This window comes from Mustela nivalis (assembly GCF_964662115.1).
Source record: "Mustela nivalis genome assembly, contig: HAP1_SCAFFOLD_73, whole genome shotgun sequence".
In the NCBI taxonomy this organism is placed as follows: Eukaryota; Metazoa; Chordata; class Mammalia; order Carnivora; family Mustelidae; genus Mustela; species Mustela nivalis.
The window spans coordinates 62,838-122,342 of NW_028136524.1; the positions used below are offsets into that span (position 1 = coordinate 62,838).

Sequence of the window (59,505 nt, forward strand, 5' to 3'; positions counted from 1 at the left end):
AAAAACTACTAGAAGAACTCACTGAGACATATTGAGTCTGTACAATGGCAGGGACCATTTCTAGGTAGGACTATCTTCAGGGTGTGGTAGTACTGGGTCTGGAGAGTTGACTGCCAGCATCCTTCCTCCCTCCCCCTCCCTGAACCCCAGTTCACTGCGTGCCTCCTCCACTGCAGTCCAGGTGACTCACAGGAAGCTGGCCCCATCCGCACTACAGGGAAGGGGTCTGTCATGGAAGCCAGTCATGTTCCTCCTGGGCCATTCACACAGCCAGCTGCACGACAGTCAGTGCCTTGTTACTGTTCTATGAGAGACAGTAACCTAGGTTGTCCCACACACACAAATGGGAAGGGCTTTACAGAAATATCTGGGTTGTCTCTGAATGTGAACAAGGAAAGCAGTGCCCCCACTGCGGGCAGCCATCACACAGTCAGCAGGGGGTGGAAGACAAACTGGCCAGAGGGAAAGGGCAGAGTAGGGAAAAATGGAGAAAATCATGGAGACAGTGTGAATAAAACACATTCTCTGCAAGTCCTGCCATGAGCTGCTTCTTCATGAGATTGAAGGGTTTTTGTTTTGTTTTGTTTTGTTTTTTTAATCTTTAAGACAGTTTGAGTTAGGATGAGACAACCATCCAAACTGATTCAGGAGGTCAGACTTTATGGAATCTAAGAAATCCAGATAATAAAAGTAGATGACTCACATGTGTGAAAAGTTTCCTTTCCAACTAAGGGCGGGGGGAAAACTAGAACCTTGAATTTGTGGCTATTCCGTTATTCTTGCTATTTTTCATCACTCAAATGTATTTTTCAAGAATGAGGAACTTATTCTCCCATCCAAGTACTAACCAGGCCCGACCCGAACTTATTCTCAATAAATACAGTGATGGTTCCCTGAAAATTTTTAACCAAGTAAGGAACAGTCAGAGTCTCTAAACAGATTGTTTTGAATTGATTAACAATCACACAAAATAGACTGTAAAATTTATCAAAGAGTGGGGCTGAGTTTCTTATATATGATTTCATGCAAATTTTTGTCTACCTGATGATTTTTAGTTTTTGTCTACAGGGTGAGTGAATAAAGGTGTCTCAAAATGGTCCAGAACTAATGGTGTTCCCTGGCTCACTATGAAATCCAGGGTCATTTCTGTTTCCTTTTCCATGAACTTCTCCTTCCTCTCATTTGGTCTGTTTTTCAATCGGACTGTTTGTCTTCTTCTCAATTTGTAGGCACGTCAGAGACATGAACTCCTTGAACAGCTGATGTTACAAATGCTTTTCACATCCTGTTGCCCACATGCAGCTTTACTCTTTTTTGATATACAAATCTTTTCAAATTTTTAAAATAAAGTGTCATGTCATTTCTTCTATGGTTTGTGGGTCTTATCTCTACCTAAGGTAGTCTACCACTTCCCAAATTTTTACATGTCCCTAGATTGTCTCCAAATTCTTTATCATTTTGTTTGTAGAGTTAGAACTTAAACCAATTTACAAGGTTAATCAATCTGACATCTGCTTACATATGTGATAGGAAGCAAGAGTTCTAAGAAAGAGAGTTCTTTCAGCTCTGAGGGATAGAGCTTAAAGTCAATATTCAATGATACTCTGTCTCATTTTCTAGAAGGAACTGGTGGTTTCTGTTTGGAACTCTGACAATTTTTTCTTAGTCCCTGAAAGTCAAATAGGTTTATGTCTGTTTTGGTTTGAGTCTGTTCAGCTAATTCTCCCTGGGACCTGAAGGCTTTATGAACTGAAGGCATGACTGTTTTTCAGCTCAAGTAAATGCTGCATTAGTTCAGTTATAACTTCTCTTATTTTCTCCTTTTGTCCTCAGGATACTTGCAAGGTAGATTTGGACCTGACCTCAGATCTTACTTATTCGTTTCTCATTTCCATCTCTTTGAAATTTTCCTCAGTGTTCTGGGATATTCCTTTGGAAAATCAATTTTGTGGGGCACCTGGGTGGCTCAGTGGGTTAAGCCACTGCCTTCAGCTCAGGTCATAATCTCAGGGTCCTGGGATCGAGTCCTGCATTGGGCTCACTGCTCGGTGGGGAGCCTGCTTCCTCCTCTCTCTCTGCTTGCCTTTCTGCCTACTTGGGATCTCTCTCTGCCAAATAAATAAAATCTTTAAAAAAATCAATTTTGTTCTCAGCAGTGATCATTACTGTTTACAGGGTTCCTATTACATGTTACAACTAGTGAATTTAAGTTTCAAATCTTTCTTGTATTTTTATGTTTTAAAAGATTTATAAAATTTATTTGACACAGAGAGACAGAGAGAAAGTGAGCAAGACAGGGAGAGTGGCAGAGGGAAAGGGAGAGGGAGAAGGAGACTCCCCACTTAGCAGGGACTCCCCACCACCCACCACAGGGTTTGATCTCTGGCAGACATTTAACCAACTGAGCCATCCATGCACCCCAAAGCTCCCTTTCAAAATCTTCAGTAAGTATTTTGCTGCTCTTTACTGTAACTGTATCCCCCTCAGACTTCTTGACAATAAGTTTGTCTAGCTCTGTAGTCAGTTCTTAATCAATGAGGACACGTGCTCTGGACCTCAGTTTGGTGCTCCTCCACCAAGATGCTACCTGCCACTCAGGTGTGTGAACTCTTGCAGCTCAGGCCTAGTCACACTTTTGGGAACTCTGGGGCATCAGTGAACCTGCTCTAAGGGGACCATGCTTTGTGCATAAAAGCAGGCCTTTGCCATGAAGCAGCCCCTCTCAAACCTCCCCAAGTTGTCCTTCCCTACACAGCACAGAGTCTCTAAGCAACTCAACCTGCTGGGAAAGCCCATTTCTCTATGACCAAAGACCACAAGAGAGGAAAGGTATACCATGGGCCCCACACAGAAAGAGGTCTTCACTGAAAGCCTTCTAAAGAGAGTCTGCCTTTTCTTCCAGGCATTCCATCACAGCACCTCAAAATCCTGAGATGCTCTTCCACTGCTCCCTCTGAGATGCCAAGAGGCACTTGGCAGTCGAATAGGTCCTTCCCAAAGATCACCTACATGATTATTGAGGGCCTGCCTGGTGCTGGGGATGGGTGAAGGCAACACAGGCCCCTGGTCTTATGCTCTGATGTCACTGGCTCTTGAGAAAAGGAAGGAAAATGAGAGGGTCCAGGAGACTGCACACAACACCATGTTCTCAGAACATCTCCCTGGCCCCAAAGATCACCTTGTCATGGCAATGTCAGCAGAGCATGGCAAGTGCTATCTCAGAAGTCCCTCTGACACCTCAGCAACAGAGAGAGAGCCCACCCATAAACATAATCCCTAGAACCAGCATCCTTTAGGAGCCAAAACCCCTATGAGTCAATTACTTTGGTATGTGTTAGTGTATTTTTACCTATGTAAAATATAAGAAAAAGAGGAATGACATACCTGTATGATTTGGGGCAGTACAGCAACTCGATTTTGAGTGTTTTGGATTATAGCTAGATACTTTTTTTCCAAAAAGAAATTTATAATCCATTTAATAAAAACAATGTGAATTGCCATGTATGGAATTTTTATACTATAAATGTTCTCATTGTCTTGAGTTGTAGTAATGTACATACACTGGCACTGGTCTCAAATGGGGGATGTCTGGAAGGAAACAGAATACATGATTAGGGGAGTGAGTGTAAGCCACCACCCTAAACAGTTCAATTTCTCACAAACATATACCTCAGCTATATATTTGGTTGGATGAATATCAACTAAAACTTTAAAATTAAAGTACCAGAAATTATTAGGGATGACATTTTTTGGTAGACTTGTTTCTGATTCTGCCTTGTGACCTGACAAAGGTGGGATGGTGGCTCCTGTTACTGCTTGCTTATTACAGCTATGGCATACAGCGGTGGAAGTACTAAGCACTAAGCCACTAGAAAATTTGAGAAAGGATAAGCAATTCTAATAGTAAGAATATTTTCACATACATTATAACTAATTTAATATTTTAGGACTGAAACAAATCTAGAAGAATGTACAGACATTCTTCATCATTTCAGGTACTTTAACATCCAATACTACCTTAATCAAATCCATGGGACTTTAGTTATATAGCCTTTTCCTTGTAGATGAATCTGAAGAATAGAATCAGTATAAACTACTTTATGTCTGAAAGAATTCATCTTTGAGTATCAGACTTGACCAGCTCCACAGAATTAATAACAAGTCCCTTTCTTGATGCAGCCACATTGGGAAACAGTGTGGAAATTCCTCAAAAAAATTAAAATGGAGCTGCCCTCGGTATATACCAAGAATATACAGATGTAGTGAAAAGAAGGGCCATCTGTACACCAATGTTCATAGCAGCAATGGCCAAAGTCACTAAAGTGTGGAAATAACCAAGATGCACCTTCAATGGATGAATGGATAAAGACGTGGTCCATATACAATATGGATTATTATGCCTCCATCAGAAAGAATGAATACCCAACTTTTGTATCAACATGAACTGGACTGGAAGAGATTATGCTGAGTGAAATAAGTCAAGCAGAGTCAATTATCATATAGTTTCTTACTTCTGGAGCATAAGGAATAACACAGAGGACATTGGGAGATGGAGGGGAGAAGTGAGTTGAGGGAAATTGGTGGGGGAGACAAACCATGAGAGACTGTGGACTCTGAGAAGCAAACTGAGGCCTTTAGAAGGGAGGCAGGTAGGGGGTTGGGTGAGCCTGGTGATGGGTATTATGGAGGGCACATATTGCATGAAACACTGGGTGTGGTGCATAAACAATGAATTCTGGAACACTGAAAAGAAAGAGAATAATAAAAAAAAAGTCCCTTTCTCCTTTAAATTTCATAATCAATACAAAAAGTTACATGGTATTGGACTTGAGCTACTGCTTGTTGTATGTCCAGCTCTCTTACTGACTTTCTTTTTTTTTATTTTCGGCATAACAGTATTCATTGTTTTTGTACCACACCCAGTGCTCCATGCAATCCATGCCCTCTATATTACCCACCACCTGGTACCCCGACCTCCCACCTTTTATATACCTGGAGGCACTTGCATGAGGCAGACAAGTTCTCAATAAAGAACTTTAATTTCAATATATTAAAGTATACTTGTTTTCCACAGTGAATATAGACTATTTATCAAATCAGAACAAGTTCTGAAAAAAATACCCATATAGAGATAGCTAACAAATACACAGCCCGGTACCTCTAAAGGTTAGTACTTCTACATATTTCAAAAGGCATCATGTTTTTGCTGTTTTCCCCTGATCCAAGCATGCACATTTGTGTGTATGTAAGTAAACACCCAAAGACAACTGAATTAGTAGTCCACATTCACCACATGGATTAATGCCTGTTGTGATCTCTTTCCCTCCCAAATTGTTTCTGATTATTCACTTTAACTAATTTTGCCTGCTTTCCAATATTAGGGAGAAGAAAATTTGCTTCCCCACCCCAGCACCAATCAAAGGGATACTTATGTCCTGTGAGCCTTCATTTTTCATAGGGGAAAACAAACAAACAAACAAAAACCCAAAAAACCCTGGGCAGTGAAACTAGAAATTCCCTCATGTTTCCTTCCTTTCTGGAGCTTACTGCCCTTAGGTTGCACAGTTGCCCAAATATTGGCCCCTCCATAAGAAGCTGTAAGTAGCACCTAGTGGATGAAAGATCCAGGATATAAGGAAGGGCTACTCTGGGCAGTTGCATGGCCTGGGATGGTCTGCCTCACCACTGGGCAAGGTCTGGGGTCTGCGGTCACCATACCTCAACACCGTTAAGAGAAGACTTCAACAAGAATGTTTATTTCACCATCTTTGCCTGAGAAAATAAACACTGCCTTCAATAAACAGTTTCAATAAAAAATTAAAATTTTAAAACTTAATTTTAAATATAATTATACCAAGAAGAATCATGACACATGTTGAATTATTTTAAGAGCCACAGTCTTCCTGAGGTACAAATAAATAGTTTGTACAAATAGGTAAAATCATTTATTAGGAAACTTTAAACCTCTTACAATAAAGTTACCATTAAATATAAGAATAAAGTGACTATTTTGCTTAAAAATAAACAAAGGTCACTTTGAAAGAGAATGGCAGCTTCCCTGTGGACATCCTCTATACCCAGCCCAATCAGTACTTACCAAGTACAAGTTTGTAGATTTTGCTAACATGGTAAATGATGGAAATAAATGAGGAAGACAATATTTTCAAAACAGTGTAAAAAGAACTTTAAAACAAGTATCTTGATTCTCCTTATTCTACCACTCTAATTTGTAGCCTTTGGATAATATGTGGGAAAAAAATATATATACATTTAAATTTTAACTTAAATGTCTACTGAAATAAAATGCTATCTTATTAAAATTCCTATCCAAAATTTAAAAAAAGTCATGGTGACAAATAATGTTGACAATCATGTAATGTAATCCTATCTTAAAACTCAAATTATGCTAAGAATGAATATTTCAAAACTAAATGGTTCACTTTGTTAAAAATATTCTTACTGAGTATTAAAAAAAATCACCCAATGGTATCATGTTTTTAAACTCATTCTACTCATCATGCCTGTATTTTATCCCACCAGTTCTCTCTAATGACTTAGCATTCATTCTTGTCTGCTCTCCTCTCTCATTTCCTTTCACCAGCACCAAAAACACAAAGACTCCAAAGTCCTGAGAGCAGACTGGAGTATCCCTTTGCCTTCTAGAAGCTGTGCATTTTGACCCTACTGGTCCATTCCACCTGCCCAATAGGCAAGATTGCCCAGTAGGACAGTGCAGTCAGGAAGGGAGGCAAGGACAGAATCTTGAGGGATAGCAGAGAGAAAGAATCACCTTAAGAAAACTGGCAAGAATTCCTATCTTACATTGAGGTCTTCCATCCATTTTGAGTTTAATATTTTGTTCTAATAACACAACTCTGGGTGGGCTCCTAGACGGCTCCTCAGTGGGGACACATCACCAGGAAGACCACACCATGATTAGAATTTAGAATCTTTGGCACCCCCACCCCAACCCCTACATTCCCCCAGAGAGGGGAGGGGGCTAAAAGCAGAGCACATCTATGTAAGGAAGCCTCCATAAAAATCCTCATAGCAGGGACGCCTGGGTGGCTCAGTTGATTACACAGCTGCCTTCGGCTCAGGTCATGATCCCAGCGTCCTGGGATCAATTCCCACATTGGGCTATTTGCTCAGCAGGGAGCCTTCTTCTCCCTCTGCCTCTGCCTGCCATTCTGTCTGCCTGTGCTCGCTCTCCCCCACCCCCATCTCTGATACATAAATAAAATCTTTAAAAAAAAAATCCTCATAGCAGGGGTTTCAGGAAACTTCCAGGTAAGTAGACATATCCAGGTACCAGGAGGGGGATGAAACCCAGCTCTACAGGAATAGACATTCCTGTGCTTGGGACCCTCCCAGACTGTGCCCTTTGTGTCTCTGCATCTGACTGTTCATCTGTATCCTTTATCATATCTTTCATAAATTGCAAATGAAAACAAATGTTTCCCAGAGTTCTGCGAGCCACTCAGTTGAACTGGAGGAGGAGTTGAAGGAACCTCTGATTTGTAGCCAAGTTGTAGAGAAGTTGTGGGTAACCTGGGCCCCTCCTACTTGTGACTGGCACCTGAATGTGATGGAACAGTCTCACGGGACTGAGACCTTAACCTGTGGGATCAGATGCCATAGCAAGGCAGACAGTGTCAAAGCTGAGTGAAACTACAGGACACCCAGCTGGTGTTGCAGAGTTGCCTGGTAAGGGAAAAATCCACAGCCTCAGCCACATTGTTAGAAGTGAAGTGTTCTGTGTGAATATGGTAATATGAAAGCAGATGGGAGAACTGAAATGTTTGCTTGACATACACTCTCACACAAAATATTATGTATGCCAGGTCTTTGCTGATGTGATATAGCACATATTCAAGTTCTAGTGAAATATCATAAAGAGTCAACTCAAAAAACAAACAAACAAGCAAACATACAAAATATGGATGAACTTGGAGAAAATAAGCAATGTTTCCTCTTTCCTATCAAGAGAAAGACCATTCCTGAATTATCCAAGATTTTGCTTTTACCTGAATAACCATACAGTTCAAAGTATTTGAAGGAAAAAGCATGTTTGGTCCTCAGCGATCCTTTCCCCTGATATGGCCGGCAAGAGTGGAGTGATTCTTGTGGATATATCTTTGCTCCAGAGTGGGGAAAAAAAGGAGTTCTTTCACCAACGTTCAAAGGGTTTTATAAAATGGCCTTCATTAAAATACATCTGCCCCTCCTTTGGATCCTGCTCACACTACACTCCAGGCCAGTGAGCATCAAGGGGTTGGAAATACGGTACAAAGTCCCATGAAGCCACCTCTCCCTCTAAACTATTCTTCTCTCTGCCAAATTCTGCTTCGGTCAGCCTAAGGATCAAATACCTGTCTTTGGGCAATAAAGTGATGTGCATTAATCAATCATTGGCCCTAACTGGCAAGTTCCTTAAAAACTCATGGGACACAGATGGTTGCCATGACTTTCCCAGGAAGCAGCTACTGTCTTTCCATGAATGCGGCATGAAAATACAGAGCTGGGTGAGCAGATGAATGTCCACTCGTGAAACAATCATGCTGAGGACAATAAACAGTAGTTTTGGATGGCAGATTTAAATTTCATTCACAGCCAAGAAAACACTCCAGATACATGATGTGTCTCCACTTCCTGCTGTTTCCAACATCTGAGTCCTTCTTCCATTTCTGTTTCCACCACTTCAGTAAATGTCTCCCGTCTTCATTGCATATAAATAAGGCTCTGATTCTTTCTATTCTAATGTCTGTAAGACATTACTGTGAACAAGAGCAGGGGATAATTCCTCCTCCAAACCCATCTACGAAATAAAGGGTTCTATTCAGGATCATGACAAGCTGAGGAATCCCTCAAGAGAACTTCCAGAGTCATTTCAACCTGTAAGGCTGGCTAAAATGTTCCTCACCATCCGCCACACCAGGGCTAGGACTGATGAGTGTCTCCACCATGCAGGTCCCTCTGGATGACATGATCGCTGGGAAACCAGGCACGAGGCAAGCAAAAATCAGCACCTGCTCTTCTGCAAAGTTTGTCTGAAGTGCTTGAAGCCACAGAAGAAACAGATTGACTCCTTCAGATCTTACCTAAAAGCAAAATTAAAGGTGAAAAAATTAAACACATGTTTATGCAGAGATGCACTGCAATGCAGATTCAGTTCTGAGAAAGAAAAACTAGAAGTTAAAGGTACCGTTAAACTCCTGCACCAAGTTCTTAGTGACAAGAAATCAGGCGTGCTGCAAGAAGCCCAAGGGTGAAGAGTTGGGGTCTGGAGCCACAGTGCCTGGTTCCAGTGCAGGCTCTGCTTTTTGCTTTTTGCTAGCTTAGATGTGGCCAGTGGAGAACCACCAAACTTCTCCCTTTGCATCAGTCTCTACCTCTGAAAAATAAGGATGATAAAAGAATTTACCACAAAGTGCTGGCACAGGGATAAGTGACTTACAACAGTGCCTGTATCATCAACTGTCATTTAATCACAAAAATAATGCAAAGACAATCTTCCTGCAAATTTACAGTATGTTTTGAATTTACAGGGTTTTTTCTATAATATGCTTATGTATCATGGAAAGTTCTTGAAAAATCTCAGAGCTAAATAAGACCTTAAAGACCTGGCTCAGTTATTTGACCTTGAAGCCAATTCATCAGGCATTTCTACACCAGCCCTCCTTTTTTTTTTTTTTTTTTTTTTGCCTGTGCAGGTAGCTACCTCGAGGGCTGCCACCAAATCATCACTTCCACAAAGAACCATTCAGAAATTTCTGGAACTCATATCATTGCTGGACTTCTGGCATAAGTCCATTGTTCCTGGTGGATGCTTCCAGTAGTAGGAAATGGAACATGCTCAATGAGGGCAGGGGGTTGTGTTTGACTTGCCCACTGCCATATCTCCAGCACCTAGAAATGTGCCTGAAACACATAGCTGGCATCCAGTAAATGTGTGCAATAAATGAATGAACTAGACAAAAATAGACATACACTGGTAGACGTGGCCAGTGGAGTACAGCTTCAAAAGCAGGAGAGTATTGAGACTCCTACATGGTAGGTTGCATGGCATGGAGTTAAAGAAAATGGGTCCTACAATCAGACCAAAGGTTAAACCTCGAAAGTTGTGCGATCTTGGACAAGTCACCTACAAGAACAAAGACCCCTGTCTTCTATTGATAACAGCTGGGAAGAGAGAATCCATTTCAGAAGGAAAGGGGACACAGGACGGCTGTGTACGACACTTATATTGAGGTCAAGATGGCAGTGTAAATTTACTTCATGGGGTCCCACACCATCATCCCCCACTACCATTTGAAATACATGGTAATGATAGATGAAATATATATATATTTTTTTTCAGTGTAACAGTATTCGTTGTTTTTGCACCACACCCAGTGCTCCATGCAATCCGTGCCCTCTCTAATACCCACCACCTGGTTCCCCCAACCTCCCACCCCCTACCCCTTCAAAACCCTCAGAGTATTTTTCAGAGTCCATAGTCTGTCATGGTTCACCTCCCCTTCCAGTTTCCCTCAACTCCCTTCTCTCCATCTCCCCTTGTCCGCCATGCTATTTGTAATGCTCCACAAATAAGTGAAACCATATGGTAATTGACTCTCTCTGCTTGACTTTTTTCACTCAGCATAATCTCTTCCTGGAAGAGATTATATATATATTTTTAAAAGATTTATTTACTTACTTATTTATTTGACAGAGAGAGATCACAAGTAGGCAGAGAGGCAGAGAGAGAGAGAGAGAGAGAGAGAGGAGGAGGAAGAAGGCTCCCTGCTGATGCAGGACTCAATCCCAGGACCCTGAGATCATAACCTGAGCTGAAGAGACAGGCTTAACCCACCCACTTAGCCACTCAGGTGCCCCTAGATTAAACAGATATATTTTTTAAAGATTTTATTTATTTATTTGGCAGACAGAGATCACAAATAGGCAGAGAGGCAGGCAGAGAGAGAGAAAGGGAAGCAGGCTCTCTGCTGAACAGAGAGCCTGATGTGGGGCTCAATCCCAGGACCCTGAGATCATGCCTTCAAGCCGAGCCGAGGGTAGAGGCTTTAACCCACTGAGCCACACAGGCACCCCTAGATTAAATATATATTTTTTTAAGAGAAGAGAAAAGTTAGCAAGTGAACCTCAGTAAAAAACAAAAGAAAACAAACAAAACCCAAAACTGACAAACATCTCCATGAAGCAGCAACCGCAGAAATTCTCAGTGATGCACAGATGTGTAGTGACAGGAAAAGATGTCTGGAGGCTGACTTCAAGGAGGACAAGTCGCTCCCACTGGAGATAAAGGCAGACAGAAAGGCCTGCTCGCTTGCTGCCTGAAGCCACAACTTCAACTGGGCTGGCGGAATTGATTGCACACCACTTGCTTCACCAGAACACTGTGAGGTTTCCAATAGCTCATTACATCTAAACACTACTGCCTCCTTTAACAAAGTTTCCCTTCCGGATTGCCCCTGACTTACAGGGATAGGCAGTAGGTGTCCCTACACGTGCTCCTTCCAAATTCTCTCCTCTCTCTTTCTTCTGATCCACTATTTATTTATGGGCTAGCTTTACAGGATATCCCTTCTGTGATTAAACAGATATTAATAATTCTACCTTTTGTAAAGGAAGCCTTCTCCAATTATTTAGATTTTGATAAATATTTACCTCTGAATCTCCATAAATCATCACTTTATATGGCACCAACATGTAGAAAATAAGAATGAAGTTACCCAATTTTCAGAATGAACCATACAAATTACAACCTACCATCTAAAGCCAGAGACAGAAAGAGAACATCTGCATAAACTAAAGTAATGCGGGTTCCTTATTCATTCATATTTATTATGCAAAATGGAAGTTTTTGGAAGATTAGAATAATGCATACTTGTTCTATTATATAGGCAACTAATCCTCTGTAGATGGTAATGTATGCATAACTCAATCTCCAATCTAGAATTTCTGAACACAAGGAGAGGATATTAAAATCTCCTCTGTGGGAGGCAGAGCATTACAGTGTCTGGCTCTGGCCTTCCTGCTGCAGGATGAGACTTGCAATTAGTGATGGCAAATGGAATTCACAAAACATTTCTGGGCTTTAGAGGACATCGGAAAACTAACAAAGGACTTAGAAAATGGTAGGAAAGGAAGCAGGAAGAGGGAGGTGGCAGAAACAAGTGAGCCAAAACCTGATCTGTAAGCAACAAGCTCAAGAGAAACAAATCAGGGTGCCAGAGAACAAATGCCATTTTCACTGCAGGATCTCTACAGGCCTGTGCCCTCCAGACCCCGTTCCCACCACATGGTAAGTTGGGGGAACTGAACCTGAGATTTCCTTAATAAACCAGGACCCTCAAATGGAACCAAAGTGATCCCAACCAAGAACACTCCCAGCCTCCTGGCAAAAGAAAGACAAACCCTCCAGGAAAAAACAAACAAACAAACAAACAAACCACTAAAAAACATAATTAAAAGAGATTACATCTATGTTCCAATAAATCTGGTCTCAAAATCCCTTCACAGAGCATGCAAGAAATGAGGCCACTGTGAGAGACAGAAGACTGAGGGAAAATGAAGACTTCAGACACTGGAATGATCAGATACAGAATAGAAAATATTACATGTTAATTGTTTAAGAACACAAAAGAGGTTTAAAAATGAAGAAGGATCAAGAGCCTATCAAAAGCAACAGGCCAAGTGTGAACATGGAACTGAAGGAAGTTAAACAGGGACCAAAAATCACTGAGACGTAAAACACAACAGAAAACACACCAGAATGGTGGGGCAGTAGATGAGCCCCGAATGAAGGACTTCACAACACTGCACCAAGAAGTGAAGACATTCCCCAGAATGCAACACAAGGAGGCAGGAGAAGAGGATGAACGCGAGCTTGAGAGACACGAACAACAGACGGGAGGTTTAAATACGAATCCTGGGAAGTACAGCAGAAGGACAGAGTCAACATTTCAGAAGAAAACAGCTGAGGATATTACAGAAATGATAAATCCAGAAATACAGGAAATGCACAGATACCAAGCAAGATGAGAAATCTTCAATTAAACATTTTGTGGTAAAGCTATAGAACACCAAAAACTAAGAAAAGGTTTTAAGGAAAGCCAGAGAGAAAAGGCATTTAAAGGAATGAACAGGGTGGAAACAGGGTTTAAAGCTGCTACAGTGGTAAGGCGATGCTAGTAAAATGGTACCTGTAAAGGGTGACAGGAGTATTTTTACTGCCACTACTGCTAATACTGTGTCTAATGCACATAACAACTGAAGACTGCGAAGGTTAAGCTGGAGCAGAAAAAAATTAAACGAATTATGACCCTCAAAAGAAGAATCATTTCGGGGCACCTGGGTGGCTCAATGGGTTAAGCCTCTCCCCTCAGCTCAGGTCATGATCCCAGGGTCCTGGGATTGAGCCCCGCATCGGGCTTTCTGCTCTGCAGGGAGCCTGCTTCCTCCTCTCTCTGCCTGCCTCTCTGCCTACTTGTGATCTCTGTCTGTCAAATGAATAAATAAAATCTTAAAAAAAAAAAAGAAGGATCATGCCAATGAATTTCACAACTCTGGTGATTACTTTAAAAGCATCTCTTCTTTTTATCATAGCATTTGTATCATGTCCAGGATGAGATGTTACAGCACACATGACAGAATATTTTAAAACAATAGTCCATTTTGCTCAAACTCCATGTTGAAAGCAAACGACTCTGTCAAACACTTTGAAGAAGGTAAAAGTAGTGGAACCATGTTTTGTCAAGAAAGCCCAGGGAGAAAAGCAGGTAGTAAAACCAAGTAGCAGTACGGAGGAAGGGCAGCCTCAGGAAGAAAATGAACACCGTTTTCTTCTGCTTTGTTCTCTTTTTTGTTTTCTTGTTGTTGGTATCTTTTTTTTTTTTTTGGTCTTTTTAGAAATCACTTCATATATATACATTTATCTGTTCAACTTCAGTGAAAGTTGGGAGGAAAAGGTGCCAGAACTTTTGAATGGTCGTCTTCAGCTGAGTGCTTATTTTCTTCCTTCAGTTTCTCTGGGGTTTCCCACTATTCTTCAATAAACATGTGTTGCTTTCTGGCAGGGTAAAGCCAAATGCATTTTTAAAAGAAGTAATGGCAGGTCATCCGTCCATCCAGATCAGGAGAGAGCCCATACCAGGGAAGGCAGAGAGGGTAGTAGACTCCCCTCTGTGAGTTCCTGCCCTCTTGGTCTTTCCTCAGCCCTTGCTCTCTGCTCGGTCTCTCCAGTCACACCCCAAACCCAGAGCAACAAAATGACTGTTCAAAACTTAAACCCTGTGAGAAGGGCCACGCAGAGGCAAGGAGAGCCTTGTCAGACTCTGAGCCATGTGGTCTGTATCTGAGACTGCACATCTCCTTGAGCCACGTTCCATTCCCTCCATGCCTAATGTTGGCCTCGTGTTCTACAGAAGCAGTCAGGGCATCCATACACTCCTCTCTGTGTGCTTTTCTATATACAGGATCCCATCTCAACCCACAACACCCAGCAGCATGCACCATCTGTCATCTCCCTTCAGTCAACCTGCAAATAGGTAAACACAGCCTGTAAAACCCACCCTTGTCCAAGCTATGTCTGGAGTTATGATCATCTGTGTCTTTACCATCAAACTTTCTAAAAGGCTATTCTTGTGTGTGACCTCCATGGTCTCACGCCCAGTCACTCTATCTCTCTGTCTGGCTTAGGACTCCACTACTCACCTCCCATTTTCTTTCAGTACTCAGTGACAACCTCCTCGATCTACCCCTGCCCCCTAATCAAGCTGCTTTGCAACTTTTCACATCATCGAACATTGCTGACATTTCATTCCTTGAAATCTCTCTTTTCTAGACATCTGTGCAAAAATGCCTTCCTGGCATCAAAGCCACGTCAATCCACTTCCATCCACTACTCCTTTATTCTTCCCCTTTATCTGCCCAAGAAAAGAAGGAATTACCCTAAATCCTTAACTGTCACTTCCTCTCCAAGGAATATATCCCTTGGCAACAGCATGATTGCATCTCTCTTCCCCCAAGCACCCAACACCTACATTTTGACTGTCCAACCAGAACCTACACCTGCGGGTCCCACAGACACCTCAACTCAGATTGCCTAAAGCTGCACTCCTCCTCTTACCTCCTGGACCCGGCTCCCTTCCTGAGTTGCTACGACTGTTGTGGCAGTTGACACATCAGACTCAACATTCTGAAAGCACAGATGCACCCCTAAGCCTATTGCAGCATTTTTTTTTCCATAGCCGAGGTACGGAAGCAGCCCAAGTGTCTGGAACAGAAGACGAAGTGGTACATACACACAATGGTATATTACTCAGCCATCAAAAAGGATGAGATACTGATATTTATAACAGTTTGGATGTACCTAGAGGGTATTGTGCTAAGCAAAATAAGTCAGACAGAGAAAAACAAATACTGTATCTCCAGGGATGAATCCTTGAAAAATGCCCTACATATTCAAGTTTTAATGCAGGACCAGAAGCAACAGTTTTAGCATATATCACCACGATATAAAATAAAATCTTAAAAAAAAAAGGGAAATAATAGGACAACAGCAATTAGGGTAAAAAGACTTAACAACTGTCTTGCTCAACATCACCAGCACCTCACCAGTTACACGTCTGACCCCCAGGCCAGCATAGCAGGTGTGAGGACAGGTCCAGGCAGAAAAAGTGTTACTTGTCACATTTTTTGAAAAATGATAAATAGAAGGGATGCCTGGGTGACTAGGCTGGTTGAGTGGCCAACTCTTGATCTCAGCTCGGATCTTGATCTCATGGTGGTGAGTTTGAGTTCCACACTGGGCTCTGCACTGGGTGTGGAGCCTGCTTTAAACTAAACTAAACTAAAATAACACCTCTGTCAAAAGTACGTGAATTCACAACTTACATGTAAGTCAAGTTCTACTTGTTCTAAGACAGCATGAAAACCAAGATGTCGTTATCAAGACAGGAAGCAAGATAAATTGTGTATTCCATGTGCTGTGAGATGACTCCAACTGCATCCAAGTCAGCCATGGCCCTCCACACATCTGCAAGAGAGGGTATATTATCCACATTAGCACAGAGGAAACCAAGGCTTAGAGAGGTTAAAAAAAAAAAAAGAGTTCAAGATCATAGCATCATTTAGCAGCATAGCCAGATTGTATAGGAATTACCTCAAAACAGGCCACACTAGTGGAAGAATACCTTAGTGTGGAGTTATGAAAACCCAGGTAGAACGCTGCCTCAGAAAGGCAGATAATCAATAAAGGAAAAATAAAGAGGCGCCTGGGTGGCTCAGTCGGTTAAGCATCTGCATTGGGCTCAGGTCATAAAAAATCCTGGGATCGTGCCCTATGTCCGACTTCCTGATCAGCAGGGAGTCTGCTTCTCCCTCTGCCTCTGCTCCCCATTCATTCTCATAAACAAACAAATCAATAAAATCTTACCCCCAAAAAAGAAAAAAATAAAGATTATAAGCTTACAATAAAGATATGAATGATGAGTCAAAGCTTTCAGTGACACACCCAGACCTGCCTACAGTTCTCTGGCTAAAACATGGGTGGAATTGATGGGGTTAGAAGAACAGGAGGCACATAGGCCCGGACAGCACAGCCCCAGCAGATGCAGAATCCTGGTGTAGGTTTATTGAAGTCTGATCCTGGGGGAGGCCTGGTTGGCTCACTCTGTTAGGCAGCAGCCTAACATGATTCAGGTCATGATCACAGGGTCCTGGGATCAAGTCCTGCATCAGACTCCTTACCCAACCAGAAGCCTGCCTCTCCCTCTGCCTGTTGCTCCCCCTGCTTGTGCTCTCTCACTGACAAATAATCTTTAAAAAGAAAAAACAAAGAAAAAAAAAAGAAAAATAATATCTGATCCATAGTATAGAACAACACAAAGGATGGTACTTTCCTGGGCTGATTTCTGTTTGTTTGATTTTAAGTAGGTTCCACAGCCAGCATGGACACTAGTGCAGGGTTTGATCTCAGGACCCTAAGACCATGAACTGAGCCAAAGGCAGACAATCGATTAAGCCACCCAGGCACCCCACTTTCTTGGGTTCTAATGGGACTTTTCCTAGGTTCTAATCCTAGCTGTACTGGCTGCCAGGGGGAATGAAGTCCAGCACCACAAGAAAAGCATCCCAAGGCAGCAGTCCTCTGCAGAAGATTTGCTGGTGGCTGCCATCATCAAAGAGTCAGTGGGTGAAGTTGTTGAAGCACAGTGGGAACAATGATAGCCACTGCCTTTTGGGTGTCACTGAATCATCCTACTCATCTTCAGGAAGCCTGGCCGTTCTTCAGTCAATGCAGCAAAAGCAAACTTGTTAGAAGAACAGGGGAGGGGGTCATCTCCCTCCCTCCCAGAAACTGAAGCAACCAGCCAAACAGTGCAGCACTGGAGTAAAAATAAAAATATGAATGAATGTGGCTGCACCTGGGTAGCTCAGTCTGTTAAGCATCTGCCTTTGGGTCAGGTCCTGATCTCAGAGACCTGGGATCTGAGACCCACATCAGGCTCCCTGCTCAGTGAGGAGTCTTCCTTTCCTTCTCCCTCTGACCCTGCTACTAGCTCATTCTCTCTCTCTCTCAAATAAATAAAATCTTTAAAATAAGAAATTTAAAAATGAAGGAATGAATCAAAATGCAGAATTCAGAAACAGAACTACAGTTATAAAAACTACATATAAAAACCTGAAATATGACCCGGTGAGTGAGGAAGGATTATTAAATCATGATACTGTATGAATTGATTGCCAATTTTTTCTTAGAACATAGAGCACACTGCACTACATGAAAACGAAAACACAAAATTAGGATTGAATACAAAAACAAAATTATCAGTGTTATTCCATCAAGTGTTTCTCTAACCTACTGATCAAAACCTCAGTTCATCCTCCAAAAGAAACTGGGCACCACCTCAGCACACATGAACACATTTTCAGGCCACAGTTCACACTGCTCCAGTCCCCACTCTAAGTCCTGAGCCATGGGCTCCTCCAGGCAAAGCCACCACCAACTAGGCCCCTGCCCTAGAAATCCCCAAACCCAACCACTTCACAACAGGGAGACTCAGGGAGATTCAAATGCGCAGAAACGTGGGACTTTGACTTTTTTAATTAAAAGAAAAATACAGCAAGAAATATTTCTAGCACAAAGTGAAGAGCTAATCTTTCACAATGTCGAGAGTATTAGAGTTATCAATACACCATCAGTAGTTTGATAGGTCAAACAGGCCAAAAGCTGGAAACACAAGAGGAAATGCTCACAGCAAACAGACCTGAAAGCCAGGGCCTGGACCGGCTGACATGGCTCTGCCGCTTACCACAGCGAGAAAGTGTAACTTTCCTGGGCCTCAACTTCCCTCCTGGCCAGCAGGAAAGTGGCAACACCACAAAACTCATGTGTGGTCGGGGATTACGTGAAAGGAGAATGCTCGGTGAGAGCCCCGCCACACCGCCCGTCCAGCCACAGTCTGTGCCCAGTGAATGGGAATTTCCTCTACTGCAGCCACACGAAGAGCTGAAGGATCTGCACAGGAAGCCTGTTTATTTACCAGTCCCAAAACCACGTTCTGCCATAAACAGAGAGGGCAAGAGACCCCAAGAGATGGGAATATCCCTCACTCTTGCCTGGACCAGGCTTTCAAGACAAGTTGGAAAGCCCACAGCAGCTCTGCCACTGACTCTGAATGAGCCTTTGGAAGACAACACCATCCCAAACAACAGTTTAATTTACTTCTCTTTAAAAAGCAGTGAGACAAGGTCTTGGCCACATCTTCATAAAGTAACAGCTTAGGAGGCTAAACCCCAATGATTTAGTTATGTCCCCAGCAGGAACACCTCCACTCGTGGGCAGCTTCAGGGAGAAAGGGTGCCTCCCCATCCATGAGGACGCACTCTGACATTCATCTGAAGATGCTTCCTACCCATGGGCATTTACTCCCTGGAACCCCCCCATCTAAGTTCCTCTCTGGATGCTGCACGAGGCAACTTCCTCACACCCCCATCACCACTGGTGACACCACAGCTACCCCCGAGCCTTCAAGCAGGGTGCACCTGTCTTTGCTGCCAAGCGTCCCATCAGCCCAGCTCCATCACTGATTTCTGTACCCATAATTAATTAACTTATGCATGTATGTATTTATTTATTTTTACAGATTCATTTATTTTAGGGAGAGAGAGACAGAGACAGAGATACAGAGAGAGCACACACACACAAATACAGGGAGATAGAACCTCCAGCAGATTCTACACTGAGAGCAGAGCACACCTCAGGGCTCAATCCCACCACCCTGAGATCATGACCTTAGCTGAAACCAAGAGTTGGATGCTTCAACGACTGAGCCACCAGGCACCCCTCTGTACCCTTAATCTTAAGAAAAGACAGACAATGCTTCTTTCTGTCAGCCACGGCCTCATAAGCCATCTGTCACACAGCCAAAGTTTCCAGAGGGTAGGACCAGGTCTGCAACACCAGTGATGCCAGAGTATCACAATAAAACTACAATCTAGTGAGTACCAGGCTCTGCTCTAAGCTCCTAATATGGCCTTCTATTTTGTACCCCTCACAGACCTACATGCTAGGTATTATCCACAGTGCACAGAGGGGGACACTGAGGTCCATGGCTTACCCAAGCAATCTACTTTTATGTGGCAGCAGCAGGGGCCTGAACCCAAGTCTGTGACTCCAAGGCCCCTCCGTCAACTCTGTTACTCATGCAGCCCCAACACAGTCATCAAATACCTCCCTAAACCCTCATCCCTCCTGTGAAAAAGCATGGTCTTCTGCCATTTCCCAGATGGGAAGAAAGCCGGCGTGAGCCAGATATAGTGACCTGCCCATGATGGTACAGGCGATGTCCCCCCTGTTCTCCCTCCAACACCCATGTCATTCTGCACGAGGCCCCATGGGGTTCTTCATGCTTCCAGTGGAAAACTCTGGTGAGACCACCAGTCTCCTGGCAGGCCTTCATCTTGACCCTGGAGGACACGACCAGTTAGGAGAAACCGGCTAGTTAAGCCTCTGAAATGGGGTCCTACCACCCAGGAAAACCCCCTTATCTCCAAGGCATCGCCCGTGTGAATTAGCTGGCTTTGTAGAGGGCTCCACAAGCACCAGCCTTGCTGAGTCACTTTCTCTAAGGTGGTGGCGGAGACAAAAAGGACCCAGGAAAGAAAGGCATAGGCTGTTGTGGAACTCCAGTGCCTTGGCATCAACAATTAATGTGAGCAGCTGCCTCTGCTCACCAGATCTGCATTTTATGTGGGGCACACTGTTCAAAATTTACACACCCCATCTCTGTAACCTTCACGACAACCCCTGGAGCTCCCTGCACCATCATTACCACCTCACAGACAAGGAGACAAGGCATGAGGGGTGTGTAGAATGATGCAGCTCTGTGCTGCGGCCAACCTGGGGAGGACTCCCACAGGCTTGCTCTTCCCACTGCTGCAGAAACAGCTGAAAACAACGAGTTTTTCAGTTTGCATTATGTAGAGTGGAAAAGTGAACCATAAAGATCATTCAATTTTTAAATGGGTTATTCCTCACGATAAAAACAGTTCCAAAAAATAATTTCCGAGAAGTTCAACATATTCCTCCTTCCAGGTGCCTGGAATGTGATGGAATGTTGTTAAAATAAGTTCTGGCCCATCAGCATGCCAGACAGAAACTGGAAGTAAGCTGTTACACGTCTCCAAAGGCTCTGTCACAATCCTAAGGAGAAGACATATAACTTTCACTGTCCCAAAGTGGTTATGTTTAAAAAAAAAAAAAAAAACAGGCACAGGTGGAACATTTTAAATTACAGACTTTCAATGCAGGGCCAGTGGGGGCAAGGGGGGGTGTCCCCCCACTACCCCCAAATGTTTCAGCTATATATAGTGACTTACCAAAGTGACTCATCACAAGTACCTACAAGGCGACTGACAGGCAACTGACCAATGAGGAAGGTATTCGGACTGCTTAACAAAACCAACACAACTTAGAATCTTCATTATTAAGAAGAGAAAACCATTTATTAAACACTCGCCAGGCAACAAACCCACTAGGCACTGTCACACGATCTACTCATCACAAGGCTGCCAAACTCAGTGCAGAAACTGAGGCTGAGTAAGTCACCTAAGGTCATGCAGCACCAGAAACTGGATTCCAACCAGGTCTGACATCAAAGCCCACCCCAGCTTGCTGCAATGCTTCAGAACCTAAGCTTTGTGATAATCAATAAACTACATGCTTAACAATGTTTACACATCTCTGTTAGAATTCAGGAAAAGGTTTTTAAAAATGACATACACAAGGGGAAAAAATAATACAGGTTCTGGAGGCAGGCTGCCCAAGGTTCAAATCTTGGCTCCTCCACTTGCAAGCTGTGTGACCTTGGACTCTTTTAGCTCCCCTGTGCCCATATTTCCATGCATTAAAATGGTAACCATAACAGACCCTATCTCCTAAGGCAAATAAAGCATTTTGATGTTGTTGTTCTTGTTTTAAGATTTTATTATTTATTTGACAGAGAGAGTGAGAGGGAACACACACAGGGGGAGTGTGAAAGGGAGAAGCATCCTTCCCACTGAGCAGGAAGCCTGGTGAGGATTAGATCCCAGCACCCTGGGAGCATAACCTCAGCTGAACAACTGAGCCACCCAGGTGCCCACAAATAAAACATTGAGAATCATTCCTGGCATGAGTTAAACCTCAGAAGGTGTGGGCTGGTGTTACTTCTTGCTGGGCACTAGATAGGGTCAGCAGCCTCAGGCCCACTGTTTTAGCAACTCATTTGCATAAACAAAGCCCAGGCTCAGCCACTTTGTGCTTACCCTATGGTTTCTTCCTGTCACTAACATCTCTCCTCACTCCTGCTCTGTGGCACTAAGCTCTGGGCCTCAACTTCCCATCTGTCAAATGAGGTGAGGAGCCCAGCTGATCTATCTGAGGTCCTTCCAGCTGGGCATGAAATGCCAATTGAGTATTACCCCCACCTTAAAAGACTACCAGAGACGTGAGTCAAAGCCAATCAGCAAGGGTCGTTTATTGCAGGTTCGAACCTGGACCTCTGCAGCGCTCGTTCCCGATAACGCCGAGAGGTCCAGAGCTGGGTCGTGCAGGATTTTTATAGACAGATACAAACAATTTTCGGGTGGGGCTGAGTTGATTGATTGATAGTTTGAACAGGCATACTTGGCGTCAGTGGATTAGGTCAGGGGACCCGCGCGCGAAAGCAGACAAAGCAATCTTACAGAAGCAGAACTGGCCGGTTAGCCCACGCATGAGAAAAAAGCACTACCAGGATATTGAAGGCCTGGTTACTTATCAAGTAAAGACAATTGGGAGTCTCCTGGTGGAATGTTACATTCCTGCTATCAAGCATACTTGTTAATGAGATTTAGGTTTAGAAGAAATTTAACTTTATTTACTTTTCCTTCTACCTCTGCCTCTTTGCCTCTCTGGTGTTTTATGGAGGGGAGGGTGACATTAGGGCTATTGATAAGGTAACTTATTTGTTGTAAATCTCAAGGACATTTGCAAACCAAGGGAGACTCCTACCTTGGAGGACTGTGATCTCTGCAAGTTAACTATTTATCGTTTTATGGCAGTCAGGGGTGCCTGAGGAATGCTACACATATGGAGGGGAGCGGGTGAAGGGGGGTTGCAATGCGCCAGCTTTTGCTTTGTCCTCAGCCAGCCTCCTGCTCTTTCATTCCTCCCTGAACAACTTTGACCCTTAAGTCTTTAAGGGGGTTGAAGGTGGAAGGTCTCATCTTCTAAAACTTCTTCGTGCTGAATAGGGGTGTAGAGCTGTCCCTACCTACTGGGGTCAATATTGATCAGGGTAGGAATGTATAAGGGAGTTACGAAAGGTGGAGGCAGCTGAATCCAGCGCTGATAGTGAAGAGGCGTTCTCGCGCGCGACAAGGATCATCTGTCCTGGTGTAGTCATTGTAGCAATGGAGTCTCGGCACCAAGTAGAGAAACATGGAACAAAGCAACGTATTAAGGTTAATAAGGCGATAAGAATAAGAAGCCCGAAAAGGAGATTTGGCCATAGCCCTCCTCCAAGCCAGGAACTTAACCATTCACTGAGAGAGAGAGAAGGATCTTGTAGGCCCTTAATTTGGGCATTCATATCTTTTATTATTCCTGTGACATTTTTATGATAGTCTGGGATGTACACACAACATTCTGTCTTGATAATTGCACATGTGCCACCCTGGGCTGCTGTCAGAACATCTAAGGCCATCCTATTTTGTAGGACTGCCTTGTGTATCTGTGACACTTCGGTATTAAGCAGGGAATTTTGCTATTTAGTGAATCATTGAGTGACTTTGTAGTATATTTATTAAGGGCTTCTACATGCCACATGACATCCTCTAGTCCCGCAGATGGAACAAAAATGGATGCTAAGTGATCATACCATTTAAAAACAGATCGTGTCCATCTCTGTTTCAAGTTGGGGAGATTAGCTGGAGTTGTAATGGTTTTAGTAATGCGCCCATGAATCCAGGCAAATCCTAAAGTACAGCGACCTATCCACCCTGGAGGAAGCCAGGGCCACAGGTTGGTTCCACATATCCAGTGGGTTCCGTTTGGAGCTGGCCATCTGATGCCAGGTCGCCTTACCCAGTCAGTAGCAAAACATTCAGTAGCCTGAAGTACTATTATTTGGGAACACATTTCTAGTGAGCCATCCTAGACATCGTGTGTTATTTGCCCAAGTACCACTCGTATGATTCTTTTGTTCCCAGCATAAAACTGCATTTTGAGTGAGCTGTCCAATGGGTGTGGGTATGAAACACAAATATGTATCCTAGATTTGATATACACCATCCTTTAGTACAGCCATATGGAGGGTCTTGTAATTTAGACCCATATTTGATTGGGGAGTTATGGCGTGACAGCAAATAGTTCCATGGACATGTAGTACCAAGAAAGCATATTTGGAATCAGTGTTAATGTTTATTCTTAGGCTTTGGCAATTGCAAAGTGCTAGTGAGCACTATGACATACCTAGCTTATCTTATTTTTTCTATGAAAACTATTGTCATCAGAAAACCAACTGTCATTCGTATTTTTAACAGGGGCATCTTAAATCTGGGCAAATAGAGTAAGCAAGATCAATAACTGTTTTTGCTCTATAGAGAAAGAAGTACAGGTCAGGTTCAGGCATACAGGTAACTAGGTTTAAAGTCTGACAAGTTTTAAGTATTAATTCTGGCATATCATATTTAATTAGTTGGTTTCTATCATCCACTGAAGGCCTTTGAATTCTAAGACAAATCTGGACCTGATGTGAAGTCATTACAGTCAGGGATTGTTTTATAGTGAGCTTTGAGACTCTTTTTATGAGCAGGGCTGTTCTATGCTTAGCTAAAGCATCTGTTTGCAATTGCACCTCAACAGAGGTGGCCTCTAGGATAAATATGACTAAGGGATGAAACCAGTAAGAAGACCTTTGAGTGGTCCAACCTTAACAATATCCTGATTACAGAGGATCACTGGCAAGTGAGAAAACTTGTCAAGAGATAAGGGGAGTCCCCCATGGATCATTCAATCCACTCAAAGAAAGTGGGGTCATCCATTATCTCCACAAGTCCATAGTTAATCCTATGGAGTGCGGTATGCTGGCTTTTAGGCAATTTCATTATTCCAGTTGTTTCATCATGTGCCGTGGGGTCTGCTAATATCCCCACAAAACAGTAAGATCGACTAAAGAAGCTATTGTACAACTTCTCTGAAGTTTATCTCAAATTGTTTAGCTTAGGTAAACATTTAAGACAATCAAATCTAGAATTTAACATCCATAAAGGTGTGTTACTAAAACATAATTTTTCTCTCTAAAATAACCCTCATTTACAGAGATAGCCAAATCAGGACTAATTCACTTGTGAAACAAGTCCAATTTTAACAAACCTGGCCTATTATTTACATAAGCTCAGCAAGAACAGTTGAGTGTGACCATATAGATCTTTTAGAATCTGCTTTGCTGGAACTTCTTATAAGGAATCTCTAGGTTGAACTTTTAGTAGCCTCTCCGGGCCAGAAGTCCAGCCCTGTACTTGCCATCAGGCATGCCTGCAATATCTGTTGATTTGGGCGAGTTCCTCTTCTGAGTCTCTGCACCTACCAAGGAGTGACATCCTTTACTCACCTGGTGAGGCTGCTGGGAACTCTGTAAGCAAGGTATCAGGCCAACAGTCCCAAGGGGCTTTATGGCTCCAGGTTTCATAAAGTCAACCTTAGTTTCTTTAAACTTTCTGCTACTATCTGAGTCTTTTCAAATATGACATCCCAGTCAAAGCCTTGGTAAAATATAACCAGTTTCCAATGGTGTCCTGTTAAAGGAGAACAGAGTCTTATTGAACTTATGCAAATGACTGATTGCCATGGAAGAATGAGTACTTACTGAGACCTTTTGGTTTCAGAGGGTTCAGATAGAGAGAAAATTTGAATGCCTTGAGCACTTTTACATCTCTGTAAGTTACAGATAACTAGGAGGAAGTATCCCTAGTCTGGAAGAGCAAACATTAGAGAGAACCAGCAATGTTTAAAGTAAGATAAAACATTAATAGACACAACACTATCATCTTTTAGTTCATTTAGTCCCATATTACTAATTCTGGTGAATGCGGCTTTAGTCAGTTTTGGAAATTCTTACCCATTTCAGTTTTAGGATTATCAAGTATATCAAATATCTGTATTTGTCCTGTAAGTCCTTGATAGGAATCTCCTTGAAGATAAAACTCATTTTTCAAGAGAATTAAAACAATTATAAATGACAAAAACTCAGAATGGATATGGTTAGAGCTAAAGAGACACGGGAGTTTACAATTTAGCTGGCATGGAAATCAGGTTATTTCTGTGACACATAACATTCCCATAATTACAATATCAAGCAGTGATCTCTCAAAACATTAAAACTTTAGGAAGTGCGTAGAATCTCTAGAATAGTTATAGTATTTTCCCAAATGTAATCCAAGGTTTATTATTGGTTCAGTAGTACTTCATGAGCAACTTCACATACCAAGGAAAAGCCTGAGTTAAAGAGATTTACAATTTAAATCCTGTCAACATTTGCTAAAATTTTATGAAGTTTTAAAGCACATATGCCTAAATATATTTAGGGATGTTGACACCTGATAAAACTGAACATAGAAACTGGTTTTTCTGGACAGGCAAAGAGAAAACCATTTACATTTTCTTAACAGCAGATCAATTGATAAGAAAACATTGTCCTTTTGAACAGAGACAATTTCAGTCTTGTACCAATGTACTGTACCTTTAAAACCCATTCATTTAGTCCATCTTAGTCCGTCCTGACCATAGTTAAAATTCCTTTTCTGGAGATTTCCCTTCACAAACCTTCTACAACTTTCCTTTGCATTCAGGTTTTGTCCCAAGCCATTTCCCTCCAAACAACCGTCTCATTTAGGGCAAAATTACCTTCCCTCACCTTCAACAAAATGTATTCCCATTCCTTAAATCTTTCTTACTTATCATCTACTTTCCTACAGAGTTTCCCTTATTTCCATCAGTCTTAGTTACACTAAGCAGAACTTTGTATTCTTAGAAACACCTTTAGTTATTAACCAATTGTGAACTGTTACACAATAGAATTCTTCAGGTGGCAAATTTATGCATCAGTTAAGTGGCAAACAAGTTTACCAACAGATTTAAATACTCTTAGTTTCTTTGCAGTAAGAGGTCAAAAAGCACAAACCTACATCCAGTAATTAACGACTTAGCATTTTATCCTGTTTGGTTAAGACCTAGATGTCCACAATTCAATTCCATTTGTCATCCAAGCAAAACTTTAAAACTTTTTCAGGTTACCAAAGACTTTGAAAGCTACTTCAGCAATTACCCATTAGAACTTTGAGACAGACAATTAACCATCAGTTTAGTCATTTCTTTGCTAACAAATTTTAACAAATAACATGAGCTTATTTGACCTTCAGTAAATTTTGAAGTTTCACATTTACTGCTGATAACTTAAAAGACAGGTCTTATCTTAATTAAACCAACAGACGTAACTTAGTTCCAACACTGATTTACGTTCCACCTGGACCCACTCCACTTTGAATATTTACTTGAGACATGGTTGGGAAGATCTGGAGTGTGGGGGGGGGTGTTAGGTCCAGGGGGTACTCTTCTTGCTCCTTGACAGTGAAGAGAGAGGAGCTGTGGTGCATGATCTAGAGGCCAGTCATGCAGGATGCACACACGTTGGTACAGAAACACGTAAGGGTGAAACAGAAGAAACAAAGCACCGCCAGGAGGCAGAGAAATGATTCCCGGTTTTAGAGCTCATAAGGCCCAACAGAGGAGCAGACACCATGCTTTCCCATCAGCCAGGGAGGAGGGGTTAGGCAGTCCAAGTCAGGCCAGAGAACACAGGGAAACTTCCCCGAAACAAAGAGAGTTTCGGCAGCTGCTTGGGAATATTCCTTATAGTCTCTGTCTCGAGTTAGACCAACCCCAGTTGGCTCCAGTTATAGCCATTAACATGGGAAGTGAGTGAGGGAGAAGCCCCCACATCTATTAGGAGTAGCAGAGAGAAATAAAGCCAGAGTCCCCTTTGCTAGGGATGGCCCAGCAACCTGGGTTTACTAGAAGGCTTATTTATGTAATGTCAGGAGGAAATTTACTAGCTGACTCATTGAATCTGGTTTTAGCTCTTAATACCTATCTCTTTTATTCCCTCCCGATATGTATGATGTTGCAGACAAGGGGAGGAGGACCTTTCAGGTGCTGTCCTGCTCGCGTCCCTCGCGGGAACTTAGGAGCGTCTTAGATAAGGTCTATCCGTATAAACCCCGGACCAGGCTACTCCATGGAGTAGATGACAGTTATGCCGTATGACGCTCCGTGAGACTCAGGGTGCAGCCCACTCAGACTCCGTAGCCAAAGCTGGGGAGCCACACAAACACATTCATACAGTCAGGCATTCCTCAGATTCAAACGGGTTAGACACCCTCCCCTTAAACAGAATGTAACCTTCATGACCAGTACAAGGAACATATATCCACATTTAAAGACATAACATGGAGACATACATGAAGACATACATTGTTGGCCTCCGAGGTACTCGAACCCACGATCTCTGCGAGGCACTCCTGGCCCCCGAGGTGGGACTCGAACCCACGATCTCTGAGAAGCCATTCCCGCCGGGCACGAGGACGTCTCCGTCGGCCCACTGGCAACCCTATAGCGCGTCCGCCAGGGCATATTTGCCAGTCACCCCTCTGGGACTCTAACCCAGGTCCTCCTGAGACTCTAACCCAGGAAAAATCACAGAAAGGACAAGACACACAAGACAGGACATACACAGCCAGGACATAAGAACAAAGTATACAAAAAACATAGAGACAAAAGACAAAGCCGGCTTTCTTACCGATCGGTTGCAGCGACCCGTTGACCAGTTGTCTGGTGGGCTTGAAGGGGAGATCTCGGTGGGACCTCCAAATGAAATGCCAATTGAGTATTAGCCCCACCTTGAAAGACCACCAGAGATGTGAGTCAAAGCCAATCAGCAAGGGTCATTTATTGCAGGTTTGAACCTGGACCTCTGCAGCGCTCGTTCCCGATAACACTGAGAGGTCCAGAGCTGGGTCGGTGCAGGATTTTTGTAGACAGATACAAACAAGTTTCGGGTGGGGCTGAGCTGATTGATTGATAGTTTGAACAGGCAACCTAGGATTCTTGGTAACTCAGGGCCCAGAAATTTAAGAACCATCCTAACACAAACATTACCAGATGACACCCACTCAATTTCCTCAAATATTCTCTTCCGTGTTATGTATAAATGCTTATTTTCATGGCAAATCTTCTCCAAGATCCCAGAGCTCCACAAGCACCCAGAATAGGCTTGGCAGGCATCCCCAGTGCTGAGGCTGGGGACATGATGGTCAGAAGCTCTGACCTCCAGGGAAGACAAATTCCAAATCAAGCTGCTCTGATAAGCAGGTCCTCCCTGTTAGAGAGGATTTCAACAGAGCACAGTTAAGAGGAAGTGCAGGCAAGAAACTCAGAACTTGGCCCACTGGACAGAGGGCAGTAGGACAGTGGGCCGGAGGGGTGACAGAGGGATGGAGAGGAACGGCACGATCAACAGAGGCCAGCCAAGGCAGCACTGATGCTCAATGTGAGAAGGTGGGCTGGGGACACACTGTGAAAATGGCTTCACAGGCAGGAAGCAAGCCCAGCTCAGCACAAAGCAAAGTCCTGAGCAGGAACCTTCTGGGACCAGGTTGGACACTAAGGTGAGCTGAAAATGGCTGTGGGACCCAGTGCAGTCTGAATCTCACCCATGCCTCTCACAGGCTGGGTGACCCCGGACCAGTTATGCTACGTCCTTTAATGTTTCCTAAAGGGTATATTCACTCCATAACCCTGAGCCATGTTCTCATTTCGGTGAGTGTGGGAGGCCGCAATAAGGCTTGAGACGAGAACCAAACCAGACCCTGACTTGTGCCTCCTTTAAAGTCCAAATAAACTAACAAAAGGTTTAGGACGGAAAAAGTTCAGTAGCACTGGGAAAGAGTCTGTGCTATGTGTTGTGAGCTCGCCTACGTGACTTCCCACATGCTTACTAAACAAATGAGAACAATTCGGTTGGGCTAAAACGTTCTTTGCTGGTCCTTGCTGCCTTAGTACAGCCCATAAATTACTTTCAGGTTTGCTGTATTTGTACTGGCATCAGCCATTTGGCGTCATGAGGAACCGTAGTTGCTTAACTAAACACAGACGTAATGTCACTATATATATGGCCTTAATGCTTTGAATAAACTTAGCACTGTTGGACATCCTCCTCAGTGCTCCTCCTGCCCCCCATCTCTTTGCTTCTCGAGTTCTTTTCTTCATCCTCTTACCCTCATGTTCCTGGTTGATTTGTTGCGCCGGCCACGACAGGTGAGGATCTGACAGTGCCCACAATCTACAGAGATCCAATATATACAACTAGGACAGCCTGGAGGGGGGTGGGCAACCCAGGCTGGACAGGGAGTTAAGAAGGAGTCAGGAAGGGCGCCTGGGTGGCTCAGTGAGTTAAGCCGCTGCCTTCGGCTCAGGTCATGATCTCAGGGTCCTGGGATCGAGTCCCGCATCGGGCTCTCTGCTCAGCAGGGAGCCTGCTTCCTCCTCTCTCTCTCTCTGCCTGCCTCTCTGCCTACCTGTGATCTCTCTCTGTCAAATAAATAAAATAAAATAAAAAATCTTAAAAAAAAAAGGAGTCAGGAAGAAGTCATTCCCACACTTGAGGCATGGGTTGGTACTGACCAGAGACACTGGGCAAGAGACAGTGTCCTAGGACTGCTGTAACACTAGCCGGGTCCAGGCAAAGTACATAACAGTGTGTAGATGTAACCCATCTGTAAAAGGTGGATGGGGGGTGGTGGTTGCAGCTGGTTGAGCATCTGACTCTTTGTTTTGGCACAGGTCCATTCACCTGGCCCATTCACCTGTGCCTGCATGTGTTCTGTGGTGTGCTCTCTATCTCTCTCTCAAATAAATAAATCTAAAAAAAAAAAAAAGTCAGGAAGGATTAGGAGACCTCCTGTTAAGGTCCCAAAGACTCCACCCTCCTCAACTAGCCTCCGGAAGTAAAGTAAGTGGATGCCCAGGAGCCTCCTGGACACAAAACTTTCCAAAGCAAAGCTTTCAATTTCATACTGGAGAAAAGGTTGCTGTGCAAATTCAAGACAAAAAAGCCGGCCATGGTGGGGTGGGTTTGGACGGGGTTGGTCCTGTAGGGCTCTGGCCACTAAATGCCCACTGCCCAAGCCAGGAGCCTGGAGTCTGTGCAGCCAGTGCTTCCTGAGGCTTCCACCTCATGGCCTCGCCCTGAAGTTTCCTCCTGGAAGCTCCTTACCCAGGGAGGCCACCTGTGAGCACCCCCTCACACACACCCCAGCTTCTGCCCCTCCATCCAGCTGGAGTGAAGGATCCCCAAGCCTGCTCTCTCTGGTCTCTCCTGCACAGAGAGGAGTATGTGCCCCGGAAAGAAGGGTCCCTGAGGATACCTGAGTCCCTGGCCCGAAGACAGCTGGCTTGAGAATGTGGGGTTTCGGTGCTCTAGGCACAGCAGTTCCTAGAGGAATCAGGGTAGGGAGCTCCAAGGTGGAGGGGAGTCCCGGGAGTCTGGGATCGCAGAAGCCAGTGGCCCCCTAGTGGAAGGGTTTCGGTGACCCCAGAGGTGAGAGGGGCCAGGGGTCAGGCCTAGAGGTGGACAAGGACCTGTGGGCTAGGGGGCCGGAGATGGAAGTGATCCCAGGGTGGTCACAGGCCCAAAGTAGAGGTGTGGGGGTGGGGGGAAGGGGTCCATGGGCCAGAAAGGAATGGTATCCTGGGGCTCCTGGGTAAAAGGCAGTTGAGGTGGAGGGGGCCCAGTGGGGCCCAGGCTGCGCGGGCAGAGCCAGCTCCTCTAGGGCTGGGGAGCCCGGCAATTCTGAGGGACAAAATTTTCCATCAAGTTCTGGAAAAGAAGCCTGTCAGCACAGGCGTCTATCCGGGGGCCAGACGAGCCCAGTGGTGCTGGGCCCCTTGATGTCAGTAGGGCCCCACGGGTTCCCTGGATACCGAGAAGTGGAGCGAGGGCTGTGGGGCAAGGGCTATGGGGCGTAGGAGCACCAGGCCAGCAGGAACCTGTCCGCCAGGCCCCCCTCCCGCTCCCTTGGACGAAGCATCAGGTGGCAGCGGGCAGGAGGAACACAGCCTCCCTCTCTCCCTAGCGCCCCTACCCCTCCCCAGCCCCTCAGTACCTGAGTCAGCGGGGCACTCCCCCGCGCCCTGCCCCACCAGCCCAGAACCCCTGCCTCCCCGGGAGGCGCTACTTGCACAGTGAGTTCGCTGGGCCCGCAGAAGGCGGTGGGCGGGGCAGGCAGGTGCGGGCGCGCTGCGGCGGGTGGGGGGCGGCAAACAGCGGTGCAGGCCTCTGCAGACCCACGAGCCCTAGCCCAGCCTCCTGTCTGTCCTGTCGGGTGAGGGGCCTGGCTGCGCCCCCTGCCGGTTCCCGCTGCTCTTCTGCTGACTCCAGGACCCCAGTCCCCCACCCAGTCCAGGCCTCCCTGCCGCTGCTTGAGCTCCAGGCTAGGCCCACTGCCGCTCCTGGGCGGCCGAGCTGCGGCCCCGGTGTGGTGTGGCTGGCCCTTTTCTCTCCCCAGGGCACAGTGGAGCCACGAGGGAAGGCCTGAGGGGATCTTCCGTCTGCTCAGCGCCAGTGGACACTCTCCAGCGGTCTCTCTACCTGGTGGGCTCCACCCATGGCCATCTTGGAACCCCCAGAATCCCCTTCAGAGACCAGGTGAAGCCCTCCTTGGGGAATCCAGGCTCCTGGGACCAAGGCGAGTTGATCTTGTGTACTGCTGTGTTTGTTCCCTGGCCTGGCATGGATTGAAAGTTGCTGAATTGATCTATTCTGGGGTCATCAAGGGCAGAGGAAAGAATTCAGGGCTGGGATCCCCAGGCCTAGGGTCCACACAGGCTTGGAGCACTCTTGGCTGTCCCCGGTTCCAGGACAGCCTCCCGTGGTGCTGAGGCAGAGAGTGTGGCAGAGAAACCAGCTCTTGGTCCCTAAGCTGCCAGCACACCCGAGAATGCATGGGATCCCTTTCCTGTGAGGGGATGGGAGCCACACCAGGCGGCAGAATGCGAGAGTCCTGCTATAGAGCCTGAGATACTCCCCTGAGAGAGGTATAAAGGCCCCGCCGGTGCCCTTTGATACACGCCCTTGTTTCAGAGCCTGCACCAAACTCTCGCCCCAGAGAGGTGCGCGAAGGCCCAGCCTGGTGCTCTCGGACCTGTGCCCCGTTCTCAGAGCCTGAGACCCGCGCGCGAACCTCTGCCTTCCCTGAAACTGGTGCGTGCAAGGTGGGCGCTCTTAGACCCAGAAAGACCAGGCACTCCCAGCCCGGGCCAGCGGGAAAATCTCAGTGTGAGATTGCTGCTTGGAACCTCTCTAGCGGTCTGGAGGTGCCCAAAGCTGCTGCTGCTGTGCTTTTGGGTACAAGCAAAAGATCCTCCATCCCCAGGGACAGCGACTTGGAACCTGCTCTGCCAGCGGCCAAGGGGGAACTTATTTGGGCTTTGCAGCCAGACTGAGGCTTTTCTCTGAGAGGGAGATCAGGGTGCAGTTTGTTTTCCTCTAAAACTACAAAAACCATCAAAAGCGGTCAAAGTGAGAAAAAAAAGTGAACAAACAAAAAACCGCCAGAGAACAAAAGCCTGAAAAAAAAAAAAAGTTTCCTCAGAGCCCACCCCCTTGAGGTGGGAACATCATTGTCAGGGAAGATCATTGTCAGGGAACATCATTGACTGAAAACCCACATGGCAGGCCCCTTCCCCAGAAAACAAACCAAGAAAGAAAAAAAAAAAGAGAGAGAGAGAGAAAAAAGTACTACAAGAGAACTACCACTACTTCATAGGAAAACTTTATTTTTCATTCATCCCCACTATTCTGGTTCTTTTTTTTTTTTATATATAGGTAATTTTTTTAACCCCAGCAGGATGGTGGAATGGGACATGGCTGAGTGCCTCCCGGGTCTGACCTACTGTGACGCCACCGGGTGCCTGCAGCTGCCCTCTGGAAGGTGTTGCTTTTGTGGCAGAGCCGGAGGGCACCAAGCGTGTGTCTGTCTCCAAAGTCCTGGGCACCACATCACAATGCCTTCCTGAGAAGCAGAATCAAGGACAGTTGCTGATCTTCATTCCTTCCCACCAAAGGTAGCTCATACACCATCTTTGGAAGTTGGAGCCAGGGGGCGCCTGTGTTGCTCAGTCGGTTAAGTGTCTGCCTTCAGCTCAGGTCATGATCCCAGGGTCCTGGGATCGAGTCCCACACATTTGCCTCCCTGCTCAGCGGGGAGCCTGCTTCTCCTTCTCCCTCTGCCATTCCCCCCACTTGTGCTTTCTGGCTCTCTGTGTGTTCATCTGGTCTTCTGTTAGTTCCTTTATTCAACAAACAGAGAAGACTCACCGTGTCCTAACTGTGACCAAGACATCCAGCATCTCATCCCACAAGGGAAACATATTAGCAAATGTGGCAGCAAAGAGGGATGGGGTAAGGCAGTGACATCTGAATCAAGACCAAACTAACAAGCAGAGACTGCCATGAAGAACATTCCAGGTATGGGCCCCATAGGCATGAAGGCGGAAATGAATAGATTATGTGCAGACGGCAGGACAGGGGACTAAGGGGACACTGGAAAGGAAGGCTGCGGAGCAGCTGTCGGCATTGGAGGCCTTGCGAAGGACTCTGGAATTCCCTTTGGTTTCAACTGGAAGCTACATGAAGCTTTAAGCGGGGAATCATCAGATTAGCCTATATTTGTAAAAGATCGCTCCTCTTCCACAGAAGAAATGGGGATGGGGTGGGGGTGTCCACGAGCCTAGAAGCTGGAAATTGAAGCAGATGAAGTTTCCAATATCCTGGCCAAGGAGGTAGTCTGTCGCAGTGAGAGTGTCAAGATTTGCAGTTCTAAACTTTTTAGTAAAGTGGCTTATTAAACACACAGCTAACTATTGCCCGGGGTTCCTACTTTTGTAATAAGTTTTTTCTGAAACTCGAAAAGGGGAGAGGGGCTCTGCACCACGTGCCAGTTGGGGCGGAACATCATCGTCACATTACAGGGTGTTTTCAGAGCCTGTTATCCTTTTAGTACGACATCCCTCCCACCCTGAGACAACACCGTGCCTCTTTCCGCCAACAGAAGTTGAGTTTTTCCCTTTCCCTCTTCCTTCTTTCAAGGGCACAGCTCAGGGCTTCTCCAGAGATTCCATCCTAAGTTCATAGATCTCACCAAGCCGACCACATTCCCCTCCCTGTGGGCGCCAGGAAACGCCGGAAACATCTGTATCTGCACCTGAACATGGGACCTTGGATCCCAGCTACAGTTACTTGTGCTGTGGTAACAAGGACATCATGTCGCGTTTCAGGACATTTTCGTAAATAAGGCCTCGGGTCGGGATGCTCAGGGTAGTAAAAGGGTGGGTCCACCCCTGGGCAGAGTGGCATACCTTCTCTCTCCTCCTGGCCTTTGCCTGAGTTGGAGATGCCCTGTTCCTTCCTCTTCACCTGAGTAATCATTATCTCTGCTTCCAGAAGCAGCTCAGGGGGCCACCTCCATCACAGAGGCCACCCCTCCCCAACCCCACTGGACCAAGTGACCCTCCCCAGAATTCCATATAAATCCCTGTTAACGTTGATCCCACTGCTTCCCAGAGGCTCTTTCTCCTTGTCTTTACTTTGTCTCTCCTGCTGGACTCCAGGAGACAGGTCTCACTCATCATTTTATCCCAGCAGGGTTCAGTATGTTGCTGAATTAACACATGGCATGTCCCGCACATCGCTGGCAGCTGGATGAACTGGAACACAGTGTGCCAGCATGTACTGAAGCAGGGGTTCTCAGAGCACCAGGGGGTTCAGTCGGTGAAGCATCTGCCTTCGGCTCAGGTCATGATCCTAAGGTCCTGGGATCCAGGCCTGCACGGGGATCCCTACTCAACAGGGAGTTGGCTTCTCCCTCTCCCTCTGCTTCTCCCCTCCCTCTCAAATAAATAAATAAAATCTTTTCAAAAAATAAATTTAAAATAAATTTTTAAAAAATTAAGCAGTTGTTCTCACCTGCAGGTGATTTGGCTCCCCAGGGGACATATGGCAATGCCTGGAGAAAAGTTTGGTTGATGTAATTGGAGGAAAGGGTGCCACTGGGCATTTGGTGGGGAGAGGCCAAATGGAGGTGGCCAACATCTGGCCATGCACAAGACAGGCCTCAGCAAAACATCACCCAGTCCACGAGGTTGAGAGGGGAGACCCGCATCTAATCTAGGACCTGGAAAACCTTTTCCTAGGTTTACATGCTCAAGGGAAATGTATCTGTCCATCAAAACCACAAGAATGTCTGAAGCAGCTTATCCTCAGAAGCCCCAAACTGGATACCATGTAAAAGACCATTAACAGGAGAACGGATAACCGACTACAGTACCTACGTGATGGAAGACAACAGACGATAACGAAATTTAAGATGCCACATACGCGACAACAAGAAGGAATCCACAGATGTCCTGAGGAACCGAACCACCAGAGCAAGGTAACAGGCAAACTTGATCGCTGGTGATGGAAGAGAAGCAGGGGGCAGGGAGTGACTGACTGGGAAGGAGCAGGAGGGAACCTCTGGTGTGCTCAGAATGTTCCTGATCCTCATCTGGGTAGTAGTTACACACAGCGTGCTGCATGCTAGGACTCATGTGCTGTGTGTGTGTGTATTACACCTCAGCAAGCTTTACCAAAGGCAACGGTCCTCTAAGAGCCCCAGCGGGCAGGAATCACACACTGGAGCAGGTCCTCCGAGCATGACTTTCTAAGGATTTCAGTGCACAGCCGGCAGGAGCATTGTAGATATGTTTCTGGAGACCTATTTCACCACAGACACCAAAAACCTTACAGTGGGTCCTTGATTCAATTCTGCTTCGGTCATTTTCTGCTAAGGATTGTGCTACAGATGTGCAAACAGACTTAGGTTTCAAGAATATTTATCATAGCAGAACAAATACAAGAGGGAGGCAGCAACAACACTGACCCAGAGGAAACTGTGTGATACCGTGGACTCATTAAAATCGACATTTAAAAATGTAAATGGAAAATGACTACAATATATTAATTACAATTAAAGAGCAGGTCACCCAACAAGCTGACACCTAAGATATATGAAGAATATACTCAATATGATTAACTATGATTAGTTAAGGTCATGAGGGGTTATGGGATTTCTTAAAATTTTATAATTTTTCCCCTAAAATGTACATATATTACTTATTAATAAGAAAAAATACACAATCACACTTCTTAAAAATAAAGGTGAGTTTTCAACTCTAAAACTGAGTACCAGGGGCGCCTGGGTGGTTCAGTGGGTTAAAGCCTCTGCCTTCGGCTCAGGTCATGATCTCAGGGTCCTGGGATCGAGCCCCGCATTGGGCTCTCTGCTCAGCAGGGAGTCTGCTTCCTCGTCCCTCTCTCTGCCTGCCTCTCTGCCTACTTGTGATCTCTATCTGTCAAATAAAATAAATAAAATCTTTTTTAAAAAAATAAAATAAATAAAATAAAACTGAGTACCAGACCCCACACAACCCCCAGATTCCCCATGGATTCAGAGCCCTGATGCCTGCAGAAGCACTCTATTGATGCTCATCACAGTGGCTGAGACAGATTAAATAAATAGATAACATTCCAGATTTCCTGTCTCTTATCCGACTGTGCAGATTGTTTACACAAATCCAAATCCTTACATGCATTAGACCTCACTGAACTGCATACGCCCTGAGAAAAAGTTATAAGCAATTCCTGTAAAAATACGAAAGTATTTCTGACAGCAAAAGTTTTCAGATGCTGTAAAGAAAAAAAAAAAAAACTAAAAAGGCACGACCTTCCCTGATTAATCAAGTCTCCCTCGAGAGAAGGCTACCACTTCCCCAGGTAATCTCATCGCCTCAGACGAAATCATGTTTCTCCCTGTGAAGTGGAGGTGATCGCGGCTCTCTCGGAGTACTCGCAAAGGTTTGGCGTGGTTATGAAACAGAACGCTATGACTGGGGCCCGCTGGTTGTGGTCACCGTTATGCCCACAGCCTGAACACCACCTCCCTCCAGGAAGCTCCCTTCTCTGAATTCTGTGTGGTAGGGGCACGTGGCTGACTATTAGGGAGCACTGCATAAGGCATACCCTGTCGCTCGCCCAGACACCCAGCTTCTCCCGGAACCACCGAATGCAATACAGAGCTAAAGCTGGGAGCAGTGGCTCACCGTGGACACCAATGACGAGGGCCCAGGTACCTCAGCTCACAAACCCATTACAAGCATATACATTTATCTCTAGCTTTAAGATGTTTCTCCTCTTACTTCTCAGTCAAAAAAGACTTTAAGCCGAGTAAACCAACAACAAACCCTAAGATAAAACATTTAACCATGTTAATTTCCAAAGCCCTACGGTCCTCTTCAGCTTCTCAAGGTCACACCTCCCTGCTGAATGATTACGGAGGGTTGCTGACGTGGTACACAGAAAAAAAAAAAAAAAAACTCTTGGGATGTCCAGCCTCTAAGAGAAAAAGCAAACAGCTCAGAATCCAGCCAGCCACGGCAAAGGAAGCACCAACAAAGCCAAACACAGAGGGGCCCCTGAGCATCTGGGAATCTGCCTGTTCCTTTGCCTCCTCAGAGGGAAGGAGTCACAAGACTGCTCGGAATGGGAAATGAGAAGGGCAGAAGCCCGGAAACCAGCGCGTCCTGAATTTCGTGCTGCTTCCAAGGAGTGAGCCCGCCTGCTGTGTCAGTTATTTACACAGTGGGCAGGTGAGGCTGACAGCTTGAAGGGGTTATTTTAGAGGGAGAGCTGTAAGTCTGATCAGGAGAAGGTTCTGGACCCTGGGGTCCCAGCACGCATCTTCAGCTTCCAGGCTGACCCTCCCTTCAGACAGGGTTTAAGAGGCAGCAGGGCAAGCATGGTCTTTGTATTTAAATCACCTCAAGGGGTCCCATATCTCCAGGCACAACCAGAAGCCAGGGAGGAGAGGGAAGGGGGAGAGGGAGAGGGTACCTCCACTCCTATCTGCTGGCTGCACTTCTGGAGCGCCTGATCCAGGAAGCTAAATGCATGGACAGAACAGAAGGAAGAATCTGGGAAGACTGGAAGACTAGAAGAGCTGCTCGCGGACTAGTCTCAACCTGAACCACAGAAACACCTCTGCCTCCCTGCCCTCCTCCCCTTGGCTGGGCACCAGGTGCCTCCCTACTGCACTCCAGATGCAGATCCAAGCTCAGGGGTGCCCAGTGCCGATGCCTCTCTCTGGCGCAGGGAGTCTAGGGCATCAGAGGGACTCCTAGACAGCACCTGTGATCTCTAATTTAAAACCAAAACCAAAATCCCCAACCAGCCCAAGCCAGCACAAGCAATACATATTTATGTGTAAGACACCTATGTACACATACACATTCATTTATCTACACACACACACACACACACACACACACACACGCTTTTGCAGCAGAAAGCAGGCATGAAACCTGTTCCCTAAGTCCTTTGCTTTCCTCATCTGCTTCTAGCAGCAACAGCCATTTCTGCTACGGATTTTCCTATTCGAGGGTTGATTATAGATCCAAATGCCACCGTCCTGTTTGCCACCCTTTCCTACCCCACCGGCCCGCTGACGTCTGTCAGTGAACCAGGGAACAAAGATGGAAGACAGGCCCAAGCTGCCTTCCTAAAGTGGGGTTATATTTGACACTTTAATAAACCTCAGAGCCTGAGCCTCTCTGCTCTCAGACTGGCCAGGGTACAGCTCTCACTCTTACCAAACCCGTCCAACTCTCCCCCCCCCCCCACCGTGGGGCACAAGGGTTTTCTCTGCCCGGCATCTATTTCCAGGCCCCATAAATCATATCCCATTGTTCCAGGCCATCTGAACTCATGCTTAATAAACCATCCACCTCACGCTTCCGCCACCACCCCGAATTTCCCACAGGGAAAGACTGTTTCAAGAATAAAAGGAAATTCTTCATTAGGGCTGGATTTTAAAAGCAAGCTTCCACAAAAAACCGGAAAACAAAATTGGGTATAAATACCATCCAATAACCACTAAATGTCTTTGGTTAAAGCACCTGCCTGCCTGTGATTCTTGGGTCCAGATGTGAGCTCAGTGCACATCCAAAGGAAGCAGAATTTGAACCTGATGCTAAATGACAAATGATCCTGAACTTCATGACCATTTAGGTGCCGCAGTGGCTAGACTAAATTGCTCTGATGCAGAATTTCTCCCAAGTATAGGTTACTGAGAAACATAATATTGCTTGAAAATGTATTTAGGTGCGCTCATCCTTCTCAGACCAACACTCATGGCTCTTAGTCATAACCAGGCTTAAGCTCACACGATTCCCCTATTTTCGCCAGAGAGGGAGGGAAACAAGAGGACATGTCTCTCATGTTCCAAGATCCAAAACTGGATCACAGCACTCACAGCATCAAGTCTGCCAAACCAGAGCTCTGGGTACGTACAATTCTTAAAGAGCTAATTGAATGGAAAACAGCCATCTGGGGCTGGAAACCCTTATGACATTCTGGGAAATGTATGGGGTTTAAAAGGATTATGCAGGGTGATGTGACTTTCAAAATTCCCAAACTCTGAACTGAAGCCTAAATGAGAATATGTTAAATTCACCCATTCCAAAACACAGCACAGTTGACTCGGACCCTAGAGCCCAGCTGTAGCTCAGGGTGTCCACACGGCAGCCTGTCCGTGGGAGGTCTGCAGACCACTCCCTGCTGAGAGAGTCCAGCCAACCCAATCAGCCTACCAGCAGGCTGTGGCACAAGGTCCAGATCCAAGCTCAGGCACCAGCCAGGGTTCCCTTTGGCCTGCCTTCCATGGTTGAACAACAATCATGGAGAGCCACAGGGAGAGCAGCATTGGGTCCAGTATGGCCACCCCCTGGTCCTCCACAACACTGGTTGCACACTCTTCAACACAAGAAAATGGTGTGCAGAAACAAGGGCCTGCCACAGTAGGCTGTCGAGCAAGGAACAGAAAGCATCAGGGGACAGGTGGGACTGCAGGCTGGTCTCCACCTCTCCCAGAGGGCAGAGGCCGCAGAGCTTCTGCAGGCTAAGCAGAGACATGTCAGAATTACCTTTCCAAAAAGTAGGCAGTAAAGGAGGATTTCAAGCAGCCACAACCGCCAGCAGGCCTGCGACCTCCAGATATCAGGGGCTTGACCATGACCGTGTCGGTAAGCAGAACACACAAGTGCCTTCTGGAGCGAGAGCAGACAGCTTAACGCTGATAACTGGTCCTCTCACTCTTCTCTGCTCTCAGCAAGTGATCCTGAAAGGCATGGACAATGTTGGTCAGATTCACTGGAGAAAACACGAGCCAGTGAAGACATCCCGGCTCACACTAGGCCTCCCTCCAAAGGCTGGCTGCCCCACCCCTGGCACCTGGGTAACGCTGCTCTGGGGCCATCCACACAAAACGATTTACGTACCCCCCACCCGCAACAAACACACACAGACACAAACACACACACACACACACACACACACACACACACACAAGCTGCATCGGGCTTTAGGAACCTAACTCAAACGCACCCCTAACGAGCAACCCCACAGGTGTGACTGGGTTGGACACTCCCAGCAAGGGAGGGAAGGCCCCCCCTTGGGTCCTTGCCAGCGGCAGGGTGCCACCTGGGCCTCCGCCTCATCCTCTCCATCCGCGGGGAAGTCAGAGCGGCCCCCACCAACCACCACCACCCAACCAGATTGATTCTCCCACTTCAAATCCCCGCTGCCAGGGCCCCATCTGTGTGCTGACCGAAAAGCCGCCTTCAAGCAGCCGGCCCGCGGAGCGTCTGGAGTTCTCCCAGCCCCGCGCTCACGCCTCCCCAGGCCGCCCCCGCCCCCGCCGGCCGCGCCTTACCGCCAGTGTCCACGAAGCGCGGGGGCGGGCGGTCCCGCAGCGTGGCACTCCAACCCGCGCTGGCCTCGTCCTCGTCGGACTCCTGCGCTTCCGGGGCGTCGGGAGGCAGCGGGGGGCTGGGGCGCTCGTGTTCGGCGTCCGAGGAGGCGGCCGAGGAGGAGCGCCAGGCGGCGGACGTGCTGTAGAAGGGGTTCCCGCCGCTGTCCGGGCCGGACTCGCGGAACACGTCGTCCCAAATGTGCAGGCTCTCGTAGCGCGCGCGCGGGCGGCCTCGAGCAGCGCCGGCGCCCTCCTCCGCGCGCTCCCGCCGACCTGGGCCATAGCCCCGGCCGCCGCCCGCGCGCCCGCCCCCCAGAGCGCCTCCCAGCCGCTCGCGCCGGGCACTGGGCCCGCGAGGCGGCCCGCCGCCCCCCACCAGCGCAGCCCGCAGCACAGCGCCCGCCGCGCCCGGCCGCCCGCCGTCTTGGCCGCCTCGGGCCCAGCGCCCGAGGAAGCACCCTCGAAGCTCGGGCGCCGCAGGCTGCAGGCCGCGGAGGGACGCAGGGCGGGAGGCAGGGGCTGCGGCCGGGCCCAGGCGCCACCGCTACCGCCGCCGCTGCGTCTCCTCAGCGCACGCTGCGTCCCCGCGCGCCCTCCCGCTGCACCCCGCGCTCCCTGGCCAACCTTGCCGGGCGCCAGCGGCCAGAGACGGACCCCGCCTCCTCGCACCTCCGGCCCGCCGGCCAATGGGGAGCAGGCCGGGGCGGGGCCCGCGCGGGCCCGCCCCACATCCCTCGGTCGAGCGGGGCGAGGAGAGCAGCAGTGGCGGCGGCGGCAGGGGGGAGAGCGGCCGGTGGCTTCCTCGCCTGCGGGACGTGTGGCCCGGGACGGCCACCCGCAGGCCCCACGCGGCCCTGCAGGGGGAAGGGAGGAACCGAGTGGTTTCCGGGGTTGTGGGGGACGCAGCCGGTCTTCCCGCCGCCCCAGCCGGCTCACGGAGCGTGAAGCCCGCGCTCTCGGTCCCCTTCCGCAGTCGGCGCCGGCGGCCTTGGGGAGCTGTCCCCCCCGGTGGTTCTGAACCAGGCGCTGCGGAAATTCCAGGTAGGCGCCAGGCCCGAGGGTCACGATTCCCGTGGCTGCTGTGGCTGTTGCTGCTTCGGTGCTCCACAGCCGGCTGTGCCTTGAGCTCTTGCAAGCACAAGGGCTATCTGGCTTCCGGGAGCCTTGCTCTAATAAGGAGCCCGCCTCGCTGGTTCATTTCTGGGGTCAGGTGGTGACTCAGTCTCGCTTCAATACCCCTGTAATTTGAGGGGGTCAACATCCGATCTTAGTCATTCCTCCCGTCTTTGACCTTTGACATCTTTAAACTCAAAGTATTCATTACCTTCCAAATATTAATTACTCTAACACCACCACTGCAACATCTTCACCCATACACTTGACACACTTGTCTGTTAAAATACGGCACAATCACCCAGGCTTCAGTGTTCTGATAAATAGATCAGAAAGGTTTCATCATCCCTCTGCCTTGGCCAGGAGTGCGTGGCACTCATTCCATTGATGACGATACACGTGATCAGGCGTTTCTTGCTCCTCTCTCCCTCCCACACTAATGCAATAAGTCACAATGATGGTAATTGGGCCATAAAGTCACTTGCACTCTGAAATAAAATAAATCCACAGAGATGTGAAGGGCTTGCAAATCCTACTGGGTATTAACTAAATAAGGATTACACGACAGGGAAAGGCATATTGCTATTTCATGCATAAAGGATGCAGATGCATAAAGGGTGAAGATGTTGGTACCACCAGCTAAGGTCAGTTCTAACAGCAGGTGAGCAGCTTCTGCTCTCGCCCTCCCCTCGCAAGCCCCTGTTTCCTCCTCCCAAACCAGAGTCTCTGTACCAGCATGAATTCCTGATCATCACTGAAAGATGATATATAAAAAGGAAAGGATTCACATGACATTGCTTTGTATATGAATTGGCTGATATACGTGAAATTGTTTGCAAAGCATTTCAACTCCGTTGGAAGAATTGTGTCACAGAAAAGAACTGGTTTCCAGCACTTCTCTATACTGTGTTAACCAGGGAAAGATTCTGAAGAGAGTTCATACAGGTAATCAGACTTAAAAGGGTCAATGACACATAGATTGAAGACGAAAAGTAAGATTGCGTAGCTCAAGTTCAAATTCTGCAATTAGGAATTCTGTAATACTCCTGTAAAATTTAATGATATATATTTTAAAAAATAATTGAAAGGGATCAAAACACTGAAATACATAGGCAAGAACTCCTTCTCTTCTCCAGGCAGCCAATGTAAAAGTCAGCAGCTAAAGTGAGGGTGTATTTTAAAAACAGTGGCTAGCTTTGCTACCCAGAGGAAGCAGGAAGTAGAGCAGTAACAGTTACAAGGATGGAATCAGTCTTCCATTGTGCCAAATCTGCATTTGTATGGTGCTAATCCCAAAGAAACCTTAGAGTCTTTGTGTTTATGAGCTCTCAAGTGCTTGTAGCTCACAGAGCATGCAACACTGGGAGAGGGTTATATGGTCACAAAAGAAACAGACTGGGAAATCAAATTGTTATCCAAACCCTGGCCCAACAAAAATGAGATGGCTATGTCCATTTAGAATCAAGGGTTTAGCAACCAAGTGCTACTTTGTTTAAACAAATGTTTCCGACCAAGAACAGTAAAAACACTTCAGCCTTTAAAAACAGGTGGCTGATTCTCCTTGTGAAAGGAGGGGAGGAAAGGGAAGAAAACAACTGGAAAACAACAACCAAAAAACTTTCCCATCTGTTTGGAAACCTCCTACTCAATGCTATGATTATGGTTCTACATCATTAAGTTTTACAAGTAATGTTTTCTGGGAGGATAATTATAGAACCAGCATTATACTGAGATCTTTTAACTTTGAGTCATTTAAACACATCTTCCAAATAATACAACTTTGTAATATAATTAATTTTAAGATTAATATTGAGCTTTTGGTTCATAGTCTGCACAAAAGGCTCCAGGGTAGTAAGAACAACCCATTTCTGTAGTAGATTCCTTAGGCTTTGTTAAGCCAGAGAGATTCATGCTCTTGTGATACTGGGGATAATAGCCATATTTTATTGAGTCTTGGCCTCCTTTCCTGGTATAGTTTAATAAGAAACAAAAAATGCTACCATTCAAACTATAATACAATGTTTTCTTTTCATTAATATTTTAATTTAAATGTATTCAAAAAGCTCTTTGGTAAGTATTTAGACAGATTTTTATTACATATGGCCTAAATGCATACATAAAAATAAAAGTTAAAATTTTTGGTTAACGTTTTTCCAAACCTCACATTAAGAATCTCACTACTTTTATTTACTTTCTAACTGAGAGATTTCAGTGCCCAGATTTTTCTCACAATATCTTCCTCTGAGCCACCCAGAGCTTCTGTCATGCTGCACTTAAAAAATTATTATTAGACATATAGCTGACATTCAATGTTAAATTAGTTTCAGGTGTACAACATAGTAATTTGACAATTCTATACATTACTCAGTGATCACCACAATAAGTATATCATCACGTCACCATATAAACTTATTATACTATCATTGGCTGTATTCCCAATGCTGTACTTTTCATTTCCAGATGAGAACAGGAAATTATTTTATTTATTTTATAACAGGAAATTTGTACCTCTTAATCCCCTTCACCTATTTCACCCATTCATCTACTGATAAACACCTGAACTGCTTCCATATACTGCCTATTATAAATAGTGCTGCAGAAAACCTAGGAGGGCATATATCTTTTTGAATCAAGTGTTTTTATTTCCTTTGGGTAAATATCAAGTCCTAGAATTACTAAAGCATATGGTAAATCTATTTTTAATTTTTTGAGGACCCTCCATACCGTTTTCCACAGTTGTTGCACCAATTTACATTCCCACTAAAAATGTACAGAGGTTCCTTTTTCTCCACATCCTGGCCAACACTTGTTCTTTCTTGTCTTTTTAATACTAGCCATTCTGACAAGTATAAGGTGATAGATCTCCCTGTGGTTTTGATTTTATTTTCCTGGTGATAAGTGATATTGAGCATCTTTTCACATGTCTATTGGATGTCTGTATGTATTTTTTGGAAAAATGTCTATTAAGTCCTCTGCCCATTTTTCAATTGGATTATATGTTGGGGTTTCGGGTTTTTTGGGGTTTTGTGTGTGTGTGTGTGTTCTTTACATATTTTGGTTATTAATCCTTTATTATATTTATCATTCACCACTATCTTCTCCCATTCTGTAGGTTCCCTTTTGGTTTTGTTGCGGGTTTCCCTTACTGTGCAAAATCTTTTTATTTTGTTGTAGTCTTAATAATTTATTTTTGTTCTTGTTTCCCTTGCCTAAGCAGACATACCCACAAATAATGTTGCTAAACATTCTCCAAGTGATAAGTGCTTATTGACTTTTAGGAGTTTTATGGTTTCAGGTCTCTCATTTATTCATTTAATTTTTTTTTAAGTAAGCTTTACACTGAATGTGGGACCTAAACTCACAGCCTCAAGAATAAGAGTCACATCCTGTACAGGCTGAGCAAGACAGGCACACCTCACACTTCACATTTAGATCTTTGATCCATTTTGAGTTTCTTTACGTGTATGGTAAAAGAATGTGGTCTAGTTTCATTCTTTTGCATATGGCTCTCCAGTTTTCCCAGGAGACTTTCTCAGGAGACTTTCTTCTGTTACTTATACTTGCCTCCTTTGTCAAAGATTAATTGACCATATAATTGTGGATTTATTTCTGGGCTCTCTATCCTGTTTCCATTGATTTATGCGTATATTTTCTCCCAGTACCCTACTGTTTTGATTACTATAACTTTGTAGTATATCTTGAAATCCAAGAAACTGATACCTCCAGCTTTGTTCTCCTTTCTCAAGATTGTTTTGCATGCTGCACTTCTTATAAAAGTATTCTGAAGTCATCCAAATTGCCACCCGTCCATTCTGCTTGGTTTGATGCTGGTGGGATTTCTCTTTTTCTTTTTTCTTTTTTTTTCCTTATCTGAGATTTTCATATAATAACCAGTTTATTTTCTTTCTTTAATTGGTCCTCAAAAGGCCTGTGGCTTGCCATGCCAAGGGATGTAGATGATCAGTTGTGCCCTAGGAGCAGTTACCACATGGCACAGGGTCAAGCTGTGGTAACTTTATAGGGACTTCCACCTGCTCAGCCCCAACTATAAGACAATTCCTGACATTGGAGATGTGAAAGAAAATGGGAGGAAAGGGGCATCTTAAAATCCATAAAATATGGCATATTGTCTCCTGTTTGTACTTTTACAATTTCTGATTTTGCAAATGGCCAAGCTGCCGCAGGGAACAAAAATGAGGTCCTAAGGTGGCAGAGACTGACCTGGCCAGCCCTGTACTGCACAGGCTATGCGTTACACGATCAGTATGAATGGAGAAAGCAGGGGTGAGTCAGGGAAGCTGCTGCCTCTCCCTACATTGCCTTCATCACCCACAAGGAGGGGGCCCAAAGCCAAGGAGGACCTCCTGGAACTGAGACAGGGGAGGGGAAAAGAAAGCCGAACGATGCCTCAGCTGCTGATCCATGACCAAAATATGGGGGAGAAGGCTGGAGGCAAATGTGCATGGTACACCGTGACATTTGGAGTCCTAGGTGACATAGAAGCTTAAGGATCCAACCTTGCTCAAACTGATTTTACATGATGATTTTATCTACTAATCAACCCAGAGGTGCAGAGAATGAAATAGGGCAATACTATAGAAAATGCTTGAGAGAAATCTCCCTTATGATGGAGATAACCTGATATTTCCATTGATTCATTCATTTGTTCAACAATTATATACTGAGTATTATGTATCAAATCCTCTTCTGAACACAAAATAAATCAGGAAAAAAGCCCCCACAAATACCATTTTTATAGCACATGCACTCAAATAGAAGAGAGAGAACAGACAGTAAATAAATAAATATATAATATGTCAGCTGTTGATAAGAAGTCAAAAGTAGAGAGGGCCAGAAACTATGTTGATTGTGATGGTGCTGGTGCTGGCTGTGTGCAGTTAGGGGAGATTACTCTGATAAAAAGCCATTGGCAGATCCTTGAGTGGATTCAGAGAACAAGACGGGTACATTTAAGAAGAGGAAACAAGTGCAACCCCCCAAGGGAGGCACACACTTGCTGTACTCTGTTAAACACCAAGGAGGCTGGTGAGCGGAGGCAGAGACAGCTGAGTGAAGAGGTAGGAGATGAATTGAGAAGGAAGTTGAGTGTTACATTTTGTAAGACTGAATTTTGTATTGAGTGAAGTTGGGAGCCATTGGAGATCTTAGAGCAGAGAAATAACAAGGTCTGACTTTTGTCTTAAACGGATTGCTTTAACTGCTGAGTGGAAAATAAACTAGAACAGAGCAAAAATGGAATCCAGAAGACCAGATAGGAGACTATTACAATAACTCAGGCTATAGAAGACGGTGTTTTGGACCACAATGGGAGTAACTGAAGTGTGGAGAACTGGTCAGATTTAGAATATATTTTGAAGATAGAATCCACAGCTTCTACCAAAGAATTAAACGTGGGCAGTGAACGAAAGAGATGAATCAAGAATGACTCTACAGTTTCCTGTTTGAGCTATTGCAAGACCAGCAGAGCTCGAGAAGAATAAGAGCTTCGTTTTGAACATGTTGGGTTTAACTCATCTAGGTAGATCTGGAAAGCAGGCAGTGGAAGAAAGCTCAAAATCCAGGTCTGGACTGTAGGTGGAGATGTGGAGTCATCAGGAGACAGATGGTAGAAGAGGGACAGTCACCAAGGACTCAGGGAAGACAGAGGAGAAGTCTGAGGTTGGGTCCTGGAGCACATTCATACTCAGAGATCAGGGAAATGAGAAGAAACCCCAAGTGGAGGGGCTTGTCCTCACTCAGAAGGGATTTGAGTAAGGGTTCCACCCAGGTAAACTTAATGGGATTCTGTGGGTCTTCTTTCCTTACCGATTTTTCTATTCAAGATTTATTTGACAGAGAGAGAGAGAGAGAGAGAGAGAGAGCAGGAGCACACACATGCAGGGGGAAGAGACAGAAGGAGAGGGAGAGAATCTCAATCAGATTCCCCGCTGAGCATGGAGCCTGAGGTGGGGCTCGATTTCATAACCCTGAGCTCATGACCTGAGCCAAGATTCACATGCTTAACCACTTAGCCACCTACACACCCACCCAGTTTGTCTTTCTTTCTTTTTTTTAAATATTTTATTCATTTATTTATTTGACACAGAGAGAAAGAGAGAGAGAGAGAGAGAGAGAGAGAGAGATTACAAGTAGGCAGAGAGGCAGGCAGAGGGAGAGAGAGAAGCAGGTTTCCTGCTGAGCAGAGAGCCTAATGCGAGAGCCCGAGACCCTGAGACCATGATCTGAGCTGAAGACACCCAGGTGCCCTCAATTTACTTTTCTCAGTGAAGTCATCAGAATGGTCGGTCATCAGCTGTATCTGATGGAAGGTGTTCAGTTCTCACTCTGAACAAAATGGCTGTACATTAGAATCACTGGGAGAATTTTAAAAGCACACTTATATCCAGACCCTAATTGGATATTAATCTAATTGGTTCTACACCAATTAGATCAGATCCTCTGGAGGTGGGCACTCCTGTGTTTTAAAGTCTTCCAGGTGATTCAAAAGTGTGGCCAGTGTTGAGAAGCCCTGGCTTAAGGTTGGAGGAAAGAAGATGTGAAATAGTCAAAATATTTCATGAGAAGAGTGGAGATTCTGTCGGTCAGAGAAACATACTTGGATTTGTGGCTAAGAATTTAATGTGAAAGGGGCGCCTGGGTGGCTCAGTGGGTTAAGCCGCTGCCTTCGGCTCAGGTCATGATCTTAGGGTCCTGGGATCGAGTCCCACATCGGGCTCTCTGCTCAGCAGGGAGCCTGCTTCCCTTCCTCTCTCTGTGATCTCTTCCCTTCCTCTCTCCTACTGTGATCTCCCTCTCTCAAATAAATAAATAAAATCTTAAAAAAAAAAAACTTAATGTGAAAGCTTCCAGCATCGTTGCTTTTCTCACCAATCACCTTCAGCTGCCAGGGGCAGATGTAGGGTGGACAGAGGGTTGGGTTTTTACCAAGGTGCGGTTGTATCAGGTATGTATGATGTATGATGGAGGTGAGAGTATGGGACAGGGATTATAGTTATGGGAGCGGACTCTGTGCCAGCTGCGGAGGCCTGTGAGAATTTGGGGGAAGGGTCAAGAACCACAGAAAATGAAATAGGGGGACGCCTGTGTGACTCAGTTGGTTAAGCAGCTGCCTTCGGCTCAGGCCATGATCCCAGCGTCCTGGGATCAAGTCCCACATCGGGCTCCTTGCTCGACAGGGAGCCTGCTTCTCCCTCTGTCTCTGCCTGCCACTCTGTCTGCCTGTGCTCACTCTCGCTCCCTCTCTCTCTCTGACAAATGAATAAAATCTTAAAAAAAAATTCTCTTCAAAAAAAGAAAATCAAATAGGTAAATGGCTTCTTCTGAGTGACTTATATAATTAATACTTCTTGAAATAATTTAGTGCAGCCAGACCCCTGCAAAGCAGCACAAACAAGTCTGATGAGTGCTTCAATCTACCACTTCTTCCCAGGGCTTCAATCAATTGCTTTCAACAAGTGAACCTTGAGATATTTAGAGCAAAGGAAAAACAATAAATATTGGAAGTTTGCATTTTTTTTAAGATTTTATTTATTTATTTGACAGAGACACAATGAGATAGGGAATACAAGCAGGGGGAGTGGGAGAGGGAGAAGCAGGTTTTTCCTCTGAGAAGGGAGCCCGACACGGGGCTGGATTCTCAGGCCCCTGGGATCATGACCTGAGCTGAAGGGCCGATGCTTAGCAATTGAGCTACCCAGGCTCCCCTGGAAGTTAGCATTTTACATTCTTGGAAAATGGGATTTTGTATATTTATGTCCTTTTTCTGTCCCCTTGTGGATATTTTCCCTCTTGAAACACACCCAACCCCTGCTCCACAGTTGTCCAGTAAAATAAAGGGATCTGAGTGCCATCCCCAAAGTTCACTTGCGTTTAAAGGAGAAACAATCCTGGGAAGCTGTTTTACACAAAAAGAGTAGATTGCTCAGTTGTAGAAACTCAGGTATTATAAGAAAAATGGAGAGATATTCCTTACTAGAAGGGGGACCTGCTCAGCGTTTCTAAATTCACATTGGTAGATTGTTGAACTGTTGTAGGCTGAGTGTTAAAATCACATTTTTCCCTCCGTTTTCTTACAGAGACAATGATGGTTCATCCAAGATTGTCTGTGAAAGGATAGGCACCTGCAAAACCACACATTTGACTTGAGCCATCACCCAAGTAGAATGTAATCCGCTCTCAGATCATAGGAAAAAAAAGAGAGAGAGAATCCCAAGAAGAAACACTCACGTCAGGAGTTTCATCAAATTTATTGCACGTCTCACCATTTATCTTCATTTGCGGTAATTTTTTAAATAAACACTAATGTCAAATTGCCCTGTGTTACAACGAGCAACTCAGGTATCAGAAAACCACGAGTCTCCAATGTTTGTTCTAATTACTAAAGCAGAAGAGCGGACAGAGTTTAGAAAATTTTCAACAAGGCTTAAACAAGAGAGATTTTCCACTTTTTTCTAATCAGGTCAACATAGATACCACTTTCCCTACAACCTTGTAGGCAGTTGGTATTTTTCAGAGATATCATTTGGTTCTTTATAGAAGGCTTAAAGTTGGAGGTCCATAAAAACGATAATCAACTTTTATGTGTGCCTTCTATAGGCCATGAACTGTGCTAAATGAACAGTATCTAATTTAATCCTCCTAATAAGCCCTGTGAAGTCAATACTACTGACTATTCTCACTCCAAGGGGGGGGGGCAAAGCAGATGCTTCGAGAGTTGAACTCAGTTTTCCAAGTTCATACAGCTCGTATATGATGGAATCAGGACTTGAGCTCAGTCTAATGCCAGGTTGGACTTTCAGTGGCAGCTACTATAGATTTTTGACCGTCACCTGCTTCCCTCCCTCACCCCCGCCCCCATCTCATTCCCATTTAGGGATAATCAGCCATACCTAAATGACAGTGGCCAGGCAGGAAGGGTGGCTACTGGGTTTAATTATTTATATCCAGAGGGAAGAGTCGCCTCGCCCCATACATTCTGCTTCAGCTCTTGCCCTGCCAGGGGAGTAGCCATCCTTCAAACCATCAGTGTTAATTGCTGGTGAGGGATTAATTAGGCGGCAGGGGTCACACACAGTTTACTAGTCATGCATATTTCTTTCAGAACACCTAAGTACCATTCCCTTGGAGATGAGAAGAAATGATGGGAGGGATGTTAAAAGGCACTCCCAGAAATATTTCTGGACCAGTCATGATAACTAGCCCTTATGATACTTTTGGAGTCATTTTACTGGTTCTTGAAATGAGTGCACTTGCCCTAGGATGGCTTGGCCCCTCCCAGTAATCAGAAGCTCCCAGGATGGGTCAAAGATTACTTTATTTGCTATAATTCTGCAAGTTGAATGTATCTCTCAGCCATTTCCTGTGAATGCTATTATGGGGCAGGCAGAGGGGGATGACTATGGGACAGAAACATATCAGGTGAGAGGGATCCTATGCTTTTGTATGAAGGAGAAGCCCATTCTCCTTGGTGATGGGAGTTTCCCTTCTGCTCTGACTCCTGCCCTGCTGGGATCAGTGGGGAGCCTCTTCCTTTGGGCGACAGGTCTCTTTCTTTCTAAATCCTCTTTTTTTGGGCCAAAAAGCAAGACTACCCTTCTTTTCATCTTTCAGCTTTTTCATCCTGGCCAACGACACTCAAACACCCTCGCCCCAATTTGGGCTGCTAGACTATGCCAAGAGGCCACATACTGGGTATATTACCTCAGGCCCAGTGTTTGGACTTCACTGAACCTTAATTGTAACATCTGAGAAGGGTTGGGGAGGCGGATGTTGTGAGGATTCATTAAGACAATGTTAAATTTTTATCACGGAGTCAAGGAAGATCTCTTGTTAGGAATGTGTTCAATCTTACCAGGATAGAGGGCAAAATAGCATTTTACATATATTTTTTTAATAAAGTATTTCTTTTTTAGAAATTATTTATTTGACAGAGAGACAGAGCAGGAATACAAGCAGGGGGAGTGGGAGAGGGAGAAGAAGGCTTCCTGCTGAGCAGGGAGCCCAATGTGGGCCTCCATCCCAAGACCCTAAGATCATGATCTGAGTGGAAAAAAGACGCTTTAAGGACTGAGCCACCCAGGTTCCCTGCAAAAAGGCATTTTTAAAAAAATTTTATTTATTAATTTGACAGACAGAGATCACAAGTAGGCAGAGAAGCAGGCAGAGAGAGAGGGAGAAGCAGGCTCCCCGCTGAGCAGGGAGGCCGATGCGGGGCTCCATCCCAGGACCCTGGGATCATGACCTGAGCCGAAGGCAGAGGCTTTAACCCACTGAGACACCCAGGCATCCCGGAAAACAGCCTTTTAAACAATATTTTTATTTTTATTTTATACATATATATGTAAACATAGAATTGAATGTATACATATAAATATAATTTGTAAACACTTTTGATATACATTTATGTTTATCCTAGGATGCAACACTGCCCTCCTGAGCAGCGCAAGAGGGTGGGTTTTTACAGAGAATCACCAAACAGCTTGACCCAACTGAAGGGCCAGCCTTGCGCTGCTGTTTAAGAGAAAGCCTTGAGTTGGGAAAGGTTTGACAAATACTGAGAAAAACCAGTCAATTAATATGTTAAAAACACTACCCAACCACAGTATGAACCATTTAGACATATGGCTTTAATTTTGACTTTAGTCTCCAAAGCCTAGGGGTCCCTGGGGAAAGGGGGCAGAGGGAGAGACAGGACCAGCTTCTCTGTGGGCCAGGTTCCTGGGGTTGCTCCCAGCCCTGCCCCCAGAGGGAATGCCCCCACCCAGGGCTTTGCTCCCAGAAGGGCCCCTCCCCCAGAAAGCCCCTTCCCAAAGGGCCCTGCCCTTTGGCCACACCTTCAGAGGTCCCATTATCCACCCCCAACCCGCTCACACCCCCCTAACCGCCAAGCACCGCCCTCAGAAGGGTTCTAAGGTGAAGTCTGTGTGCTTCTCTCTCACTGTCTAGGAATTACTCAGTTTTATTTTTTACTTTGTGTTTTTTGAGCGAAGTGGGTGGTGTAAGGACCTATTTTATATTTTTATATTTTAGCCAGAGGCTTCCATTGAGGTTACACAATAACCTTGTTGTTTAACCCTTAAGCTGTCCCTGCTCCCCTTCTCCCAGGGGACTTACTTAAAAACAAGTCCCGGAAATCAACCTCAGGTAACAAAGCCCAAATACAAGGGTGGGTCAGGCCAGGTAAGATATCTGATCAGTGGAGGGTTGCATACTGTCTCCCTAGCTACCAAGGAGTATGGGTCCCGCCCTTTGTGAGTCTTTTGGGCGCCAATCCTAACCAAGGTGATAGGCTAGGTCAAATATCTACTAAAAGGTAAGTGGTCACCTAGCATCACTGTGCAGCTTTCTCTGTGTGTTACAATTTCATTGGCCACCTGTGCATGACCAGGCCCAACCACATGGCCTATGTCCTTAAAAGCTAGTCCGTAAAGGAGAGAGGGGTTGACTTCTCTGTAAGAAAAGCGGCCCTGGCTGGTCAGTTTGATTCTTGATGCTTGGTGCGAAATAAAGCTTTGTTTGACCTTCGCTTTGTATCAGTCTCGCTCTTTTAATCATGGACCCATTATTGGGGCATAACAGGTGGGACAGTGGAGCACGTACATGGCAGAGGGGACAGCCCACTGTGGGTATCCACCATTCCTTGCCTCCTCATTTGCATGTACTGCTCGCCCTGCCCGGTGAGCACAGCATGGAAATGGACACCTCGTGAGTGGTGGTCAAGGAGACTCGCCCACCACGTGACGTCTATGACCGAGTCAACCGGAGCTCGCCTTCCCTACAGACCAGAGCTTGCTCTGAGCACCGGCAGGAGGTGGTGGCCTCTTGTGAGCAGCCCAGAACCCTGTCTTGTCCTTTCTCACTCATGTCAACTCCCTGTGTTAGCCAAGCCTTGGAAGTGGTGACTTAGGAGGGAAGGGAAAGAAAGGCAGCCCCCGGCTCCTGATCCTGTCAAGTTCCTTACTCATCAGGAAGCTGAGGGAGGCAGGGTCAGTGGAACATGTGTGAGTCCCCAGGTGAGGTAAAGATGGCAGAGCTGGTCTTGTTCAGGATTTCCACAGTTCTGATAAGAAGAGGGCACGTGGGCGTGCCCCAGCTGTGGAATCCCTGCGTGAATTATTTAACACTGACATTGCACCCTGTGAAGATGAATGGCAAGAATCATGCCCATAATCACATTTTAAAATTTTTATTTGCTTGGAATGACATTAAATGCAAATAGAAAACAGCAGCCATGCCCCTTCAGAAGACAGACCATGGAGGAAATGAGCTTTCTATTTTAGTACCTTTAACAAACACTTCCTCCCTGTTTTTGCCCAAAGGGCCCTATATCTTCATTTTGCATGGGGCTTGTAAATTATGTAGCCAGCCCTGGGGACAGCTGTGCAGTGTCTCAATGACCCAGTGCAGGGAATGGCAGGAGCCTCCCTCCTTGATACAGTAGTATTACACAAGCCCCTGAAGCTGAAACAGAACTTCAGGATAAAGTCTGGGGGGGAGGTCCTCAAATTTCTGAGTCATGGGCTGTCGTAAACAAAATATCAACAGCCAGGTGGCTTAGGCAACATGCAATTTATTTTCTCATGGTTCTGGGTGCTGGAAGTCTAAGATCAAGGTGGCAGTAGGGTTTGATTCTTCAAACGTCTCTCCTTGGCTTACAGATAGCTGTGTTCTCCACTCTGTCTTCAAACGATTGTCCTTCAGTCTGTACTGTCTGTGTCCTAATCTCTTCTTCCTGTAAGCACATCACTCCTGTTGGCTTGATGCCCACCCCCAGTGAGCTCGTTTTCCCTTTATCACCTCTTTAAAAATCCTGTCTCTGAATACTGCCACATTCTGAGATGCTGGGTCTTAGGACGTCAATGTAGGAATCTGGGGGCATCCAACTAAGCCCATAACAATAGTCAAAACTGGATCCGAAACTGAAATTTAGACACATTTTAAAATGCTAAAAGTGTATATATATATATATAATTTTTGTGGTAGGCCTGAGATGGTTGGTAGGCTGAGATGTATTTGTAACCTTTGAGGGAAACATCCTTTGGAATGATCAAAGAGAGCTTCTATGTAATTCCATACATCCACAATTAAACCCCAGAGCTTTCTAATTTGGAATTTGGCTATTTTGTGCTTGGTGGCAACCAAAACCAGCCTAGGGCTTTTCTTTTGTTTTGACAGAAAAGTAGGAGGCAGAGGACTTGAGCATTTAGACATCTTGCTGCTCTTTGGTTTAATCATACTCTACTGAGTTGCCCGAAACTAATTAAGCTCTTTGCTCTGTAGAGGAGAGATGATGTTCATTACATGTCATTGGCCACATTGTTCCTTTTTTTAATTGTTGTTAACATTTGTGTTATTTTTCAGTATAAGAGGCAAGCTTTAACTTAGTTTGAGCTGATGTAACAAGAGCACCATAAACTAGGTGCTTTAAAGACATACTTATTTCTCTCAGTTCTGGAAGCTGGGAAGTCTATGATCAAGACCCTGGAAGATTCCGTGTCTGTTCAAGTGCCCAGTTCCTGTGTCACAGATGACCATCTTCTCCCTATAACCTCCAAGGTGCAGGAGGCAAGGGATCTCTGTGGGGTCTCTCTTATGGAGACACTAATCTCGCCCATGAGGACTCCACCCTCATGACCTAAACATCTCCCAAGGACCCCATCTCCTAGTTATGCCCCTTTGGACATTGAGTTTTCAACTTATGAATCCTGGAGGGATACACTGTGTACAGTGAGCTTCGTCAAACATCTTTTACGTTCAAGGCACTGTTTTTTGGCAAAATTAATCATTTCCTACACATCCTTTGAAGCAAGAGTATTTCTGCACTTTGCCTTCCTTTAGAACCTTTCTCTAGAGAGGATCCTAAAAAGTTCAGAAAAGACACAGAAGAAACCTGCTGGTTAGCTCGTTTTTCACAGTAGAGCAGAATTCATTTTGAAGTAGGTTAATCTTAGAAATCCAGGCAAAGACACTTCGCTTGAAAATCATCTCAAATGATCAGTTTTGTTAGTATGAGTAATAGTAACTATAAGATCAATAGAACAACTTTTTGTTCTACTGTGGGCCTACTGTGTGCTGGGTACCTCGGAGCATCTGAGTCGAACCATCTCGTGATCCTTTCAACAGCCCACTGAGGGTCACACTGTCTTCTCATCCACGTTATGGATGAGCCTTAAGTCTGGGCCAGAAATGACACAACTTTCCCAAAGCCATATTGCTACTGAGGGGCCAGCTGGGATCTACGCCCACTCTGGTGCCAGAGCCTGTGATTGCAAACGTGGGCTGCACTAGCTGTTCAGAACAAAGGACTGTTCATGGAGGTGACACAGCTAACCCGTGAGACCCACCACCCTTTTCCCTAAGGTCATCCCGGTACAGCCTGCAGTGATGGCCCGAGTTAAGCATTTGAACTTGGTGCTGCAGAGGGCGTGTTTTAGGGACAAGATTGGTGTTAAGGGGGTCTAATGAAGCCCAGAGGGAATGGAAGGAAACAGGACTTGGGGAAATATCTGGGTCCCTGGAGCAGTGATCTCCTTTTATTACTGTGCACCTCTCTTTCACAAAAATAAATAAATACGTAAATACATACATACATACATACATACATACAAAAATATTTGCGTACATACCACCAATTTAAGCAAATTTTTGATAAATTATAGACTCTACTACTCTAAATTATTATGCACATTATAAATGACATGCAAAAGCTAAACAGTTAAGTGGATGACATGAAATATGAATAAAACCTATAATATTTTCTTCCAGCCCCTTACTGGACTATTTCTCAAACTCCCTTTGGAGAAGACTTTTTAAAGATTTGTTTATTTATTTATTGAGAGAGAGAGAGACAGCATGTGTGTGCACATGTGAGTAGGGGGGTGGGGCAAAGGGAAAAGGAGAGAAGCAGACTCCCTATTGAGCACAGAGGCCTCACTAGGGCTCAATCCCATGACCCTGAGATCATGACTTGAGCCGAAATTTTGAGTCAGACATTTAATCAACTGAGACACCCAGGTGCCCTGGAGAAGACTTTTTAAGAAAGAGATAGGACACTTGGAATTATAGCAATAATTCCTAGAATTAAGCTTTAAAAGTGGGAAGATAGAAATGGTTTTTTTAAATTATTTAAAAGATTTTCTTTTTTTATTCATAAGAGATGGGAGGCAGAGGCAGAAGCAGGCTTCCCGCAGAGCAGGAAGTCTAGAGTGGGACTTGATCCCAGGACCTGGGATCATGACCCTAGCTGGATATAGACGCTGGAGATACTGATAAACCAAACTTTAGGGAAAAATACTGAACTTTACTGGGAAGATGAAGCAGAACAACAGCATATGGCAGCAACATGAGTTTTAGATAGCTGTTGGTCACCCAGAAGGCTTAAGGTGGAGAGAAAAACAAAAGGCTGTAGTGACCCAAAATTGTCCGAGTTGTGTAATTTGACCCAGGAACTTCCGGTGACATATAGATTTGTTTATTTATTTTGCAGACAGCGCCATGTGGGGAAAGAGCGAGGGGGAATGAGAATTCCATACAAATGTGTGAGTGGCTCTTCTCCCATCTCCAGGGGGGAAGGAAGAAATTGGGTTTACTCCAGTAAGCATGGTGATGAGTTGGTGAGGTAGGTTGACTAGATGTCTGGACACCTGAAAAAGCCAGCTAAGGCTGGCTTCCTGGCCATCTTGTCAGTGTCTTATTGAAAGCTTGTCATGTGCAAGACTTTCTTTTAACAGGTTGCCAGGTGAATCAGACTACCGGCCGCCATGTGTCATTGCTCAGGTGGTCCATGACACAATGTCCTGCAACTAAGGGGATGCACTTAGCATTACAGACATCGTTCTGTCTTTGTTATTTTGAAATTTAGAAAATATCTTATTAATTTGTTCACTCCAAAGAGGCAATTTATTGCTTACTATGACAGTCTTTTGGTAGAGGACACAAAACTGCTTTCTTTGTTATGAAAATCAATGTGTTACACCAATTTTCTGAAAGATGGAAGTAAAGTGCCTCCTTCCAGCTGGGTCAAGACATAAGTGTACCCTATGTATTGGTTTTTCAATAGAGTCCATTTACAGAATGTACATGTCTCTCAATACAGAAGACATTTGCTCACATTTATGTGTAGAACATTCCCGAACCTGGTCCAGGTTGTGGATGAAACCGTCACTCTGACTGGCAAGGCATAACGAAGAAGAGTTTTCCTGTAAACAATATGGGGTCATGGAAGGAATCAGCACTGCAATTCGTGGCTGATTCCAAAAGCTCTAAGAGGTGGTAGATGCACAGGCAAAGAGGTGACTTTTGCAGAGGAAGCAGGCTGGGGAGAGATAGCAAAACAGAAGTTTGAGAGGGCGCTAAAATCTCCTCCTGTGGGATTATTGGCCATTGAGCTTGAGAAAGGCTATGGGGAAAACTTGAAAGAGCATCAGATCAAACCCTTGGCCACTGGAGATTGAAACTGACATGAGCAGCACTATCTCTATTCTTGACCCAAGGCCACAGGATGACAAGCTTTGCTTTTTCAATGTGGTCTCATGTCTCTATAATGCCCTATAAAGAAATTAATACAAATAAATGCTGAGAGTGTAAAATGTAAGCAGAGCTCCCCTTGGCCATTTCCTAAGCTTTGTCCACTCCGAAGTGAGTATCACTTTGGTGAGTGCATTGCAGGAAATGGCCTTAATGATCAATGGCAGACCTCCACTCCAGAGTGACATAAAAAGCAATCTGCACCTCCTTCCTGATTTGTCTGTAATGAAACTTGCTTTCCTCAGGTCCCAGCATTCGAGGCAGATAAATATGTTCCCTTTCGTTGGCTCTTACTCATACTTCAGCAAGATTTCCCATGTGCTTTCCTTGGCTGGCAGGGAAATTGGACCACAATTT

At 45.4% G+C, this 59,505-nt stretch overlaps 1 protein-coding gene across 1 annotated transcript; it reads right to left on the reverse strand.

Annotated features, from left to right (window-relative positions):
* Positions 1-5,718: 5,718 nt before the first annotated feature.
* Positions 5,719-50,898, reverse strand: LOC309856991 (uncharacterized protein; the record flags this gene model as incomplete). Its single annotated transcript, XM_082749922.1, has 6 exons — positions 5,719-5,772; positions 8,924-9,101; positions 9,206-9,394; positions 15,901-16,042; positions 41,452-41,971; positions 50,851-50,898. The coding sequence occupies 3 exons, from the start codon at positions 50,896-50,898 to the stop codon at positions 15,924-15,926; spliced, it is 687 nt and encodes a 228-aa protein (XP_082606048.1). The 3' UTR covers positions 5,719-5,772; positions 8,924-9,101; positions 9,206-9,394; positions 15,901-15,923.
* Positions 50,899-59,505: the final 8,607 nt, after the last annotated feature.